The 51,531-nt window shown below is 43.8% G+C and overlaps 3 protein-coding genes across 4 annotated transcripts; 2 read left to right on the top strand and 1 right to left on the bottom strand.

The window, feature by feature from the left end:
• Window positions 1-13,004: 13,004 nt before the first annotated feature.
• tex2l (testis expressed 2, like) lies at window positions 13,005-27,210 on the bottom strand (the record flags this gene model as incomplete). The annotated part of the gene is made up of 12 exons (XM_079576826.1): window positions 27,068-27,210; window positions 21,407-22,768; window positions 19,779-19,979; window positions 19,323-19,593; window positions 18,254-18,543; window positions 18,022-18,171; window positions 17,846-17,945; window positions 16,366-16,498; window positions 16,084-16,218; window positions 14,401-14,610; window positions 14,205-14,325; window positions 13,005-13,178 (listed from the first exon to the last, which is right to left on the bottom strand). The coding sequence occupies exons 2-12, from the start codon at window positions 22,727-22,729 to the stop codon at window positions 13,005-13,007; spliced, it is 3,108 nt and encodes a 1,035-aa protein (XP_079432952.1). The 5' UTR covers window positions 22,730-22,768; window positions 27,068-27,210.
• Window positions 27,211-31,466: 4,256 nt separating this feature from the next.
• On the top strand, window positions 31,467-33,341 carry neurl2 (neuralized E3 ubiquitin protein ligase 2; the record flags this gene model as incomplete). The annotated part of the gene is made up of 2 exons (XM_079577627.1): window positions 31,467-32,244; window positions 33,207-33,341. 2 exons carry the CDS (start codon window positions 31,467-31,469, stop codon window positions 33,320-33,322), a joined length of 894 nt encoding a protein of 297 aa, XP_079433753.1. The 3' UTR covers window positions 33,323-33,341.
• A 350-nt stretch (window positions 33,342-33,691) lies between these two features.
• Window positions 33,692-40,386, top strand: msrb1b (methionine sulfoxide reductase B1b; the record flags this gene model as incomplete). 2 transcript variants are annotated; one of them, XM_079576706.1, is made up of 4 exons in its annotated part: window positions 33,692-33,839; window positions 39,664-39,806; window positions 39,885-40,002; window positions 40,071-40,386. In XM_079576706.1, the coding sequence occupies exons 1-4, from the start codon at window positions 33,785-33,787 to the stop codon at window positions 40,082-40,084; spliced, it is 330 nt and encodes a 109-aa protein (XP_079432832.1). In that variant the 5' UTR covers window positions 33,692-33,784. The 2 variants fall into 2 exon arrangements, with proteins under 2 accessions (XP_079432832.1, XP_079432831.1); XM_079576705.1 differs by lacking the exon at window positions 40,071-40,386 and having other exon boundaries at window positions 39,885-40,019.
• Window positions 40,387-51,531: the final 11,145 nt, after the last annotated feature.

The raw sequence follows: 51,531 nt of genomic DNA, 5'->3' as shown, positions 1-51,531 counted from the left end.
CTGTTCAGGACAGGTCCTTATCTGCCCTTACAGATAACGGCTTCACTCCTTCACCACACAGCACGTTCAGCTCGGCCGCAGCACTTTAAAATGATGACGCTCTTCTTCAACACTGACTTCTCATTTCTCTGCGTACTCCTCTTCTCTGGCACACAGTGAGAGGCTGAGAAGGTGAAATCGCTTCGTTGTTTTGTGCAAAATATCCAGAATTGAATTGTTTTTTTCCCAGCCTTATTTTATTGGTACAGTGTTTTGGCCACCAGTTAGCCTAAATCATCCCGTCGCCACATCATTGCAGTAAATGTTTTAACCTTGTTTACCTGAGATTTTGTTCTGCGACTTCCAGCACAGTATTAGGTGACAGAGGTAGTTAACTTACGACCAAAACAAAATGTCTTGTGCTGCTGGTTCTGCCACATATCCTACATAGATGACACTGACATGCAGTACCTCAATTGTCATTCCTCCTGGTCCAAAGTTCAAAAGTAACCAGACACTCTGTTGCATACAAAGCGCTATTAATCTTATCATTACTGTCACTCAACCTGTAAGTGAGAACAACAAAGGTTTAAGCTCCTGACACGTGTGAGACTGACGAGCCAGAAGTTGCTTGTCCTTACGTTATATATAGGTACTACTTTTACGAAACCAAAATGGCCCGGAATGCACCCCGGAATGGTTCAGTCAAGGCATCATATAAGCACAAAGAGCAGAAAGAAAACTAGTTATGTTAGGTCGTTGTCACCATGTTCTTAACTCAAAGATCTTTCATCTAGAATGGATTGAAATGAGTTTTGTCTTTTAGATTCAGATTCAGATTCCGAAGACAATATTTCTCCCAGAGGGACATTCATATGCAGCTTCCCAGCCAAACATTCGTCCATCTCATAAATACAGTACATAGAAGAAGAGGCCTCACACATACAAATAAATAAATGAAGTCAGCAAGATAACAAAAAGTTGGAGCCATAATTGCCCAAAGATGACACATTAATGATTAAAGCTGAAGGTATGAAAGACAACAGATGAGATTCTTTGTTGCTAGCGGCACATTATAGCGTCATCAGAGGACAGAATGTGCTCTGGTTGGCTCATGTTATTATGTCGTTCCCTCATTAAAAACATGCCTGAAGTGTTGCCTTGGCACATTCACGTATTTGTGAGTAATCTGTAAAAACTCTGATGGCGGCCATTTTAGGGCTAGGTTTGCCTGAGTCCTCCTAGGAACGCCCCCACCTCCTGGAGACGCCTCCGAGCTTCCGAGTAACCAACCACTGCTCCTCAACAGAACCCCCTCCCCACTGATGCCACAGACAGCGTGTGGAGGGGGCGTGTCTGAAAGGCTCAGAGGTTCTTAAAGAGACAGAGGCCTATTTCAAGACATTCACTACAGCCATTTTGAGAGAGCAACTTTATACAAGGCAGTTATTCTAATTTACTGCATTTACAGACCAACAGAAGGTTTCGTCATCATTGTAGTGTGATATAGACTGGTGCTATGTGATTGAAAAAAGCATAATACCCCCTCTTTAAGTCCTTCAGCAGGACTCCTATCATTTTAGAGCAGCTTTAGTGTCTTGTAAAAGCCGATATAGAAACAGACGGCATCTCTGGAATCGCCCATATGGTCATGTTTGAAGCCAATGAGGGGGAAAAACAAAGAAAAGACAAAACTAAACTTTCTATAATTGCTCCAAAACTACTTGAACAAATGCTGAACGTTAGCTACGACGGCTGTTTTTCGCTTCTACTGAACAATCTTCAGAGAAAAAACACCCATATGGACTGATTTAGACTTGACTTTGTGATAAATAAGTGTATATCCGCTACATGCCCCCTTGTATGACGCGATGCCGACTGTTGGTGAAGAAAAAAAGTGTACGCGCAACTAAATGTAAATCATCTTGACTAGCGGGATAGTTGTTAGTGGAAACATTTTTGGATTCTTTTGTTGCCAGCAATAAAAAACAGGCTCCCACTGAGAAGCTCGACACAGAAAATGCATTTTTTGCAGTGGGTAGTCAAAGAATGGATTTGGATGAGGACCTAACCTTTTTAAATCTCATATTTGGCTGCCTTTATATCTCCGTGGAGACGGGCGGGAGAAAAGTAAAACTACAGTCCGACAAAAGTGCGTTTGGTCATTTAGGGTTTTTTTCAATGATAAAAATATCTAGGATAAAATAATTGCTCGCATTTTATTGGGTGAAATGTTACACGATGTGCCTTTAAATTGTAAACAAAAAGAAGTCAGGTAACGGGCCTTTAAGGGCATAATGAAAAAATGTGAGTAGATATATGAGACGTTTTGCAAAGACATCAATTGAATTTAACTTGTAAAGCCTGATCTAATCCAGCTGGAGACTTCTATGATGAGGCCCCCTACTGTTTTTACAAGGTACTGCTACATTACACTCAATTCACACAGCCAGATGTGTAAAAATAAGAAATGCTACTTGTTTCTGTTATCAGCACGGTCATCAAACACATCTGGCCTGCATAAAGTACACTTTATAGTAGAATGCACAAAATCCTGCTTTACATTCAATTGCAACATTAACCTCCCGTTGACCAGTAGCTTTTACAGGGGCAAACTTTCCCCCAATAAGTTGAAACGTGACCCGCTGAACTTTTCTGCGGCTGACACGGGAACAAAAGTCAAGTTTATCTAACCTGGCTACGGTAACCAAGGACAGTGGGTGGAGATGTTTATACAGAGAAATCCAGAGAGATTGCTTATCTTTCCGTCTGGGAAGTAGTAATTCATACAGTACGTCATGTGTTCGGCCCCCAAAAAAAAAAAAATCAAACAAAATGTCTTATCGCAGGACTTGACCTCTTGCTTGGATTGAGTTTGTTGAATACTTGGCTTCACAATGGACGGCGAACAATGGAATTACAGCTGCAACCAGTGAATTGCAAAATCTAAAAGTGATCATCAAGACATTAAGATCACCATGTCCTCGGAAGTAAGAACACGTGCCCATTTTGGTTGCACAAATGATGAATGGCGATGCTGGTGACTTTCAGTCTTATGCCAAGTTAGCCGAACACCAGCGCGAGCATTGCAACACTGATCTATTATCATTGTGTTTTGTATAAAATGCATAAAAAACATCAAAATGAAGCCATTGATGCAGGTCGGTGCTTCTTATGAATGTGGAGCTAAAGACAAAAACACAAAATTGTTTTCTGTAAAGAACTGCAACCAAGCCTTTATTTCTGCACAGGAAATTTTGGACCGACTCGGCCAATACAGATGGTAATAAAGTTTTTCCCAGGGAATCCACAAGTGAATAATTAGCGAGGAACGTGCCACTGGTTGTAGACTGTCCTCTCCATATCTTCAAGCTACTGATTTACGATATGTAAAGTCTGACTGCACCTTTATGTGTGTCCAGGAAAGGACTGGGTTATTTGCGTGAAGGAAGCTGCCAGTTCAGGTCAATAAAAAGCTCTATAATGACTCATAATTACAGTCGGTGATGATAAATATGCGTTCAGCAGCGTACATAGAGAAATGGATTTAATTCTTGCTTGGAACTGAAATGACACAAGCGGTGATTAAAAAAAGCTTTGCAAATATATAAACAGTATTTGGAAAATGCTATGAATGTTGCATTTGACTTCATCATAGTTTGCATATGACAGGTCAAATGATCTTTATTTAGTAAGTAAAGCGTAAAAAGTAAACTCAACTAAAAAAAATAGAATTCAGAGTTTACATCCATCCATCTGTTTTCTTCCGCTTTATCCGGGGCCGGGTCGCGGGGGCAGCAGTCTCAGCAGAGTTTACAATAACAACAATTATAACAGTGCCAGGTGAATTTAAAATCTTCAAGCAATTGTGACGTTCTGCTGTGCAAAGGTAGGCCAATCACAGAAAGAGTCGTTAACACATTTCGGTAATGCCTATGATAAAAAATCTTTTCTGTGTTTCACATTTTTATGATGTTTTCCTTCCTTGTAGGAATATAGCTGGTGTGACTCATGTGATGCTGTATGCATATGGGCGTCCCGACTCTGGGCACGTTCTCAGCCCGATATGATTAATTTTACACTAACACGTCAGAAATGTACTTTAGCGCTTGGCCCTGGAGAGACTTGTACAAAGCATAGACCAGAGCACTGCATTAAAGGGGTCGTATATTTTAACCTTCATTATATCAAGGTTATCTTTTTATTATTTGTTTATTTGACAGGGACCGGACAAGAAAATATTGCCAACTGGGTGGCTAATTTGCAGCCCAAGGCCCTGGTTAGGCTTTTCAAGGTATATAAAAGAATAGAAAGATGGAAAATCAAAAGCATAGTTGAAGAGAAGACATATCTGACCACTTCACGTCCCATTTTCATCCACACAGTTGCTCACACACTTTTGTTTGCTCTTTAACCAGAGCTTCAGCTTCGGTGAGAAAAGTCTCAGGTCCATTTGGAACTTTAGCTCCAGCGGTGAAGAGCTCCATAACTGTGACCTTTTCACTGAGAACGCAGACTGATCCAGAGCAGCTCTGCAGCACTTCACTCTGCAGTTACTACCGCCTCCAGCTCTTCACTCCTTCATTGATACATTTCTGTACTATCTGACACATCACAGAGGGAGCAAGACCATTGAGACACTTGAATGTGTTTTTTTTATCAAAGAGAAACTGATGAAGTTGTCAAATGTCGTCCATTTTTGAAGTTGGAGCTTGATCAGCTGCTGTCTTATGCAATATACTCTTCTGATGCATGGCCAAATATTCAGCAAATTAAAGATGAGTCATTGTTTGGGAAAACATAATTCAAGAACTGTCGAACATTCTTGTGGCCTTCTTTCACTGTTCTACCGTTTACAATTTTATGTCTGAGTGCCAATGGCAACGACGATAAACAGATAAGGCAATAAAAAGCAGCGGAGGACTCCCATGAGCTTGGCTGGCAGAGTGGTTAGCATCGTTGAGTCATACATACAGTAGATACTTGTTCAATTGCAGATTGGCGCCTATTTTTTCCCCTTTTGGCTGAACTCAAACATGAATCGTGCTGCTTTGTGGCTCAGTGATGGAGCTGCTGCACATATGCACTAAGGATCTGCAGAAAGCCAAAGGTTTCTCTGTCCTCTTTCCTGTGCTTTACGTAATAACTCTTTTGGCTGAATCATAGCTTATCTGCACAGCTTAAATGCATTGTGTTTTGTATGTTAAGTAATACACTTTTGTTTTATGGCTATTTCCCGTCCAGTAAAAATATGCCGTTTCCTCCATGATTATGGCGTTACATAAAATACTTACATAAAATCTGTTTTCATTTCATTCTCAGTCTTGAGGCATCGATGGATTGTCCTCGTTAACTCTCTTCCCATAACTTGACAACAGGCCGGAACAATAAGGCCTTTCATTAACAGACTCTTATACAAAAGGGTTCCCGGCATGGCTCATGAGTCACACATAGTGTTGGGGAGGAACTAAATACATGTATGTAGAATACTCATTTTATGTAACTGTATACTGGAACAGTTACACTTTACTTTGTGCATGTTGTGTGTATTTCACATAAAGTTACTCTCCTAAAATCAAAGAATACTTGAATGTAGCTTCATAATGCACAACATGATTAAGAAAGAACTTTTAATGTTGACCTGTTTTTCCTCCTAGAATGAAATAAAGATTTAAAACGCCTTATAGCACAGTTCATGCATTGGACAAGAGAGTTTTTAAATTCCTAATTATTGGTAAAAACATTAATAACAGACGTTCCAACAAGTGTAGCATAATTATATGGTTTATGTATACATGACTATACTGCAAATCAACGTGAAAGTATTCAAAGTATTCAGAATACAATAGCTCTGATTGGACAAAGTAACAGAACACAATGCAAAATACATTTAAAGGCAAGTATTCAGTATTCTGTAACTATATACAATTACAAAGTATTCTCCCCCACACTGGTCACACCATAATGGCTGAACCTAAACATCGAAACCATTGTTAGTGGCAGTGGCTCAGTGATAGTGATAGAATCTTGGCCAGGATAGCTGTGACATCAGTCTATTGTACATGTTTTGGGTTGATGGAGGTGGAGGAAACCGGAGAGACAGGGAAAACACACACACACACACTCCGAACGGCTATACTGTCAGGACATTACAAGTCATTAAGTGAACGGGCTAACTTATGGCTAACTTCCTGTTGGCCAGTGCAGGGTAAAGACTACTTCCTGTCCGCATTTGAACGTAAATTGACAAATAAAATGATATTCAAAAAGAGAAAAAAAACTACAATAAATGTCAAGCCAAGTGTGTTTCATGAAAATAAGTTCAGATGGTGGTGCTAATTTACCATTTGTTAGCATTAAATTACATTCAACTCAAGTTTTGGCAGACATCCAAATTTTTCTTGCATTGGTGGAAGTAGTAGTAGTAGTATTTCATTTAACATGCCGCCATATTACTCTGTCGAAGGATCTGTCACTTTGCCAGTTGCAGATACGTGGCACTAATTACATATTGGGAGTACTTTCTCTTTTCAGGCCTTTGTTAAAAGCGTGAATGGAACAAGAAAGATTACACATAGTTTACAGTTGGCAAGTGACATTAATAGTTTGCCACGTTGTCTTATCAGACGTGCTGTAATAAATCTGATAACGTTACTTCAGGAGAAGGGGTCAAGGCAGATATGATCAAACCTTGACAATAGAAATGTCCGGACTGAACATTTTGAAAATATGTCTAATTGCAACTTAACAACAACCCCCATGAGCTGCCACCTTAACGTGGTGGGGTTGTTTGAGTACCCGAATGATCCGAGGAGCTATGTTGTCCGGGGCTTTATGCCCCTGGTAGGGTCTCCCATGGCAAACAGGTCCGAGGTGACGGGTCAGACGAAGAGCAGCTCACAAGACTTCTATGGACGTATACCAATCAAGGACCGAGACGTCGCCCGGCATGGCGCAGCCGGGGCCCCACCCTGGAGCCAGACCTGGGGTAGGGGCCCGAACGCGAGCGTCTGGTGGCCGGGTCTCTGCCCACGGGGCCCGGCCGGGCACAGCCCGAAGGGACGACGTGGGCCCGCCCTCCTGTGGACTCACCACCCGCAGAGGGATCCGTAGGGGTCGGGTGCTAAGAGGACTGGGTGGCAGTCGAGGTCGGGTGCCTCGACGACCTGGTCCGCATGCACAGCTTCTGGCGTTCGGGACATGGAACGTCACCTCACTGGGGGGGAAGGAGCCTGAGCTTGTGCGGGAGGTTGAGAGATACCGACTAGATATAGTCGGGCTCACCTCCACGCACAGCTTGGGTTCCGGATCCCAACTCCTGGAGAGAGGCTGGACTCTCCATTTTTCTGGAGTTGCCCGCGGGGAGAGGCGGCGGGCTGGGGTGGGTTTGCTCATATCCCCTCAGCTCAGCCGTCACGTGTTGGAGTTCACCCCGGTGGACGAGAGGGTCGCGTCCCTACGCCTTCGGGTCGGGGACAGGTCTCTCACCGTTGTCTCGGCCTACGGGCCCAACATCGGTGCAGAGTACCCGGCCTTCTTGGAGTCCCTGGGAGGGGTACTAGATAGTGCTCCGACTGGGGACTCCATTGTTCTACTGGGGGACTTCAACGCCCACGTGGGTAACGACAGTGAGACCTGGGAGGGAGTGATTGGGAGGAACGGCCTCCCCGATCTGAACCCGAGTGGTGTTCTGTTATTGGACTTCTGTGCTAGTCACGGTTTGTCCATAACGAACACCATGTTCGAGCACAAGGGTGTCCATAAGTGCACGTGGCACCAGGACACCCTAGGCAGGAGGTCGATGATCGACTTTGTAGTTGTGTCATCTGACCTCCGGCCGCGTGTCTCGGACACTCGGGTAAAGAGAGGGGCTGAGCTGTCAACTGATCACCACCTGGTGGTGAGCTGGATCCGCTGGCAGGGGAGGAAGCCGGTCAGACCTGGCAGGCCCAAGCGTGTTGTGAGGGTCTGCTGGGAACGACTGGCGGATCCCTCTGTCAGTGGGGTCTTCAACTCCCACCTCCGGAAGAGCTTCACCCAGATTCCGGGGGAGGCGGGGGACATGGAGTCAGAGTGGACTCTGTTCTCCTCCTCCATTGTTGATGCGGCTGCTCGTAGTTGTGGCCGTAAGGTCTCTGGTGCCTGTCGCGGCGGCAATCCCCGAACCCGGTGGTGGCGCCCGGAAGTAAGGGATGCCGTCAAGCTGAAGAAGGAGTCCTACCTGGCCTTGTTGGCTTGTGGGACTCCTGAGGCAGCTGAGAGGTACCGGCAGGCCAAGCGTGCTGCAGCTCGTGCGGTCGCAGAGGCAAAAACTCGTGTCTGGGAGGAGTTCGGGGAGGCCATGGAGGAAGACTATCGGTCGGCCTCGAAGAAATTCTGGCAAACCGTCCGGCGCCTCAGGAGGGGGAAGCAGTGCTTCACCAACACTGTTTACAGTGCGGGTGGGGGGCTGCTGACCTCAACTGGGGATGTCGTCGGACGGTGGAAGGAGTACTTCGAGGATCTCCTCAATCCCGCTGTCACGTCTTCCGATGGGCAAGCAGAGGCTGGGGACTCGGAGGTGGGCTCGCCCATCACCGGGGCTGAAGTCACCAAGGTGGTGAGAAAGCTCCTTGGTGGCAAGGCTCCGGGGGTGGATGAGATTCGCCCTGAGTACCTTAAGTCTCTGGATGTTGTAGGACTGTCTTGGCTGACACGTCTCTGCAACATCGCGTGGCGGTCGGGGACAGTGCCCCTGGATTGGCAGACCGGGGTGGTGGTCCCTCTCTTTAAGAAGGGGGATCGGAGGGTGTGTTCCAATTACAGAGGAATCACCCTCCTTAGCCTCCCCGGTAAGGTCTACTCCAGGGTGCTGGAGAGGAGGATCCGGCCGATAGTTGAACCTCGGATTCAGGAGGAACAATGCGGTTTTCGTCCTGGTCGTGGCACACTGGACCAGCTCTATACCCTCCGTCGGGTGCTCGAGGGTTCGTGGGAGTTCGCCCAACCAGTCCACATGTGTTTTGTGGACTTGGAGAAAGCGTTCGACCGCGTCCCTCGTGGTGCCCTGTGGGGGGTGCTCCGGGAGTATGGGGTCCGGGGCCCTCTGCTAAGGGCTGTCCGTTCCCTGTATGACCGCAGCAGGAGCTTGGTTCGCATTGCCGGCAGTAAGTCAGACCTGTTCCCGGTGCGTGTTGGTCTCCGCCAGGGCTGCCCTTTGTCACCGGTTCTGTTCATTACTTTTATGGACAGAATTTCTCGGCGCAGCCAGGGGCCGGAGGGTGTCCGGTTTGGGAGCCTCAGAGTCTCATCTCTGCTGTTTGCAGATGATGTTGTTCTGTTGGCTTCAACAAACCAGGACCTTCAGCACGCACTGGGGCGGTTTGCAGCCGAGTGTGTAGCGGCCGGGATGAGGATCAGCACCTCCAAATCCGAGGCCATGGTTCTCCACCGGAAAAAGGTGGTTTCCCCTCTCCAGGTCGGTGGGGAGTCCTTACCTCAAGTGGAGGAGTTCAAGTATCTCGGGGTCTTGTTCACGAGTGAGGGACGGATGGAGCGTGAGATCGACAGACGGATCGGTGCGGCGTCAGCAGTGATGCGGTCGCTGTATCGGTCTGTCGTGGTGAAGAGGGAGCTGGGTCGGGGGGCAAAGCTCTCGATTTACCGATCGATCTACGTTCCCACCCTCACCTATGGTCATGAGATTTGGGTAATGACCGAAAGGACAAGATCGCGAATACAAGCGGCCGAAATGAGTTTCCTTCGCAGGGTGGCTGGGCGCACCCTCCGAGATCGGGTGAGGAGCTCAGTTACCCGGGAGGGGCTCGGAGTAGAGTCGCTGCTCCTCCACGTCGAAAGGAGCCAGCTGAGGTGGCTCGGGCATCTGTTTCGGATGCCTCCTGGTCGCCTCCCGCGGGAGGTGTTCCAGGCATGTCCTAGTGGGACAAGGCCTCGTGGAAGACCCAGGACACGGTGGTGGGACTATGTCTCCGAGCTGGCCTGGTGTCGCCTCGGGGTCCCCCCAGAACAGCTGGAGGAAGTGTGTGTGGATCGGGAAGTTTGGGCATCTCTGCTGAGACTGCTGCCCCCGCGACCCGGCCCCGGATAAAGCGGAAGAAAATGGATGGATGGATGGATGCAACTTAACAAACAAAAAAAGTGCAATTATTATTATACTGGAAATGTTCGGTCCACACTGCACATGTAAGTTATTATTAAGCTTATCCACAATAAAATGACATGCATGCAGTAATTATAATTAAATATCATTAAAATAATTGTAGGGTTTATTCTCATTTTCACCATGAGAAGGATGCACATGATAGTTAGACTGTGGATTTTTTTTTTTTTTCCGTCCACACAAAGAAATCTGCTGGTCATCCTTGCATAAGCTGTATAAATATGTCTGCTCCATTGTCTTTGAAAGGTTATGCATATTAGGATGTTATACCCATTACCTAGATTTTTACATAACATGTGAAACCAGATCAGCCAGAAGCCAACATGGATAGTAGTGGCATGATTCACTGAGATGAGACAAAGACAGGAAGTAGGTCATTGAAATTGTACACTATTGGCACTGACTGAAGATACTGAGCATGAGGAGGAAACACTCAATGAACATTTGTGTCATTGATGACTATATGTGTTGGCTTTTTGATATTCAAAGTAACTTCCAGGTTCGGATTGGAGAGATGGACAGATGTGCAGGTGCATTTAGTGTTAGCAGCAGATCTGAGTGTGGACAATCCACATAGTGCAATAGAGCTGTGCAAATGGCTGGAAGAGGTTATGTTCATGAGTCTGATACAGACATTCTGGGTGATTATCTGATATTCACCCCTCTCCTCTGTCTGAGAGGAGGGGTGAATAGTTCATGTCCAGAGTGAGAAGGGTCAGCTGTGATCCGACCTACACGCCTCCTGGTCCTGGAGTTGAACAGGTCCTGGAGAGATGGAAGCATACAGCCAATCACCTTCTCAGCAGCACACATAATGCGCTGCAGTCGATGCTTGTCCCGGTCTGTGGCGCCGGGGAACCACGTAGTAAAGTGGGAGAAGAGGATGGACTTGATGATGGCCATGTAGAACCAGCATCCTGGTTGGCAGCTTGAGTTTCCTCAGCTGCCGCAGGAAGAACATCCTCTGCTGGGCCTTCTTGATGAGGGAGCTGATGGTTGGCTCTCATTTGAGGTCCTGGGTGATGGTGTTGCCCAGGAAGGAGTCCATGATGGAGATGGGAATGGGGGAGTCTGTCAGGGCGAGGGGGGGCGGTGAGGCCGTGACTTACCCCAATCTGTATGTTTGCCCTTCAAGCGGTTAGCGCTCGTGCTTCACAGGTGTAAGGTCCCAGGTTCGATCCCCAGGCCGTGCGGGGCCTTTCTGTGTAGGTTTCCTCAGGGTGCTCTGGTTTTACCACTAAAAATATATTTGAGAGTGCGAATGGGACAACGGATGGAAACTAGCCCCTGGCTTACCATAATGTGTTCATTATACTGTGCGGACCAAATAAACAAACAAACAAATAAATAAATATTCTGTATATTAATATTCTATTCCATTCAATTTATTTATGCCAAATTTAGTAACATTTCAGGATAAAAACTCTAGGGGATGAGCACGAATTACGAAATTACAATTACAAAATATGTTCTCTTTCTCTTGTCTGCTTTGTTTATTTTAATAATATTATGTAATGAGTAACTAAATAAATAGATAAAAATGGACCTTTGTATGAAGATGATAAAAATGCTGAATGCTTGTCTCGTGAATATTAACTAAAGAGTGAATAAGTGCTGCCCTCTGCTGCTCAATCTATGTTCACTTGTTTTGTTCTTTCTCTTTCTTCAAACACATAAAAAGTCACAAGAAAACATAGAAACATTTTATCTTTCTCCATAATGTCAGCTGTGGCTTTGATGATGGTTCAATAACCCAAGTTAAGAGCTTTCCTCACAGCTTGTATTCAGTGCATTCTGAAGCCACTGTGGAGCCCATTAGAGAAAAATATCGTTCTCTTCCTATTCAAAGAGCAAACATCATTGACCCCCTAACGCTGAAGCTGTGCTATAATCTCATTCAGCGCGGAAATTAGCATCTCATTTGAGTTCGGGAAACAGACCCAGGGCCTGTTTAATGAAGCACTAAGGAAGTGAGCGCCATCATCTTTGTCTCTTCCATACAGGGAAACGCTTTCCCAGGAAAATCTCATGTTAGTGAGTCTATATCCATTCATTAAATCCCTGCATTTTACATGAGCCTGAGACATACAGTGTGCCGCGTGGTGCGGTTATTACTCCTACACAGCCAGAATGTCCTAGTTTTGATTCCTGAACTTGGTCTGTAGTGACAGCCTTAAGACTAACTGCTTTAGATCATTGAGCCTAAACACTTCTTTTCTTTTTCCTTTTATTTAAAATGACATAAACTTACATTACACTGTAAACATCAAAGTCTGTCCATATAATCTCTTTAGGGATTGCACTTTTGTAAACATTTGAGAAAAGGTATCACTTGTAGAAGGTATAGTAGAAAGGCAGTGGTAAGTGAGTAGAGTAGAGCAGTACAATATTTACTCAAGTAAAAGTACAAAAGTAGTTGGTGTGTAATAGTTTGAGCATTAAATGTATGTTTTAGTATCAATATATAAGAAAAAACTTAAGATTCTGATATTTCCAATCGACAAAGAAGGTGCAGGAAACAACTTCTTAAAAATCTGGGAACGAAGAAGAAAGATTATTTGGGAAACTACTCAGGTACTTGAGTAAATGTAACTGCTACCCGCCTCTAAAAGTACCTGGAGTTTGAAAACGGCCACTGGAAAGGCTTTACAGCGCGGCCTCGTCTCCTGGCTCCGACGCTGAGAGATGTGTCAGTATTCAGGGCAGACACGGCATCGATCGTTTGCAGAGACTTTGTCTTTGGGGGAAAGTTTATAACGATCTTGCACGGCCAAAGACGATTAGATTGAGAGCAGAAGAAGACGACGACGACTTGTCAACCCAGTCCACTTGACGACTTTGGAAACGACAAACTAACAGAGAGGCACTAGTTGGACTGAGCAGCAGCAGCAGCAGCAGCAGCAGCAGCAGCAGACACTTCCCCTGGGATCCTCTCCAGGGACTCTGTAGAGGAGCTGTGGTGGGAGTCCTGAGGGCCGTCCAACCCGGAGTGCATGAGGGGCACGCAAATGTCGTCCATGTTGGGGAGGACAAACACCTTCTGGAAAACACAGTCAAAAGATGGATTCAAAAAATGATCCTCATTGTTCAGCCTCCACACGTTAAAGCTAATTAGTTCTTGGGGAAACAATATTCATTAGGAAAAATGAACGATCAGGGGATAGTTATGTAACGTTTATTGTTTGTTTGGTCTATCTATTACTTGCTGAAGGCAAAGTATTGGAGGAAACAAGGGGGGAACAACCTCAAGTGAATCGCCAATAAATCGGCTTGAATTGAATTGGGAAATTTCCCATTTTATTGTTGTTGTTGTTGTTGTTGGTTTCATTTTCTTGAAAATCTTTATTCTCTGTTAGCACATTTTGGCCAGTTCGGCTTGACCCAAATCTGAAAGTTTCATGAAAAAAGTGTTGAAATAGCAACAAAAATAAGATGAAAACGAGCGACACAAATGTGAGAAAAAAAGTTGATGAAAAATGTATTAAAAAGTGACAAAAAAAAGCAACAAAAAATGACTAAAAGAGATGAAAATGCAACAAAACACCCCACAAAGGAACAACAGAAAAGTCACAAAAATGCAACAAAAAGTCACAAAAAAAGAAATGGAAAAAGTAGCAGAAAAATTACCCCAAAAAAATGTATGAAAAGAAATGTAAAAAAAGTGACGGCAACACGGCCACAACACAAGGAAAAAGACTTGTTTAGATGAGACGGTCTTATGAGTACGTTACCCTGCCTATAGGCTGTAACGTTTTAGATTTGGGTAAAGCTGAACCAGAGAAAATGCACTTGGGTTAAGAGGTTCAACATAGTTTTAGTGTCAACTCATCCACATGAATTATACAGACAATCAACATGATTTTCTCTAAAACCCTTGATGTAAATCGAAAGAAACCTCACAATATGTACACAATACAGTATATATCTGCAGAACGAAATAGGCAACACTCTATACCATACAAATACCTCTGTGATTGCATCAATAGAAAACTTGTGGGTGGTATGAGGATATTTTCTTTTTTACTGATCCGTTTCCAGAGATGTTTCTCCTTATCTTAAGATTTACCTGAAACTCTTCCTGCAGTTTCTTTTCGATCCACTCCGTCACGTGGCAAAATGTCACCTCGCGCTCGCCAAGCTTAGGCCGCACATGAAGATCCAGCTTGGGCGGAGAGCAGAAGCTGTACCTAAGGGTCATCAACACAATCAGAGCGTGTAAATATCAGAAGAAATGATTTCGCACGGAGCCAGGTGTTGTTTACCATATCCGGTCAGTGGGGGGCGGTGGGATGTTGACGACCAGAGTCCCGGACAGCTCTCGGACCTCCACGGTGAGCAGCAGAGGCGTGTTGGACATCTCCTCAAACTTCTTCTTGATGAACTCGTTTTCCGCCGCCTTCTGGAAGTACTTGGACTTGGCGATTTTGTCCACAAATCTCAAAATCTTCCTCCCAGTCTTGCCACCAGCTGCACTGTGAAGTCAGATTACAGAGGATGAGAGCGGTGCGGGCGTGTTTGATACTTCTGTCCGGGAGATGGGGGGAAAAAAAAGAAAAAAGATGGTTGAGTCCAATGTAAGCAAAGCTGAGAGTGGTCGCCATCTGTGGTGTGAAGGCGACGCTGTTTACATGTTCAGCTGTGGCTAAATGCGCATGGCGACAGGAGGCACTGTTTTGGTGATGTTTTTAAGATTGGATGATTCAGCAACAGATTTTAGGGCGACAAACAACGCAGTGACTTCAACACGCAAGTCCTTGAAATATCTGATATATCTAAGTGTGAAACATCAAATGCTTATTAGAGGTTGACCGATATGGGTTTTTCTAAGGCCTATGCCGATTTTGGGGGATTTTTATTGGCCAATATGCTTAGCCGATATTTTTGGCCGATTTTTCCGAATGTGATGTCTATAATCCTATAAAAACATAAATACCTGGCCAAATTTATTTCATTAGGCTACTTTAGGCGATTCTAAAGTTTCTGTCAAAGCTTTGATTATTTGCCGTTAGCATTAGCATGCTGCCATTAGTGTTAGCATACTGTGGTTATCTTCTTCATTTTATGTGGCAATCCGAAATACAAAAAAAACAAATAAGCGATAGAATTCTCCAGGTTCTGTGCTTCAAAATAATAATATATAATAATATGCAGCATGTCCATATTGACTGGGGTATTGGGGTCGTTCATCTCCCCCTGGTGTCTCTGACCAGAAAACCACAATTGCAACTTTGCTGTGACCGGGTCGGAGTCACCAATACACACTAATGGAATAAGGAAGAAGAAGCTAACAGGCTAACAGGCAAAGCTAACTGCAGGCTAGCGCCACTAAAACAGTATTTACAACCAAGGTTGAGTGAAAAAAATGATCTCCATTGGTTAATTGGATGTACAATATCCCTCTGTCCCTTTGTCTTTTCTGTCAGCGTAGTATTTACTCTCACGGACAATTAGCGAGTAAAAAAAACGCAACATGTTGCAACACCTGCAGTGGCGCTTATGGCCTCTAGGGGCACGAGTTACATAGTTCTGCTTTGACAAACTTGTGGCTAACCAATTTTCTGTTCCCTTGAAGCCTAGGAAGTTGTGGGAGGACTCGTTTTAACGCCCTGACTTCACTCTTTCCAATGCAATGGGCCCGGAGATATTGGCTTTGATCGGCGCAAGATTGACCGATAGCTGAAATTGTAAAATCCCCAAATATTGGCCCGATATATCAGTCAACCTCTACTTATTATCAGTAATCTCTTTTGTCTTGTGACACATTTGTGGGCTTGTGGTTTTGCACTATATTTTGTCCTTGCGCAGGTAAACGTCTTGGGGGAGAATTTGCTGTACATGAAACCACGACAGTGCTACAAATCCCCTCGTCTCACTGCTTTGGATGAGAACAAAAATCACTCAAACCATTTTTACTTGATTATGACAATCGACATCGAGGGCCTTACCCTTCGTTTGCTCCTGTAGCTTGTCCCTTGTCTCCCACAGGCCCCAGAGGCTCAGACAGATACAGCTCCTCCTCATCGGACGAACCAGCGCTAGAGGACTCCTCTTCACTGTCTGCTAACACTCTGAGGACAGGTCTGCGCAGAAAGACACAGCAGCACAATCACTTATGACATAAAGTAGACATGCGGGTAAAAAGGACATCCTGACCTTGATGCTGACTATTCCACAAACCTCTTCTTCCTTGTATATTCAGATGTACTTTTTTTTTTTTAAATACTCACCGAGAGGGTTTTGTGTCAGGAATGCTCTCCGCCTCCAAACCGCTCTCTTTTCCGAGCTTGGACAGGTTAAACTTGGTCTGGAGGGTCATCTGTAGGCCACCGTTGTAGACGAGCTGCAGCTCCACCCACAGGCCTGCAAATTGAAAACCAAAAGGAAACTAGATATATACACACCCGATAAGGAAAAAACATCGAATTGCATTTTTTTCTTGATAAGTTTACGATTGAGATTACATTTAAAATCAATATCCAGATGACAGATTTTAAACGCATCCATCGTGTTGCCCGATGAGACATTTACTGTGATGTATACGAATGCCAGATTGCCGCACATACACTCAATGAAGACAGCGGGATAATTACTGGAGGGTCGTTGTGTAATGGCAAACAAGATGCACATGAAGAGGGATCTGTAAAAACAACTGTGGGAGTGTGAGGTCAGCCACACGCTAACACGGTAAATCCCCTGGTCATTGGGAGCCGGCTGCCAGTGCACTCGCTCTCACGGGCCAATGTGCCGGGGATGTTGGAGCCAAGGGTTAAATAACTCGGAGCTGTAGATTATAAGTCTTTACCAGCGCCGGCTCTGAGGCCTGGCTGTAAGCACAACACCGACAGGTCTGCATATGTCTGCCTGTGAATGAAATATTGCTTTAACTTTGCACATTCCTTGTAGTACAATATGGTGTTTTAGAGCAGTTTGGCAAATTGGCATAACATTTTACTATGCTAATACATATAACTAACACACTAACACTTTTACTAATATGCTTTATGATATGACATATCTTTTAAAGAAACCTCAGTTTAAATGAAATACGAACGCTGTCCTTCACCGTGTTTTTTTCAATTTACAATTTTCTGAACAGAAAACCAGGGGCTAGATCGTCCTCCTGGAGCAACAACAGCGTTGGTCCGGACTCCGGACAGACTGTCATCATGCATGCACGCAAACGTTGCTCCACGTGATGCGGCCAGAGGCTCGAGGGCACCGCTTATAAAGTAAGAGTTTGACTGAGGCATGGTGTGCTGCAGGCTCATGTTCTCATTCAGCATGTAGGTTAGATCCTTTGCAATCTCTCATAGGACAAACTACCAACTTTATTTATCCAACCGTGAGCTAGACACTTTCTGTGTTCAAAGAGAAAGAGAATATACCACTGGTACCACTGGTAAGCGGCATGCAGGGATGATAGAGGTACATTTTTAGTTGTGGTCCAAACTCATCCTAACTTTCCTACTGTATTTCTAAGATCCCACTCTCACTAGGATGACTTTATAAGCACGTTAGAAAAACTAAAAAAAAAGCCTAAGAGTTCAAAATCAATTAATTGTTTTCATAATTCCATGCGCATGAAGATCTTTATTCACAGAGGTCTGCTTTTACGATCAACCTAATTATATCCACAGCTAGATAAAGGCCATCAAAACATGTTCAATAAATGGATAAAAGTGTTCTACAACATGAGCTAGAATCAACCTCTTGGGTTGATCTCAGGTCTGGAGGTGGCAGTAACTTGAGGCATAGACGTGCCCAGATCCATCTCCGTCACTGTCAGCTCATTCATAAAGTAAGGCAACTGTAAAACACAAACACAAACAAAGGGAAAATTAAAAAGTGCGTCTCCAGTGAATATAAAATGTTTGTATACGTACTCGGATTGTGCTGAGCTTCTTCTGGATCTTGTTAGAAACCATTTCCGCGTAGTACTTTTCTCGTAGGAAGTCCCAGAAGATTCGACCGATGAGCGCGTTTACCCATGCGGCTTGGCTCCTCCCGGGATACTCCGACATGTCACAGGTGCACTGCACAGAGGACAGAGGACATTCACACAGTCACAAACACCACGACGATTTTATTTCTATATATAGTGTTGTTATTGCTCACCTGTCCTGTGGCAGCGGTGGGGCTAGCCGCGGTGCTGCTCGCTCCCGGGCTGCAGAGCGGCGATAGCTCGGCTGTGGCGAGGAGGAGCCTCATGTAGCTGTGGTAGTCGAGCTCTGGCTGGCCCCTGGTGCTGCTGTGGCTGCTGTGCGGGACGGAACCATGTGGGGGAACAGGGGACGAAGATGTGTCCTCTTCGCTGCTGCCGACTCTGCTGGGGCCTCTACTGCTCACCGCCACCGCTGCTGCTGCTGCTGCTGCTGCTGCTGCTGGGAGGGCTGTATGGACATCACCTGAGACATGGACAGTAATTCAGTAAAGCATATGGGCAATAGATGGCCAGTGTCCTTTCAAATTTAAAACCCACTGCACTAGCCCCTACTTCTCAATAAGACAACTTTGGTATCTAGCCAAGCCAAGAAAGAACACATCTCCTGTCTCTGCATTCCATACATTAGGCTACATATTCTTAATCTTCACTGGGGTCATCACCTGGACCGGGCTGTTTCAGTTGAGGACGTTTTACCTCTCATCCAAGCAGGTTCTGAGCGTGACAAAGGGATTTTAGGGATGTGAGGCCAACGGTTCTAAACTTAAACTACTAAATCCAGTTAGTTAGTTGGTTGGATGGATGGATGGATGGATGGATGGATGGATGGATGGATGGATGGATGGATGGTTGGTTGGTTGGTTGGTTGGTTGGTTGGTAGGTAGGTACGTTTCAAAGTCGTCAACTGGCTTTTGTTGTTTAAAATGCAATAAGTTGTAAGATTGCACAATGAGGAGAGAGCATTGCCATAAGTAAACAATCAAGCCCCCTCCCCCTTTTCCTCCTGATTGGACCTTATAGGCTGGTTCACAGGAAAGCTGTACAACTATGCCTTTACGTGGCGTTGATGAGTTTATGGAGGTTTTTCTGAGAACCGGCCCACTCCCCGTCCAGCGTGTCCACTCAAAAGGGATAGAGACGCTAAGAATTGGAGCATGTAATCCATAATCCGCACATAAGTATCATGTGTATTGCTCTTCTGTAGTAGCCTTCTCTTGACAAATGCATTATCATGTCACATACCCGATCTGCCCACGCATCTGCCGGCCTCCCTCTCCCTGTGCGCTTCCACCGAGGCCAGCAGGAACTGCCTGTACCACTCCTCTTTCTCTCGGCCCGTGCGTCCGAAGAGGTAAAGAGTGGAGGCGTTGGGACTGAGTGGTTGCTCCGCGCTGTCCTCCGCTGGCCTGCCCTCCTGCTCCGGGGCGCCCCTGCTCTCACGCAGCTGCAGACAGATGGGGTACTTCGGGTTCCACAGCCTCTTCTGGGCCAACACGGAGGGCAGCAGGAAAACCTTCGGGGGAAAGCAGAGCGGTTTGTGTTTCGGAGAGCAAACAGATGGTGTGAGGCATAGGAGAGTAATGAAAAAACAAAACAAAAAAACAGACCTCTTCAGTGCTTACTCTGACAGAAGTTCTTTGTGCTTGGCCTGCTGAGCTGCGAAACGAAACGAAACGAAATTGGCTGTTTTGTTCTTACCTTGCAGTTCGAGAGCTGGAAGCTGCGCGTCTTCACAAAGGCGTTGTCGGGCAGCCTCTCCCCGTACGTGGCCCGGCGGCTGATGTTGTTCCGTGGGGAGTCGAGGCGCAGACAGGGGCCCTCCAGAGTGGCAAACACCGAGTGAGACTGAGAGGCGTGGTGGGTCTCCGGGTCATAGTCAGAAACCTCGTTCAACCAGCCCTGCCAGGACACACAAAATCATTGTAACCGCCATGGAGATGAAAACGTACAAGCAAGTGTTTTTTACCAGCATTGGGCAAATATAACCTTTAATATAACAACTTTAAATACATTTTCAAGTTGGTTTCTGTTCTTCTGAGTTTTCTCACTATTTAGTTGCAGTAGCCTCGAGGAGATTTGAAAAATAAAATACATTTTAACAAAAGACACAGAAAACATAAATGTAGGGTATTTTTTCCCCCCCTCACATCTGTGTCCCCAGATGCTTGGTAAACATGTTCAAATCAAATATCGGTTTTACTTTGAACAATTTATCTCACACAAGGGTTGCCAGGTAGCATGGGTAAAGGCAGTTTGGAAAGGAACATAAAAGGATCCCTCCTACTTCCACAATCCCAGACCTGTCCCCGTCAAGTGCTAATTTTTAAGATTACATAAAGAGAGACTGGTTTAGGTTATTTGAGTATCTTTTTAACTCTCTGGCAAGTGGAAGATATACAGACCCAATTATATGAGGTTGTGACTTCTTTCCACCAGTCTAAACCATGCGTGGGGTAGCCCCGAACAATTCCAGTCAATTAGGGTTGAAATCTTTTGAGAACTACTGCTTAGATGTTTTACGATCACGATTAACTTGACTGTGCCTATTTTAAACACATCAGTCTAGAGTAAAAATGTTTTTGCTCATCCCAATTGTTTTTCTAAATCAAATTCGCACGATAAAAGCACCCAAGTGTCGACAGTCTAGCATCTGTTTAACGGTAAAGTGTCCGTCTTAACTCCTAATGACCAATCAGGCGTAAACCCATCACCACTTCCCCACTCTCCACTTCCAACTCGCCTCTATAGTCTGACAAATTACCGCTCCTCCTGCTTTTCCTTCACTAATTGCCCGCCGAGGTGACAGCGTTTGGGTGAAAGCTGAACTCTCTCCCTGTCCCGTGTGATCCAGCTGTAATTACGGACGCGCCAGTACTTTTTTAAAATTGAGGATTTTAATTGCTACATGAACGCGGGTCCAGCTCACTCCAAGAGGCTTTAATGCATGAGCTGGACAGTCAGAAAAGGTCATTTGATTGTGGGTTTTGTGGAGAAATATCCAACACTAACGACCAATTACTTGCAACATTCATGAATGTGTTATTTGAAGGTAATACAGAGCCATCTATTTATTCATTTAAATATCATTTTTCAAAATAAATCTTGTGTAATGTAAACACTTCGATTGGTCAGTGCTTTAGAAACAGCCTTCTCTATTGCCCTGGGAAAACTCTTGTAACAATTTCTCCCAACACTATCACAAATTTTAATAGCAATGTGTCCCCAGCACTGTTTCCACACATGTTCTGTTCAGCATGTGAGCTAAATGCGGAGAGATGATAAATAAAAGGTGATGATTATTCCCCTCTCGGATGATTCATAGTTACCTTCAGGGTGTCAGACTCTATTCTTGCGGCGCCACCAGTTAAAATTGCCTCTCTGAGCATTGTGTGTGTTTTCCTATGTTTAGCAGCTGAACTGTTCGACCTGGTTGTGTTCATTCTGATCAGGAAGAGCCCGAGCAGGAAGCCGAAAGCGACGCCCAAGACCAGGCCAGAGAGGTATGGACCAAGCGGGAGGATGAAGTACACGTATGAGAGCAGGCCGATACAAAACAAACTCATGTGAGGGAGCGGCGGGGTCGTAGCTGGGGGCTCGTCCGGGATCTGGGGCAGAGATGGCGTTTTTTGCTTTTCCGTGACCGATACTTGCAACACGTCGCCATCGGTGAACACCTCCAGCTCCTCGTCCCTTTGGTGCTGCCTCCTGTGGTGAACTGGACACGTCCTATGGTGATGCTTGAAAGGTGGCCATTCGAAAACGTGCTGGGCCTCCTCTGTTCGTTTTGCGCTCCTCCCTGGAGACTCTAGGAGACTCGAGTCCATGCTGCCGTCCTGGGCCATGCTTCTGGACAGGACGGGTTGGCTTTTCTTACTGTGTTTGGGACTACCCCCGCTCTCCTCCCGCATGATCTTGTGAAACATGCTGCTGAGGGAATGCTCGTGGACCGCCTCGGAAAACTTCCTTTTGGTGTCCTCCAGCTCCATTTTGAAGAAGTTGCCTTTCCCGCCGTCTCCACTCGGGGACAGCGAGCCCGGGGACGGCGGCGCGGTGCGGGAGTCCCCATTGCTACGGTTTTTCGACTGGGTCAGCTGCTTCCAGAGGTGGAGGTTGAGTTTGGAGTCCGATTTCGACTGCGATATCTCGGGGTCGGATCTCGAGATTTCGGTGGAGATGGATTTGACGAGGTTTAGCAGAGGTTTGGGCCGAAGTGTCGCGCCCTCTTTGATTTCCAGTTCGGAGGAAAGCGACTTGACCAGGTTGGAGAAGGGGCGGTGCGTCGGCGAGGAGGGGCCCGGCGAGAGAAAGCTAGTCCTCGAGTAGTCGCCGAGACAATCCGGAGACGAAGGGGAGAGCGGGACATTGCAAGGCGGAGTGTTCGGCAAAAGATCGTCGTTTACGGACAGCTGACGTTCCCTGGTCAGAGATATCGATGGGTAATCCTCGTCCAGAGAGAAGATTAGCTCACTTTCGTCGAGGCTGTCCCATTTCCCCTCAGTCCCCGTCAACTGGATGACTATGCCTCGGGGGACATGTCTCTTGGTCCCATTGGTGCTGGCACCTTTGGGAGACAGGCTGGATAAGGGTGAGGCGAGGGGCTCCCGGTGGACCTCTTTATCTCCTGGTTCATTTGGTCCACTCGCCGCCATTTTGACTTAACATGGCAAAGTCAAGGTTTTGAAGATTCACTAGGGGGAAAAAAGAAATCAGTGTGAGTAAGTGAAATGCTATCCCACAAGGAAAACATTAATGATCACTGAGGAAAAGGAAAAATAATTTGTACCTCATATTTTCTTCATCTTTTTGAGTCAACTGTGGGTGTTGTTATTTGCATGTGATAAAAATGTCTGATAGCGATGTCTCGCTTCATTGGGCTTTCAAACTCTTCACATCAAGGAACCATTGACCCATTCACACATATAAGTGCAAGGAGACAGTGGAGGCAAGATGGGAGAGGCATCTTGCCCAAGGACACAAGGAGCACAGTCTTGTAAGATGAGATAAGACAAGACAAGACTTTATTGATCTCGCAATGGAGGAATTCACTTGGTACGTCAGCTCTAAAGAACACAGAGGGGGGAGCAAATAGACAGGAAATTAGGGAAATGAGGGGGCAAGGATCAAATCAATCTGGAGTAAGTATGTAAACTTTACAGTCAACAAGGGCGACGCAAGTAATCGCAATGAAATCAAAGTCTTAGTTTGACTTTTTTGTCTACGTGGAGGCTTGTTATGTTAGAAACTTTGAACCTTGACAGTTTAGCGAGGCACTTCAAAAAGCGCTTTTCAGGCTACACGCAAACGATGATGCTCTGTGAACTCTTGATTCTAAAACATGTGGTCGCAATTGCAATACTAGCCAGGAAGATCCCACGTTCTCATTTGAGCATACATTCATGCGCTGCATAAATTTACATTAAACCCCGGTGAGTCTGAGCCAAGACCAAACACCTCTCTCTCCCATAGCTGCCGGTCCACAAACAGAACCCCAGTAGATTGAGTAGAAAAGACATATTACCCCCAAATGTGACTCAAATTCACACAAAGATAGGACGATGTTTTGATCAAATGATTTCTTGACAGGTGTAAATGTGCTATTAAAGCTCAATCCGGTTAATGTGTGGCATAACGTTTGTCATTCTCCACCCAGCTAATGATCCTAAAGCCACAACCCTTCTCGCTTCAAAAGCTTCTTAAGAATTGTGGGTGTAATGCAGAGATGAATTGAGGGGGGAGTTCAAAGTAACCTCATGTGTCAGCTGCCTCGCAAGTGTTTGCTTAAAATTTAAATACCGTGACCGGCTCACTTGTCATTAGGGACGTACCTCTCGCCAAAGGCCCGCAATATTTTAGCAACAAAATGTCCTAAAGCTAAATCTCCTGTTTCCAAATGTTAATGCTCTTTAACGCAACATTACTAAAACCTCCTAGCGTGCAACAGAATCGCTGAAAAGAGCTTAGATGTGGCACGCTGCGCACAATGCTGAGGAGGATGGATCACAATGAACCGGTCTTCCATCCTCCGTCTCTGTGGGTCAAGTGCCCTGCTCCCTGTACAAGTTAAACCCCACCTCGCTGGCTGCACGCGTTTACGTAACTGTATTATGCGGCGCTGTGTGGCACTATTTCAACCAATTCCACAGCAGCTGGTGGATCCTGACTAATCTGCTCTCACCCAAAATGGACGGTGGGGGAGATAAAGCTCGGAGACACACACGCGGGCAGCTTTCAGAGCCTCATCAGAGCTTTGGACGGGGAGCCAGGAGAAGCCAGTGCCAAAACACATATTAATAAAGTCATATGAAAAAAACAAAAAACAAAGAGCGGAGTGTGTTGTGCAAGATTTCATTCTGAGTAAAAGGGACTTGAGGTTTTCATTTATGTACGCCCTTCTATCTGTTCCTCTGGGCGACAGTGGCTCAGAAGGTCGGCGGTTCGAATGCCGACTCCCACTGCCATGGTGCAAAAGCATTTTCGTTGTGAATCAATAAAGTTTGTCAAAGGGTAGAGGAATAAAATGGTTCAGAGCCTATTAGCGTGTCAGATATTGATTGGCTGTTGTTGTCGTAAATCAAACAGAGCCCTCAGAAAGGATAAGTGGCCATATGAGACGATTATTTTGTCCAAATGAATGGAACTGATCAATAATGAAGCGCTGCAATGCAAAAAGAACAAAAGTGAAGTAAAATGAGTATTAGCTGGGTCTGAAAATGGTATGGAAGTGACTCGTTTCAGGGTAAATTTGAGACAGACTTAGCGGTTAGGGTAGGGGTAGGGTTAGATACAGAGGTAGTCTCAGTTTAGTACCTTGGGGTGCACCTTGCAAGTAATGAATGAAAAGAAACAGTCAACATTAAATCCTTTTGTACTATTTTCTTGAATTTGAATAGCATGAGATTAGCGTTTGGCTGAAAGGTAGGATTATTTTTTTCTGTGTCCCCAGATATTAAGTACAGAAGCTCAAGTGAAATATTGATGTTACAGATACAATATGGTTGACTTATTCACAATTACAAACCATTTTACTTGATATAAACGCAGAATGAAACCAAAACTTTAGGCGTCTGTCAAGTCCTAGTAAGTGCTTGTGCAGGTCCATCAGTTAAAGCAGTACTAAGTAACTTGTTTACCTTAATATATCCTTGTCGTTGTACCTCTGGGGGTAATACAAGTGTTGATGCGATGATTGGGGGGGCTTTCATCTCCCATTGGTGTCTCTGGCCAGAAAATCACAATTGCAACTTTCCCTACTCCCACCCGGATGGCCCCAATACACACTAATGGAATCATGAAGAAGCTAACAGGCTAACTGTGGGCTAGCGCCACTTAAACAGTATTTACAGTCACGTGTGAGTGAAAAAATGATCTCCATTGTGTAATTGGATGTACAATATCCCTCTCTCCCTTTGTCTTTTCTGTCAGCGTAGTATTTACTCTCACAGACAATTAATGATTAAAAAAACACAACATGCTACGACACCTGCAGTGGCGCTTAGGACCTCTAGGGGCATGAGTTACTTAGTATTGCTTTAAAGCTCAGTGACTGAATTCTGGAGGTAAACAAGGTATGTCCACAAAGGCTCTTGTGTTCTATCATCCGAAGACAATCAAGGAGTTGTGAGTGACCACAGTACTTAAAAAAAAAATGCATGCTGTAGAAACTGTCTTTAAGTAGGACAATAATAGAGACAAGCCTCTTTTTCCCACAGAAAAATCTTCCTAATTAGGTGGGGGAAGTTCACAGAGTCAACAAACTGCATCAGACGTTCAGATGTTGTTTCATGTACTCTAGTTTTGACAGCCCAAGCAAGAACAGAGAAAATTGTGCTGCAGCTCCAAAATGCATGTTACGGAAAATATGTATTGCAAAAATGGGCCAGTGCATAAAAATGCAGAGAGAGCTGAATGTGCCGAGTGTTCGTGTGACAGTAGCACAAGAGCAGCTCACATCTGCTCCCAGCCAGTGACTCTGAAAACTATTTACATTATTAAACAGTCAGCAGATCATAGCTATAGTTTCGGTGAGTATTTTCAGCAGAAGGTGTGTGTTTTGAGCCGCCTCATGGAAAAAGTAACACTAACCAGCCCAGATTAAAATTAATGCTGGGTTTTACTGTGAAATCTGACAAATCACGGTCGGATTAGGGGCTAAACCAATATTTGGAGGGTGTGTGTCCGCGCACGTCACTAAGTTATTAGCTGAATAACGCTCTTTCCAATTGGTTTTAACCCGTGTGAAATGAATGCACTAATCCTACATGGTAAACAAATGCATTGTAATATAATGCTTGCTACAAATTGCCATCCAGTACAAGAGGAGGTATGGAATGTGTAACTGTGAGCTAATTCAAAACGAAGAAAATCCGCTGGTTTAATTTGTGTGGAAGACCTTCTGAACTAAGGCTGAACTCAGATTAAAGTCTAGACAGGGCAGATGTTTGTTCAAATTATGACTCCTGCTCAAGCTCTCCATTACATTTATAAGAAGCTTTACAATGAGATGTACAGTTATTTGTCACAAATGTCTGCTTTCACAATATACTGATGGACGACAAAAACAAACTTCATTCCACAACACGAAAAAAAGTAGCTTTTGAGTCAATTCATTGAAGCTTTGTTATATCAAATTCACTTCTTTAAAAAAAATGACACTCTTTTTTATCAATTTGTCATGCATCAATTTAATGAAACCAATTCAGCTCACGTGCAAGAACCTGAGAGTATTATAGTTAGGTGCTTGTCCATTTCAGTGTATGGGAATATATCTACATCCTCATTGTATATCAGTGTTCCAGAGAATGTTTTAAATTGTAAGTAAATAATGTCACCCAGAGCACTTAAGAGTCTTCAAGCAGCATGCACAAGCAGCACAGAGCCCTGGTTATTGGGTCATGTGAACGTCTATGAGTGCACTGAGCTGTAAATAACAGTCCATTCACAAAGATTACTCACAGATGCCAGGAGAGATGAAAGAGGCAGTTACTTACCAATAATACCAGAGGTGAGGTGCGACCCGCTTGGTAGCAGTCTTCAGAATGCTGTGTCTCCATTGTGATCGGAGCCCTGTGCACCGATGCTCCTCCCTATCGCTCTCTCTCTCGCTCTCTCAACCCGTTAGTCAGGAACCTGCTCCGCTCCATCCAGCAGCGCCCGTATCCAGATGTGTCATGTGCAGCGGAGAATCCAGAGTGATTATGAAAACCGTGGCCATGCTGCCTGCTAATCCAGATTACGGCTCCTGCAGCCCCAACATCCCACACACACACATACAAACACATATATATATATACATTAACACTGGAGTAAAAGCTTTTTTTAATTGAATCTACTGCTTGAAAGAGACTGTTTCTACAAGCGTTGACACATGAGGCGCACTTTGCAACAGATTTCAGGAGATTATTCCATTCGTCAGAGAAACCGTATGTTGACCCGACTGACCGCAGACTGCACCCGACAACAAACATCACAAAATTTCAATCAACTGTCGAGTTTCAATCACTTTTAAGCCCACAGTAAGTCAGCACCATATTGAATTTTTTTTTACAGTTTTTCTGACAAATTGTGATTGCGTTTGAGCTGAAGGTTTTCAAAGTGGATTTATACACACATCCAGGATAAATAAGACAAAACATGAACTACTAAAATAATATAAGAATTATACACATTTCAGAACAAACTTTTAAAGAACTAAACAATACTAATACGAGTTACCATACTAACTATAATCTATATATCGATGTCAATAAATCTTGCTAATTGCTGCTTTTGTCTATGTTTGAGTCTATTCAGGCTGGATGAAGGATTCTTTTGTGAGTTAACATATTTTCCATGATCTAACAATAACAACAGTAAGACACACATAAAAATCATCTGTTGCCGATTGTACTTCGTATCTTCGCTTTTTGCAGCTATTTGGGAATAACATCAAGCACATCTGTATCACTATCTTACACTTTACGGATAAGAAAATGCAACATTGTTTCATTTCTTTACTTATTCAAGCGATCTCAGTCTAAGCCCTTCCCACCCACCCTCCTCCTCCCATTGGCTGCACAACTGTTTCAATGAAGAGGAAAAAAGAATAATAATAAATAGATCGGTAGGTCCGTGTGGCTGCAGCGGAGCTATGGCGGGTGTCTTTTCATCTGGCTGAAAGGATTAAGCTTAGCAAGAAATTGAGGAGCAGCATTTCCTGGATACGTCATAGAACCTCAGGAGGTGCTTTTTGGGAGCTGCCGCCGTGATGCTATGAATAGCCACTGGAGAAGAGTCAGAGATTACTCAAAGGTGCGCTAGTGGCCAGAGAAAACGACTCTGGGTGTGTGTTTTTGATGAGAAAACAACATTTGAACACGGTAAAAAGCTCTACGGAGTTGTTTTAGCATTTTGCCTCCTTTAAATGGATCCGCACCAAGTTGGGAAATTGCCCTAACAGGACAAACATGTCAAAATGAGGGCGACTTGGATTGTAACCGCAGTCTTTCCATTGATCATTGTCATGACATGACTGTGACATATGGAATGAACAAAGTGTGAAACATGATAAAAAAAGTATGAAAATAACTTCTAACAAGACAAGAGGGCTAGTTGTTCCTTTATTTAGAAGTGATGCTTGCAAGTGCTACTTTCACAAGCGAGTTTACACCTATTGTCAAATTCTGGCTCCTGTGCCTTTAAACGGTCTATGAGCAGGTTTATGGAGCATGAAATACATTCGTGACTCCGAAGGGGGAAAAAAAGAATGCTCCTCAGTACCTCCATGTTGGCCCACATAACGCACACTGGAAGTCCTAGAAATGACAACATGAGGAAGAGGGCACTGCGGCTGGGCCAGGAGACAAATAAACCCCATCCATCACTGGCTTAAGCAGCTCACTGATCCTCCTATCTTTGACCTGAAGCCTGGACAAGGATATTCACTGTGTGTCTATGGGGCATCCATTCTCACAACAGGGGTATTTTTTGCGTTTTCTGCAGTTAAGTACACGTGTCAGTGAAGCTTTCGCGGGCCCTCTTAACATCACTGTCATAATGATAAACTTAAAGTCAGGGCGAGGCAGCCACTCTCGCTTTCTTTTCAAATGCAGGAGTGTGTGGAATTCTGGTCATTGCAAATCATGAGCAACTACGATTTTAAGATCTCGCCTTTGATTAAGATCAATTGGTGCTTCGCCTGTTGATTTGGCAGCAGGTGGCGCTGTTCCTCACTCCTCAATGTGACTTTCATTTCTTCTATTATACTTGTGTAAATGACGCCATGTTTGTTTTGATATTGATCATTGGCGGACCACGTTTTGATTGGATGATCTTTTGTTCAGTCACCGGGACTCAGGTAGATAAAACGGGATTTCAGGCAATTGTTTTTAAATCTAATTATAGTGGGAAAAATCTCTACATTTCTCAAATTCAAATAGAATCTAACCTCCTCTAAAACATGCATTATAACATCACACTTCACTCTCCTTTGTTGAAATCCATGCACCCTAATCCCCATCATAGAACCTCTCCACACACCTCTCTGTGGGTTTAATCACTACTTTATATATGAACTGAACCTACACAGCATTTACATAAGCTATATTTAGCTGCTGATGATACATATCCTTATGCTCTGCAATGCTAATTACGACATCATTACTTGACTGTAAGAGCTTAGGGTGGATTCAGCAGAAAACGTGAGGCAAGGGGAGCGCCTCATCGTTCCTTCCTACATGGTTGATGCTTAGGCCAGGTGAGGGGGAGTAGGGCTGCAAGATCAGTCGCACACATCATACGTATTACAACTTCATACAGTATAGTGGGCCCAATCTTCCGCCTGGCGCAACTACAGCATTGGTCCCGACGAGGCGGTTATCTTGCACACACACAACTGCTGCGGCCAGTGGCTAGAGTGTGTTGCTCCCCCGTCAACTTTTACATTACAGCCTCAAACCCTAACCCCAAACCTAACCCTTCATTCAGCATTTAGGCTACAGCTCCCATGGGCCAAACTACAAACTTTATTCATCCCACAGAGAAAAAGGATAAACAGCTGCTCTTCACACACCAGGAACGTAATCAAAACAGATCAGCCCCAGTGTCTTGCATTTGGCCTCTCCCAGCATATTCAAATAGCTCCAAACGGGGGTGAAGTTAGAAGCGACCAAGCATTTCCACGGGCACACAGACCAGACAGGTACGTATCAACTCGTCTAAGCTCAGGTAAGAACATATCTCAGTATGGAAAAACAGTGGCCTGTTCCTTTAAATGGTTTAGGTCATGACCAACATGTTGGGAAATACATTTGCGCTTGCATGTTCCCCCTGGGTCTGCGTAGGTTTCCTCCGGGTGCTCCGGTCTCCCCTATCTACTATCTGGCGAGGCGTGTTTACATGCATTAGTCCCAAGTGTATTCATTAACCCGGACAATCCTGAATCCCAATCAAACAAATACAGAAGCAATAACACAGCGAGCATGGATGTTACCCCCGCACACCCCCACTCATGAACACACACACACTTGCATACCTTGCCATCTGTTGACACATGCAGCTGGTCAAAAATAGAAGTCACCAGAAGCTTCCCCTGAGTGGCCCGTAGATAAAGCCAGGACAGCCCTGTTCTTGCTGGGACAGTACGAGTGGTTTGAATCTAAGTGATGACCACATTTCGCTCGCCGATCGTGCTGAAGAAAAGGAGGATCACTGGAATTGACAAGTAAGTTAAAATGAGGTTACTTGAAATGGTTTAGTGAAAGCTACGTCAGGTTTGAGTTCCAAAAGCGAGGGGTGCCCCTGCAGAAACGAAAAGACAAACACATGTTTCATGCTCTATTTTTTTTAGTTTTGAAAAGTGAACCAATGTGATGTAACAAACAAAAGTAGACAACATTATAAAGTGTACAATTATAGTAGAGGTAGGCGTTGCACTAGATCAAAATCTTCAATCTTAGGGAAAATTCAGTAAAGGGAACACTGTGCAGCTTGATGTTTGGCATGAACAGGCTCACTAAAATTCACCAAAGGGAAATTGCAGTTGTGATTCTTTTTGTCTTAAGGCAATGACTCATCTGCACTGTACAGATAATGGCTTAAGATTTTTCTTCTCCAGGACTGTGAGTTTACAAAAACATGCTTAGAATCTATTTGAAATCCATCTCTTTCACAGAATTTGAATTGTTATGGTAATATAGAAGCCTTTTTATATATAATAATATTTTGCTGCTGCTCTCTATAGGGCTGCATGTTTTAAAGTAAAGGCTCTGCTATTGCGGTTCAATTGTGCAGCCCAAAAGTATATGATGTGTTTTCTATGTGTGCGTGTATGTTACTGTCATTGAGTGTTTTGTCACCATCCTGTGTCTCCAGGTTTTCACTGCAGACACAGTTTAGAGACCTTACCCCTTAATGGAGCCATTTTCGGACCAATTTATGGAATTCCATCCCGTCCATGGCACCAATGTCCAACTCGATTTTTCCGGAACCCAGGCCACTCGGGTGGAGAGCTTCGCCAACGGTGTGTGCTTCAGCAAACACCCTCTACACCCCGGCGAGATCTTCCTAATTGAAATTGAGGACAAAGAACTGGGATGGTGCGGGCACCTCCGGATCGGCCTGACCGCTCAGGATCCCAGAAACCTAGACGTGGTTCCAGAATATTCCATACCAAATCTAACGGACCAGGGGCATAGCTGGATCTTCGCCATAACTCGCAATCACAATAAAATCATAGAGGGAGCCCAAGAGGGGGCCCAAGAGGGGGCCCAAGAGGGGGCGGCGGATGCGGGTGTTCCGGGAGGACACAGACTTGGACGTGGCGAAGAAGAAGAAGAGCAAGTGCAAGAAAATTCAAAACCTAAATCGTTTTTCATTGACTCGCACCTATATATTGAGAACGTGCGGATACCCAAGGACAAACTGGTTGGGAGGAGCAGACCGGGGCGCTTTAGCCACATTTTGGACGATTTGTACAAGTGCAACGCGCTTCCACCCACGGCCAGAAGGAGCAGGATAGGGGTGCTTTATGTGCCCAAGGGTCCGGAGCTGGGGGACATGCACATCATCATCAATGGGGAGGACATGGGCGCCTCTGCCAGGGGCATCCCCACCATCGAGCCGCTGTACGCTGTGGTGGATGTCTTCGCTGCGACGAAATGTGTCCGGATCGTTCAAGTGGAGTATGGATGTGAGTATAAGGTTGATTTGGAGGGGGCAGTCCACGTTACTGAACACATCCTGGCCTATTGTACATGTTTTGAGTGGCACGTGCTCCAGTGGCGCAACCGGTCAGCGCGCGGTACTTATAAGACAGTGACCTGCGGAGCCATGCCGAGGTTGTGAGTTCGAGCCTCACCTGGAGCATGTCTTTAACCTCTAAACCCCCGCCGAGTGCATTTTCTCCTGAACTTTACCCAAAAGTAAATGCTTACAGCCTGTAGGCCAGTGTAACGCCTCATTTGAAAGCTAAGACCTACAAAACTCGTTGAAACTGATCTTTTCCCTTGCGTTTTCCCAACATTTCTATTCTTTTCATTGCTTTTTTTGTCAGTTTGCGGTCACTTTTCTGTCAATTTCATCCTCGTTTTCATCTCATCTTTGTCACTATTGTGTCTGTTTCTTGTTTTTTTCCCAGGAGGTTTTTAGATATGGGTAAAAACTGGAGAAAATGTGCTCGGTTCAGGTGGGAGTGCGAGGTTAAATAGACAAAGATAACATAACACTATACCTCTCAAACTTACCGCAGTTGTGGTCATACCGCCTATGCTATGCCCAATCCCGTCAGACCTTGGAAGCTAAGCAGAGAAGGGCCTGGTCGGTACTTGGACGGGAGACCGTTTGGTAACACCAGGAAGCCTAGCGAATGTAGTGCGTGAGTGAGTGGTTGGTGGTGGTCGGAGGGGCCGATGGCGCAGACTGGTTGCCTCGCTTCCGTCAGTCTACCCCAGGGCAGCTGTGGCTACAATAGTAGCTTACCACCACCGGGTATGGAGTGAATGAATAATGCAATGTAAAGCGTCTTTGAGTGTCCAGAAAAGCGCTATAAAAAACCGATGCATCATTATTATTATTAGTATCAATCAGCTCAGATTGAACTGGAGCTCACCTGTATTGACCAACCTGCATGTGTGTGTTGCCTGTCTTGTCCAGTCTGCTCCTTACAGACGTTGTGCAGAAAGGCCATTCAGAAGCACATCGTCCACAGAATGGCCATAGACTGGCTGGAGCTGCCCGACGCGCTCAAGCACTACTGCAAGTACGAGTGAACACGTCCGGCTCCCCACATCTGGACACAAAGACCCGTTCGTTTCACATGCAACATCAATGAATAAACAAACCACATTTCATCTGTTTCAACTGTCTTCCATTTTGTCTTAAATCACTTTTCCCAGTCATTCAGTTTGCACCAATGCGCTGCACTCATTATATTTATATCTTTTTTATGCACAAAACAGCGCAGACATATTCAGGATGATCGAACTTCCACGTGGTTTTGGCCAAAGTTAGACAACACAACAGCGATGTTATTCCCGCATGAAGGATTAGTCGACAGCGCTCTCTTGTGGCAGGAGCGGGTCTTCGCAGGAGGCGGAACTTGCGTAAATGTGCAGAGGGATCAGAGGACGCACGGAGAGGAAGCAAAGGGGCTCATTCAACAGAAACACACACGCATAGAAGAACAAAACGTCATTGGCTTGTATTGACACAGTTTATTATCAATACGCAGCATGTCTTTCTGTCGGTTTTTTGGCGGCGAGATCTACAAGGAGCACTTTAAACCAGGTGAGCCTCACGGTGATGTAACCCGCTGATGGGGATTAGCTAAGAGGAATCGAGATGTTATGTCATGCATTGTGCGCGGATATGTTTTTAAACCAGTTATGCTATTGTGAATATGGATTATTACACTGTTGGGGAAGCACAGCGGGCCAGTAAAAGAACTCGCCATTGGAAGCGGAGCTAAATGTCATGATGAATTGTCTCCTCTTAAGCTGAACTCTGGCAAAGTTATTTGAATACAGCGTGGACGTGACTCTGCATAACTCACAAGAACTGTGTGTATGAAGCTCATTTCATCAGGTCAGATATGATCGTTTCCGAGGAAGGCAGGCTGCGCGTGTGCAGATGTGCTCCAGTGGCGCAATCGGTCAGCGCGCGGTACTTATAAGACAGTGACCAGCAGAGTGATGCCGAGGTTGTGAGTTCGAGTCTCACCTGGAGCATGAGTTTAATTCTTCCTGAAAAATCAACACATAGACCCACCTTGTCATCTAGTTAAAAATGTGTAATATCGAACTGGATCAATCCAATTGTTTGCATCTAACTCAGTCACTGATCAGCAGTGATTTAGGTCCAACTGAATTCAAAGGTATAAGAATAATGTCACTTAATTATGTACCCAAGCTGAAATAATACTGGAATCAAAAGTAAATAGGCCGACCTGGTGAACAGCCTGACTGTTCGAGTTCTAACTTAGATACTATTTGAGTGTCTGGTTTGTGTTTTACTTCTGATGTAATACATAGATCAGAAAAGTTAGAAGACAAGTTGACAAGTAAAATTTCGAGTATTTCCAAAGATTACACCATAAAAATGTGTTAAAAGACATCCTTCTTAAAGGTGCATTATGGCTCCAGGATCAATTGTTTTGCAGGTTTTCTGGTGAGTGTTGGTCAGTGTGAAAACCTTCCAAACAATTGATCCTGGAGTGTCCTAAAGACCACTGTGATGGAAAGTAAAGGCGCCATGCTCACCATTCATACTGGGTCAATACAATACACACAAATATCAACCTTTTTTCCGCACAAAAAGTTGCATAATGCAACTTTAAGATGTAATGCAAGAAAAGAAAACCTTGATTCTTATGTCAAAATATGCTTTTGTCAATATTGGGCTCTGTTGGAGAGATTAACCAAATGTTTACACAAGTAAAAGTACTGTTACTTCAAAAATGTTTCCTAAAGTAGAAGGGAAAGGTACTGTGTGATCAAACTTCTCCAAGAAATACAGCTGCTTCCAAATACTTCTCATACATTTACTTCAGTAGACTGACTCTCCCCTTACTATTGTACGATGGGCAAGACTTGTTACGTTGTTCCAGATAGAGACATATTGTTTATGAACCGTATTCTCTAAACTATAAGCTCCAGTGGCGCAATCGGTCAGCGCGCGGTACTTATAAGACAGTGACCAGCAGAGTGATGCCGAGGTTGTGAGTTTGAGCCTCACCTGGAGCATGAGTTTAATTCTTCCTGGAAAAGTCATTAGCAACGATTCTCCCAATTAAAAATATGTGATTATGAAAGGGATTGATACACACATCACAGCACTCTTGGCTTCATTACTAAGGAGGAAACATCAAGGTCATTTTTGTTCTGTAAAAAGTTGTCGAAAGAAAAAGAGTAACTATTTACTCAAGTAAGAATAATGTCACTTCAATTGACCCAAGTTGAAGAAAAAAGAAGTGATTGAAATGATGAAGTAAATAGGCCGACCTTGTGAAGAGCGACTCTTTGAGTTCTGACTTACAATCTGAGCAAGTCTGATTTATGTTTTACTTCTGAATAAGGCAAAGTAATGTGAAATTTCTAGTATTTCCAAAGAATACTCTTTCAACATTCGATAATAGCAGTCCTTCTTCAGATATAATGCAAGAAGAAATACAGTTGCTTCAAAAAGCTTTATGTACGTGTACTCGAGTAGACTGAATGCCAATGTAGGACCGGCAAGACTTGTTACAATGTTGTTCCAGATGGAGACGTATTATTTATGAACAGTATTCTTTGAAATCCAAGCTCCAGTGGCGCAATCGGTCAGCGCGCGGTACTTATAAGACAGTGACCAGCAGAGTGATGCCGAGGTTGTGAGTTCGAGCCTCACCTGGAGCAGTCAATCTTTAAAATAATGCTAATACTAAGCAATCCTTCACCATTCCTTTACACGCTTCCCACCTGGAGTTCTTCCTGAAAAATCAACACAGAGACCCACTTTGTCATCCAATTAAAAATATGTAATATCGAACTGGATCAATCCAATTGTTTGCATCTAACTCAGTCACTGATCAGCAGTGATTTAGGTCCAACTGAATTCAAAGGTGTAAGAATAATGTCACTTAATTATGTACACAAGTTGAAGTAATACTGGAATCCAAAGTAAATAGGCCGACCTGGTGAACAGCCTGACTGTTCGAGTTCTAACTTAGATACTATTTGAGTGTTCTACTGCCGATGTAATACATAAATCAGAAAAGTTAGAAGACAAGTTGACAAGTAATGTGACATTTTGGGTATTTCCAAAGATTGCACCATCAAAATGTGATAAAAGACATCCTTCTGAAAGGTGCATTATGGAACTTTTTATGTGGAAAAAAAAGGTTTATAATTGCACGTATTTGACCTTGTATTGACCCAGCGGCTGTATGAGTGGTCAGCATTTTGCCTTTACTTTCCATCACAGTAATCCCAAGACTCCAGGATCAATTGTTTTGTAGGTTTTTTGGTGAGAGGGTCGGTCAGTGTGAAAACAATTGATCCTGGAGTGTCCTGAAGACCACTGTGATGGAAAGTAAAGGCGCCATGCTGACCACTCATACTGGGTCAATACAAGGTCAAATACACAGAAATATCAACCTTTTTTCCGCATAAAAAGTTGCATAATGCACCTTTGAGATATAATGCAAAAAAAAAGAAACCTTGATTCTTATGTCAAAATATGCTTTTGTCAATATTGGGCTCCGTTGGAGAGATTAACCAAATGTTTGCACAAGTAAAAGTACTGTTACTTCAAAAAATGTTACTCAAGTAGAAGGGGAAAGGTGCTGTGTCATCAAACTTCTCCAAGAAATACAGTTGCTTCCCAAAGGTTCTCGTACATGTACTTGTACTTGTTACGACGTTGTTCCAGATAGACACATATTATTTATGAACCGCATTCCCTAAAAAATAAGCTCCAGTGGCGCAATCGGTCAGCGCGCGGTACTTATAAGACAGTGACCAGCAGAGTGATGCCGAGGTTGTGAGTTCGAGCCTCACCTGGAGCATGAGTTTAATTCTTCCTGAAAAAGTAATTAGCAACGATTCCCCCAATTAAAAATATGTGATTTTGAAAGGGATTGATACACACATCACAGCACTCTTGGCTTCATTACTAAGGAGGAGTCATCAAGGTCATTTTTGTTCTGTAAAAAGTTGTCGAAAGAAAAAGAGTAACTATTTACTCAAGTAAGAATAATGTCACTTCAATTGACCCAAGTTGAAGAAAAAAGAAGTGATTGAAATGATGAAGTAAATAGGCCGACCTTGTGAAGAGCGACTCTTTGAGTTCTGACTTACAAACTGAGCAAGTCTGATTTATGTTTTTCTTCTGAATAAGGCAAAGTAATGTGAAATTTCTAGTATTTCCAAAGAATACACTATCAACATTTGATAATAGCAGTCCTTCTTCAGATATAATGCAAGAAGAAATACAGTTGCTTCAAAAAGCTTTATGTACGTGTACTCGAGTAGACTGAATGCCAATGTAGGACCGGCAAGACTTGTTACAATGTTGTTCCAGATGGAGACGTATTATTTATGAACAGTATTCTTTGAAGTCCAAGCTCCAGTGGCGCAATCGGTCAGCGCGCGGTACTTATAAGACAGTGACCAGCAGAGTGATGCCGAGGTTGTGAGTTCGAGCCTCACCTGGAGCAGTCAATCTTTAAAATAATGCTAATACTAAGCAATCCTTCACCATTCCTTTACACGCTTCCCACCTGGAGTTCTTCCTGAAAAATCAACACAGAGACCCACTTTGTCATCCAATTAAAAATATGTAATATCGAACTGGATCAATCCAATTGTTAGCATCTAACTCAGTCACTGATCAGCAGTTATTTAGGTCCAACTGAATTCAAAGGTGTAAGAATAATGTCACTTAATTATGTACACAAGTTGAAGTAATACTGGAATCCAAAGTAAATAGGCCGACCTGGTGAACAGCCTGACTGTTCGAGTTCTAACTTAGATACTATTTGAGTGTTCTACTGCCGATGTAATACATAAATCAGAAAAGTTAGAAGACAAGTTGACAAGTAATGTGACATTTTGGGTATTTCCAAAGATTGCACCATCAAAATGTGATAAAAGACATCCTTCTGAAAGGTGCATTATGGAACTTTTTATGTGGAAAAAAAAGGTTTATAATTGCACGTATTTGACCTTGTATTGACCCAGCGGCTGTATGAGTGGTCAGCATTTTGCCTTTACTTTCCATCACAGTAATCCCAAGACTCCAGGATCAATTGTTTTGTAGGTTTTTTGGTGAGAGGGTCGGTCAGTGTGAAAACAATTGATCCTGGAGTGTCCTGAAGACCACTGTGATGGAAAGTAAAGGCGCCATGCTGACCACTCATACTGGGTCAATACAAGGTCAAATACACAGAAATATCAACCTTTTTTCCGCATAAAAAGTTGCATAATGCACCTTTGAGATATAATGCAAAAAAAAGGAAACCTTGATTCTTATGTCAAAATATGCTTTTGTCAATATTGGGCTCCGTTGGAGAGATTAACCAAATGTTTGCACAAGTAAAAGTACTGTTACTTCAAAAAATGTTACTCAAGTAGAAGGGGAAAGGTACTGTGTCATCAAACTTCTCCAAGAAATACAGTTGCTTCCCAAAGGTTCTCGTACATGTACTTGTACTTGTTACGACGTTGTTCCAGATAGACACATATTATTTATGAACCGCATTCCCTGAAAAATAAGCTCCAGTGGCGCAATCGGTCAGCGCGCGGTACTTATAAGACAGTGACCAGCAGAGTGATGCCGAGGTTGTGAGTTCGAGCCTCACCTGGAGCATGAGTTTAATTCTTCCTGAAAAAGTAATTAGCAACGATTCCCCCAATTAAAAATATGTGATTTTGAAAGGGATTGATACACACATCACAGCACTCTTGGCTTCATTACTAAGGAGGAAACATCAAGGTCATTTTTGTACTGTAAAAAGGTGTCGAAAGAAAAAGACTAACTATTTACTCAAGTAAGAATAATGTCACATCAATTGACCCAAGTTGAAGAAAAAAGAAGTGATTGAAATGATGAAGTAAATAGGCCGACCTTGTGAAGAGCGACTCTTTGAGTTCTGACTTACAAACTGAGCAAGTCTGATTTATGTTTTACTTCTGAATAAGGCAAAGTAATGTGAAATTTCTAGTATTTCCAAAGAATACACTATCAACATTTGATAATAGCAGTCCTTCTTCAGATATAATGCAAGAAGAAATACAGTTGCTTCAAAAAGCTTTATGTACGTGTACTCGAGTAGACTGAATGCCATTGTAGGACCAGCAATACTTATTACAACGTTGTTCCAGATGGAGACGTATTTTTTATGATCGCTCTTCTCTGAACAACAAGCTCCAGTGGCGCAATCGGTCAGCGCGCGGTACTTATAAGACAGTGACCAGCAGAGTGATGCCGAGGTTGTGAGTTCGAGCCTCACCTGGAGCAGTCAATCTTTAAAATAATGCTAATACTCAGCAATCCTTCACCATTCCTTTACACGCTTCCCACTAGATTGTGACTATGAAATCAACCACCACCGTGTCCTTCTGTTATCCTCCAGGCATGTACGTGTGCTCCCAGTGCAGCCACCCTCTGTTCTCCAGCCGCTCCAAGTTCCCCCACTCGTCCCCGTGGCCCGCCTTCACCGAGACCATCAGAGAGGACAGCGTCACCAAACACATGGAGAGCCTCACCGCTTTCAAGGTTCCAAAACCCAACCGGACTCAAATCCAACGAAAACTCCCGAGCCCATTATGCTAAGCCGTAACTTGTCTATTTTAGGTTCTGTGTGGCAAATGTGGCAACGGGCTCGGCCATGAGTTTGTGAATGACGGTCCAACGGAGGGCGTGTCGAGGTTTTGAATATTCAGCCACTCACTCAAGTTTGTCCCCAGCAAAGGTAAGGCTCATCAGTAAATACAAGCTCCATGACTATGGCACCTGTAACTCAGAATCGTTTGTTCAAAGGGAACAAGCGGTAAGGAGTGAGTTGGAGGTTGGCGCAGTTTGACTCTCGCTGCTTGGCCCGGACCAGTGGACGGAGGTGTGCAGGGAGTGACGGTGGCAGGGTAAAGGCCCGAGCGGGACGTCCTGTCAGCTGAAGAATCTGACCCTCCGTCAACCGCGGAAAAGGACCACGTTTGTACATTTTGGATTCAGTTTCTGCATCTGTTTATGAGTCAGACAGATTCAAAACCGCTACAAAGATTCATTTACAAAAGAAAAACGACTTCTCCACTAAATCGTAGCTTGTTCTGAGGTTGGAATTTTGTTTTTTACTAAATGTGTTCATCAATAAATGCTAGATATGTTTAAATTGCTTATGAATAAAACCTTTGTTATGGTTGACATTTGAGTTCATAACAAATTCGTTCTCCCTTATGCTAAAATTGAACTCCCTGTGGTTTTCGTCGACTATGCACTATTTTTCACTTACTTTACAATGTGTTGTTTTATGATTTGTAATTGACAGATTTGCAAACGCTGTACATTCTCACTGAACTTGAAACATATTGTACAAATATGTCTACGATTATACCACAAATAAACTCTATTTCAGTAGGTGCGTGTTGAGTGTTGTAAAGTTAGTTTCGTCCAGTAGAGGGAGCCATACACACGATTGTATTGATTGTCCAATGTGCCTTCATTGGATCTTGTTGCTTTTCTCTTGGCTGCACGAGGCATGTAAACTAATATACCAAGATTCAATCAAGCAGCCTAAATATGAACATACACTGGACAATAATATAACAACCTGTGTTTTTGCTCCCATTCTTCATAAGTAAACCATTGTCATTGTACAACCTGACAACGAAATTGTGTTTAGGTGTTAGTCCTGAGTCGCGCCCCCGCTGTGGATCAACCTGACCAACATGTTTTTGGAGGTCGGGGAAACCTGGCTGGCTGCCTTCAGTCTCCTCTGACCCTCTGAAATGATACAGCGCCTCCTGGGTTTGTCCCTGTTTCAGAGCGTGGTGTCCTGCACTGGACAGCTCATCCACCTCCTCCTTCCTCATCCTCCTGCGCAGCTCCCTCCACAACAGTCTTTCATCAGCGCCTCTTGTGACGCCTCCACTGTGCTGCAGGTGTGGCAGGCTCTTGGTGCCTCTTCAGTGTCTCAGAAGAATAAATTGGTCTCAAATGTTTTTAGCTCATAATTGTTTTCATTTAAAAAGCTGCTTTCTTCAGGACCATTATGGACTTTTTGCAGTTAAAAAAAGACAAAAACACAGCAAATACGTACAAAAGCATCCAGCTAAACGGTGTGGAACAAAGGCAAAAAACACAGCTGTACTAAGAGAGAGGAAGTTGCTGCTTGTTTATGCGTTGCTAAAACATTTTCTATTTACACAAAAGGCTAATTTATCATAAATATTGTTCACAAACGGGTCAAAATCTGAGCACATCTCCTGAGCTGCGATGATCGATCCCCCCTCACAGGTGTGGCGTATCAAGAAGCTGACTACACACATGAATACTGCACCGCCTCAGGCTGGCCACAATAAAAGGCCACTCTTCGGACGCGTCGTGGCCTTTCCCCTTTGATGGAGGACATGGAGAAGTCTAGTTAACTGAACTTACTGAACCAGGTACCATTCTTTTGTTTGGCTCGTGGAGTGAACATTATAGCAGTAAGTAAATAGATTTCTTTAAATTTTGGATATCTCCCTGTAGAAGTTTCTATAGCTTAAATTCAAGGGCCCTTGCTTTAATGCACTGGGTATAGGTGGGCTACAGAGGCCTGCACTACTTTGGATATGAATTGGGACAATTTCTGGGATTTGGACAATTTAATTGCAGTGAGTCCTTTTATTACCAGCTGGTTTTGGCCTTAGGATCTGGCAACCCAAAGTCTGCACAGTCTCTGCTTTCTAATCAGTCAGGGAAGGTCAACATAGCCTTGATTAACTTTTGGATCATGTAATATGTTGTATAATTATGAAACATTTAACTAATGTTGAACGTATTGCAACTGGCACAATGCAAAGTGGAAATAAGGTTGAACTACTCTTTGTCTTTTCAACTTCGAGTACAATAGTAGCTTGATGGTTTGTTTATCTGTCACTTTTACAATTAACTGCCTCTCCCACATTACTGTAATCTGCTCTGTAGAAACGTGCAAGGAGTGTTTTGGCAACCGCAGAAATGCAATGTCTGGACCACAAACACGCCAACCGGTTCTAACACGGTTCACAAATAACCCTGCTTGTGGCATTTACGAGAGGTATCGGCAGTCATTTACACCTGCATCCTTCCTACTATCTTCCAGAGGTGAGCTTTGTCCCAAAAAAAAGGGAAAGGGAAAGGGGGTCATCTTGAGCGCGCAGCCCGCAGTGCATTAACCTTGGGCCTGGAGACATTTTCCAGACTGGCGGGGTGAGGTCGGGCTGTGGGTATAATGTGTACAGTGATGAAAGAGCATATTGAGGTTATCCCGGGGACAGCTGTATCTCCTAACGGGTCGGTTACCTCCGTGGACCCCCGCCTTTTAGTGCAGAGCGGTAGGTGAGGGGGAGAGGGAGATTGGGTGTGCTAAAAATACTGTCTTCATGTGTTCGTTTGTCTCGCCGGCGTGGGCATATAGGCCAACTTTAAAGGAATAGGCCACCGTTTTTCAAACTCCGAGATGTGTTCTTACCTTAGCTTAGACGAGTTGATGCGTAACTGTCTGGTCTTTACCCGTGCTCTCAGTCAGGTAAACAGAGCACAGACGGCGTTAGCATAGCCTCTCCTCTTCTCGGCATCGACATGTTGAATTTTGCGTGACTTGGATCGTGTAAAGGCTCATGTAAACACATTTAAATAGGGAAAACGTGGGAGAGCTTGGTTGATTCTAACTTCACCTCCGTTTGGATCCATAGATGAGAAGAGGAGAGGCTTTGCTAACGCCGTCTGTGCTCTGTTTACGTGACTGAGGGCACGCGTAAAAACCAGACAGCTACGCATCAACTCGTCTAAGCTCAGGTAAGAATATATTTCGGTATTTAAAAAAACGGTGGCCTATTCCTTTAAATCCGGGGAGGTGATCTGTCAAAAGCACAACAAACATGAAAAAAAGGGGTTCTCTCCTGATTCAGAGGCGATTTTCATTTGCAACAACTGAAATATTAAAGGCTCTTTACCAGATTTAAGAGAAGAAGAAATGTAATAATAAAAGATTAAAGAGTACAGAGTGCATAAATTAAGATGTGATCCAAACGTATGACTAAACTTCCTACACATTTGTAGCTTCTCAGTTCTTCACAGTTTGTAAGCATATTTCACAATGTTTTTGATGTAATAGAGGCACAGTGCACACATCAACAGTAGTTCTATCTACCCCCTACCACTAAAAAGATGTACAATAGGTTAATCTTCCAGCCAGTTGATTCTGACTATTAGCTTGGCAAGGGTGGATCAAATGCAGAGAACTAGTTCCTTACAGGGATCATTACATTAAAGCGGGGGTGTCCAAAGTGCGGCCGGAGGGCCAAATGCGGCCCTCAGACCCATTTTTGCTGGCCCTCAGGATTCTTGTTGAATTGGTACACAGAGATGTTTTTTGCATGACACGTTTCATAGTTCTACACAATTATTCCTCTTTTATTGTGGAAAAGAGCTGGTTTTCTGGTTCCAAGCTCAAATGAAGATGTGGGACACGACTTAAAAACCCAGCTATACGCTCTCAGTTGAGAGTTGACTGCTTATCTGTGGCCCGCCAAACCATATAGCTACTATTTTCACCTCAATGAAAATAGTTTGGACACCCCTGGACTAGAGTATAAAGTATGCCTTGGTCTTAAAGCAGTATATGTTCTAGACCAGGATCTCTCACTCAACCAACAACTCAGGATCCCCTTCTGTAAAATGTAATTGACATTTATAATAATTTTTAATCTAATGTCAGAAATGTAAAAGATATTGTTTCCATTAGTGATAGCATGCAGGCCCTTTTGTCTTTTTGACAGTTTGTGTGGGCTCTTAGTCGTTCAGTGTACACAACAAATTTCCATAGAGTATAAAACCGTTTCTATCGATGTGCCACTGTCGACTCATTCATGTAGCGTTTGCTGCCAAAATGAACTAATGATTTCCTTGTAAAAACAACATTGCAAAAAGCGTGCAGCCTGAAAGTTACACAAACACTGTCTTCAAGTGCATCCACTCTACATAAACATTATTAAGCTGAAATATGTGAGGGGGGATTGTGCAACGCGGCGTCTATGGGGCATTTGGCAACTTTTTTAAATCCACCATTTGAACACACGAGTTTGGCTTCCAGATCAGATAAGACGATTACCTAAAACCGTCCCATCACTCACCCGTGCCCCGCAGCCAAACATACAGGTGTGTGACACAGCGTCGGCCATTTTGAATAACTTCCCGACGCATAGCTGCCAAAATATGCAACAACAACTTCTTTCCTTGCACTCAGTGAACTGTGCCCCGACTATATGATACTTTTGAATGGGTGCAATGGGCGCTCGGCACTTCACTACCCAGAATGCACCCTGTCTTGTCGAGGCTTGTCGGTTCGCAGGAATGGGTGATGTAGCGTAATTGTATTGTGCACATTATATGAGCTTTTTGGCAATCGAGGTTGGTCGCGTCAGCGTGGAGGGCGTGTCTACGGTTGCCGCGGCAATAATTGCTCTAGGTGCGAGTGTGAGACGGTGACGCACAGTGATGACACGCTCGGGATCGGGTTACACGTAGGGGAATCTTGATTTTTCTTCAAACATGAGCTAATTGTCGAAAATAAAGGGCGTTGGTCCATGTTAGACGGATGATTGAAATGGAAATATGATCATGTTTTGGCCACGGCTCTAAGTTGTTCGGGCGTCACTATAGCAAAGGTTGGACTGGATTGGTTTACATTTTAGGGAAACGCTTTCCTTGTTGGACCTCAGCCGTCCCGGCATGAGGAACCCTGTCCATCCATCCTGTTGTGACATCTCCTGTCTCGTGTCCCACATATGAATGCCCCACTTGTCCCTAAGTCTGCTCCTCATTGCATCACTCTGTCCTCATGTGTCCATTGAGCTAATCTCCGATAAGGCACAACACGCCGTCCCTGTCATCGACATCGACACCACCCGCCCCCACTGGGAGATCCTCTTAGAGACGGCAGGGACCAGACTGATGGATGGATTGCTCTGTTGGAAAATAAGATGTGGATGAAGTGTCGGTCAATGGAAGTACATGTCATCAACTGCCCTTCCCACCCCATTCCATCTGCAGCCTTTTCGAGCTTGTGAAAGAAATAGCGTAACATTGACATTTTAGCGTGGCCAGGCAGACAATGTGCTGCAGAGATGTCGTGTATAGTCTGGGACCCGGAGTTTTGTGGTACGTCCAACATGGTGGTTTACCGGAGTAGAAGGCAATGACGACGAACAATTAAAAGTAACACAGACGATTGAGAAACAGTGCCAACTTTGTTTCCAAATCAGCAGGCGAACCACTAAACTCTGTCACTTACAGGTGAGAGTAGTTTGTTCTGAATGAAAGTCGGGATTTGAGAAAGTTCAACATTCAACATTTGTCGGAAACGCTTTCTCACATTTCTTCCTAATTTCTGCCACATTGTGTAAAAATGTGGTCCGATCTTTATTAAAATCATAAGAATGAATAAACAGTGTCTGCTTAGACTTATACCACCAAAAACAATTACATTTGATCATATTTTTTTTGGCCATAACATGTAAACATTCACAGGACAGTGAGGAGTAAGTAAGTGAACCCAGGAATCTTGCTGAACTGCAACAGTTTTGTAAAGAGGAATGGTTCAAGATTCATCCTGGACGTTGGAAGTGTCTAATCTGCAACTACAGAAAACACAGTTATTGCTGCCAAAGAAGGATCAGCAGCTATTTAATACAGGGGTTCACTTACTTATTGCACACTGTACTGTGAATGTTAACATGTTATGGCCAATAAAGATATGATCAAATGTAATTGTTTTTGGTGGTATTAGGTTAAGCAGACACTGTTTATTCATTCTTATGATTTTAATGAAGATCAAACCATATTTTTCGACCAATTTAGGCAGAATGTGAGAAATTCCACTGCACTTTCTCTCACTTACTCTTGATTAGCATAAGCTCCAAAGTCTATTGGAGCATATTTATCTTTTTTTTATTACCATTTCCTTCTTTGTACTTATCCATTCTGACAGCTTCGCTCCTGTTTGCAAACACAGACCCCGAGTCCTGTCTAACAGCGTTATCGTCAGCCCAGTGGATACACCACACAGGCACACACACGTTAAAAAACTCCCTTCCCTCCGACTTCTTCTAAGGAGCTGCGTGAGTGAGTGATTTTGGTCATGTTTGTTTAGTCTTGGTGTTGTCACTGAGGTATAATTGTGCGGTCTTTCTCTCTCTTCATCTCCACTGTGCATCTCGCCGCACACACTCCACTGATTCTACAGTTTAGATAAAAGATTTGTCCAAAGAGAAGCACACACAATTTTGGTTTCCAGATTGTTTATTATTGCATTAGTTCAAATGAAACTGTGTGGAAAAGCAAAGGCCTCAGATTAAGCTTATGTAGCGTGAATTTGTATACGAATCACAGCGCACATCCCTTTGCATTGAGCGGAGTGATTATGGGCTGCAGTCGATCATGGAGTTGGATGCGTTTGAGGCTCCTCTATGGCCGGGCAGTAAATCGCGATGCCGCTGCAGCGTGGACCCCACATTCTTGGATCAAATGCAAAGGGAAACACAGAGGGTCATGGCAGTGCAACGCTCCGCCGTGAACTACATGAACTTTGACAGTCTTCGTGATAAGTTATCCGTACAGCTGGTTTTTATGGTTGATAATTTACCCAACTCAACCTTTTACAATTGTCTTGTTTGGATTAGACTGTGAACTTTAACCTTACTGTAAATAACATCACCTGATTTCAGCGGAATAATTATGCAAACCTTTAAGAGCTTGCTGAAAAAAGTAGCCAATATCGGGAACACGGAAAGCCCAAATAAAAAGGATGAGTGCTTGGTAATAAGCTGTAATAGGAAACCTGCCTGTAGCATATTTTACACCCTTCATCAGGATGAGCGATACAGGCTGATTGGGGCTTGTGTTGTTGTGTCTAGAACCCGCTGCCGCATGACACACCTGAAGTCTTATCTGTCCGCACTGCCTGCTACTGTACTCTGCGTCGCACTGTCAACATGGATTAGCAGCTCATATACCCACAATCCCTTTAGGCCGCCAACTCAACCAGACTCCAAATATTTGCTTTGGTACAAAACCAGATTGTTTGCACAGAGCGGCAAGATCCCGGCGGAGTGTTTTTATGTTGCTGCCGACAATCGGAGAAAAGTCTGAAATAAAGGCTTGGTTTGTATGAAAAACATTTGACAGTTAAAGTTAGATAAAAAAAAAAGCAAAGAGGGAAGTAACTGATGGAAAATAGAGAGAGAAAATGTGGGGACATGAAGGCAATTACGAAGGCTGGTTCAAGCAAAAGATTCGAACTCCAACCACAAGAGGGCAGTAACTTGTTCATGTGATGCATCTACCCCTGAATTGGTCTGTTCATTTTTAACACTGTTTTATTTCCTAAGCACTGTGACATTCAGTTTCATCAATTTAAAATGTTGCCAACAGGATAACTTTGACCATGTTTTGAAACAAAAAAACGACTTTAGTTTAGTTCATTTGGACAACGTTAAAGGCACACAGCGTAACATTTCACCCAAACAGGTCTTTGCTGTGAGTGGTTCACCTTCCTTTTTTTCTTTTTTCCTTAACCTTTATTTAACCAGGAAAGTCCCACTGAGATTAAGAACATGCAAACTCCTCACAGAAACTCCCCGTCCAGGTGGGAATCGAAGCCGGGATCTTCTTGCTGTGAGGTTGCTCCGATTTCCACTACCAATAAAAACATGTGCAATAGGTGACTCCTCCAGGTGATTCTGACCATTAGCCTGGCTCCATATCTGGAGAGGGTCCCTGGGCGTGGTACTGCCCCCGCCCACTGCTCCTTAGGGGTCGTCCCAGCGGCGGTGAAGGATGGGTCAAATGCAGAGGACAAATTCAATTGTTCAGTTGTTGTATAATGACATAAAAATAAACATGATAAATGATGAATAAAGCACCTTAACCTTAATCAACATCTCCAAGATTAAAGGAACAGGCCACCGTTTTTCCATACTGAGATATGTTCTTACCTGAGCTTAGACGAGTTGATACGTACCTGTCTGGTCTGTGTGCGTGCCCTCAGTTACGCAAAAAGACCAAAGATGTTGTTAGCATTTGGCCTCTCCTAGCATATTCCTATGGCTCCAAACGGGCACGCACAAAGACCAGACAGGTACGCATCAACTTGTCTAAGCTCAGGGAAGAACATATCTCAGTATGGAAAAACGGTGGCCTGTTCCTTTAAGGTTAAGGTGCTTTGTTTGTCATAACAACAACTGAACAATGAACTTTGTCCTCTGCATTTGACCCGTCCTACAACGGCGCTGTATAACATTAAGGTTAATAAAGCACTGTTTCTTACAAAGTGGCACATTTTGTTAGACGTTGAATCCCAGACCCATTCTAAATTGAATGTTCCATCCCCATACAAATGAATAGGGAAGCCCGGCGCAATACTAACGTATGACAAGGTACATTTTGTCCTTTTCATGGCATTTGTATAATGTCTGTAGTGTTTTTTTTATCATGAACATATTACAAGAGGATGTTTAGTGGACAGTCGATGTGTATCTGATCCACAAAACGCAGGAACAATAGCTTTATTACATAAAACCAAGTATTTTCTTAATACACCCTCTTTGTATATTCTGTATTGTTCTCTTATTGTTCCATACATTTCCTACTGTGTTGAAAAATGGGGGCACTACAAATACAAAACCTATTTTTATTTTACAAAAAAAAAGCCATGAGGATAGTCAAGCATTCACCATGTAATGAACCAACACACGCATTTGTTTCACCTAAATGTGGATTGTTCATAATTTGCAATGTTTGATGGCTAATGCTAATGGCTATAAGAAAAGTATATTGAGCTGACTAAGAGTCCACATTCGTTAGGACGCCGCCTCTTTATATTTCTGTGGGTAAAGAGGCAGGTCCTCGTACAAATCCATTCTTTAATTACCCACTGCAAAAATAGCATTATCTGTGTCTAGGTCATGAAGAGCATTTTTTTTTCTTTTATTATTATTATTGCTGGCAACATAGTAAAAAATGTTACGCAATGTGCTTTTACATGTTTTAGTTGAAGCCCCGCAGGAGACATGGGAAGAACATGCTGAACTACACACAGAAAGGCCCCACCATAGGATCACAACCTACTGTTGGGTAAAGTCTAAATAAGGCTAAAAACAGTCGCAGCTATCATACTATAAAGCTGACCCAAAAGTGCATGAATGAAGCCAAACGAAAATCCAGATACGTTTTTTTTTTCATGAGGGAACTTTATAACATTCTAAAAATACAGCCACATTGTCCCATTCAGACTGTCACTTTGGGTGCCCTCCTGTGCAGGCTTGTCCGTGTTTGCGTGCCTCTGTGCTCAGCTGCAGCCTGTTTGAGCGAGCGGCAGTTTGTAGCCACACCCCTGCGATAGTGCAGAGAGCGGCGTGCCCTATACTTACCCAGGCTCAACCGCACCGCTCTGCCCTGCACTTACGGCCCCACAGAAGACTTTCACACAACACAGGCAGGAGGAGAACCACCACACTCACGCTACATGGGCACTGTCACTGCACGGAGACTGCCGTTTGTTTGTCAAATTTCAGATTTTTGTGTAATTCAAGGCAGCTGGAAGGGTTTCGAAGCTGGGGTTCAGTGGCAAAAGGTCTGGAAAGAATCATAACAAAAGTCAAGCCAAAATGTTGACATTGAACAAAACAATACTTTGGACTTGTAAATCTATAATAAGATGTGTTTGTGTGATGTCTCATAATGGACAACTCTAAATAGGTAGACACATGAAAGGGCAAATATCTGTCAAATATACCACTTTCTGACCACAATTGGATATGTAAATGGCAGACACATTATTAGGTTTGGGGAATTGTAAAGCAGAATGCACTTAACCTTGTCACTGGTCATTTGAGCATGACTTTTTTGAACATTTGCACTTGACTTTATTGATGTGACCTGGGATTATTGATACTACATCATTGCTGTTGTTTACTTTTGTTATTTTCGCCTCATTTTTTGGTGAATGGTCGGTAACAGCGAATAACTCTGTTGATCGATCTGCTACAGCATGAGCGGAACAATGCCCGGGTTGAAGATCGTTTTTGCCTATTATGGAACTATTTGTATTTATATAAAACAGGGGTGATTCGGCCAGCGAGATGATTTAATCCGGCCCCTGCCTTGTAGAGCATGCATTTCAGAGTTTGTAAAAAGTAGCCCATGTGTTATGTGTAGGAGCCAAAATGCACCTTCTTCTTGGTCATGTGGACATCATATGTTGCGTATTGAAATAAAGGAATTGGTCACACGGGCTATAAAGCACAACATCTGAGGTGTGGTTTTGTGGAGACACGCGTTGGGGAAACCTTAAAACGCAGCAGCCAGGGGGCGACCAGCACAAGGCCGTTTCGCCTCTACATTATGAATTTTTAAAGAATAACCAGATTGGTTTAAAAAAGGAAAGATTTTCACACGTGTCCAGCAGAGGGCCCTGAAACATTAGGAGATTAGGATATAAACAACACATTATAGCCACGTGGTACATGGACAGTCTTCAATAACAGCTTACCACCACCGAGTGTGGAGTGAATGAATAATGACTACTATCTAGCACTTTGAGAAAGTTGTTACACAAGCTTGTAAAGTGCAATACAAGTGTAAGCCGCTGTTATTGATGAGGCTACAGTCAAGTTGGGGCTTTGACCAAATCACAGCTCATTATTATTATTCATTTATTGGAAAAAATGCTCTCTATAGTATTTTCCTGTTTACATTATATGTGGCCTGCGACCCACCATGGGAGCTGAAAATGAGTTTGAAACCCCTAATTGAAAAAAATTAAATTGCCCCTGGACGTAACATCACAATCGCTCCCATTGCAAAACATTTGGTAGAAGCATACAGTTTAAAATAGAATGTGGCAATAAAATGAACAGGAAAAAACGGGTCCCACCTTCAGAGCCACAGCTTCAGACAATGCACTTTCAATGTGTTATAAAATGGGAACAAAAAGCTGTTAAAAATATATATTCCAAACATTATTTTATGATGTGCCAAGTCTAGAGCGTTTCCCCTTCCATAAAAGTGCATCAAAGAATGGCTGCTCTAATTCTCCAAATGAAACTGTGCGGTTTTCACACAAAGCCGTGATGTCATGTGGCTGGGGAACCCCCGGCGTCGACACTGACACACTTCTTGGATCAGAAATGACTTTTTAAGAGGCACAGAGCTTAATGCTAATGTTATGGTGTTACATGGGTTTGTAAATGGCCACTGCACA

Source organism: Gobius niger, assembly GCF_951799975.1.
Source record: "Gobius niger genome assembly, chromosome: 19".
In the NCBI taxonomy this organism is placed as follows: Eukaryota; Metazoa; Chordata; class Actinopteri; order Gobiiformes; family Gobiidae; genus Gobius; species Gobius niger.
The sequence above is the reverse complement of the archived record's forward strand: the minus strand, read 5'-3'. Positions and strand labels throughout refer to the sequence as shown.